Raw genomic sequence first — 72089 nt, 5'->3', positions numbered from 1 at the left:
GGTTCAGGATGACCACTGGGAAGCTTGAAAGAGAAATTTCTGTCAGGAAAAGCAGACAATGGAAAAGCTGATGTCTCCAAAACCATGGCAAAGCCATCCCATCTGTAGGTGATACAACGAGTCCCTGCACCTGAGGAGCCTCTGGGTTAACTGTAATGGGCAAATGCCAGTGGCAAACAGGGCCCAGGACTCTGCCAGCAAACCCAGGTGATTGTTAAGGGTTGAGGAGTCATGAAGGGAAGGGGTACTTTGGTATTTTGTGTAGCTTTAAGATGATGTCATTTGCATACTCACAGGTAAGAAAACAGAATCCTTCATCCTCAATGATCCAGAGTCTCAGATCACCTTCCAGGGTGATCATTCAGATTTATATCCATTTAATACTCCTTACAGAGTACCCAATTGTTGCATACGTTACCAGTTATCATTAAATCTAAACTGTATGTGAACTGTAGAAGTGAGATGTGCCAGACTTTGAAAAGGAGGAATCCAGTTCATACACCAATACCATTCCTTTGTGTCTACCAATAAAGTACTAAAAATATCAATTACCTTGCTTGGTCTGACAATTTCCCCTTTCAGATGTGCCTTAGTGCTTGCTTTATTTCTGAAGCTGCATTAACCAAGAAAATCCTGACAATGGCCAACCAGCATTGCTGTGCATCCAAACTGAGGATTAAAATCACTTTTAGACAAAAGCAGAAGGTTTAAGGATATTTGCCAGCTGAAATATTTTTCAGGTGTAAACCACTGCTATATATCTTTGCACACAGAAAGACTGTGCGTCACTCACTAGGAAAAATCCCATCACCAAGAAGATTCCTTGGAAAAGACTGAAAACTAAACAGATAGCCTGGCCAATTACTCAGCTCTAGCTTTTAGTAAAAATCTGTTTAAGAGGAAGAGGTGCTTTATGGACCTTTGCCCTTGGATAATATATCCTGGGCTGGGATGAGTTTGAGATTGTTGGAATCTCAAACTGGTATCTAAAAAATTGTAGATGCTAACCAAGACTCCAACTGTGATCCCTTGGGGAGACTGAGAGAAAGAAATAATGCAGAATTAGGTGTTCTACCTCAGGGCACACCTTAGCCTCCCGGAATAAGTGAGATTTCTTTCATCAGTGTAGACTATCCGTTTTTCACAGCAGAAACCATCTCAGCTCCCACAGCCATTGCTAGCACTGGGTGAGCCCATTATTTACTTAGATGAAAGCATTAAAAATAACCAGAACTTCCTTGAGTTCTCAGGTTTGTAAATGCAAGATTTAATGTAATGTAATTGTAAATGCAAGACTTCCCTTCAAAATGTAGGCTAATGAGGGTCACAGAAAAAAATGGAGGCTATGTTTTGATGTATATAGGCAGCAAACATCTTCACACTCTGGGTCTGGTTTAACATATATCCTGGCAAGAAAATAATTAGGTTGCTAAGTGTGAGTCAAATGCCAATTACATTATGACTAGTGCATGTCTGTGTGATGAAGAAATGCTGACTACATATGAGTTCAGCCTCTTTAGTAAATTTTCAGGCAAACCTTCTCAAAGTTACTTAATACATGTCAACAAATTAAACTGTAAGCAAAATTGAAGAGGGAAAATTGGTCCCTGAAATACATCCTTTTAAGAAATTGTTAAATCAAATCCTGAAGAAAAGTAGTCTATTCGTGCCCAAGTATATGTGATAATGTGGAATAATGCAATAAGCAAAGCTGGGTTTCAGGCAACACTGTAAGGGTATGATAAAGGACACACTGCTGTTCTCCAGCTCCTCAAGAAACAATAAATCTTCTAAAAAGATTTGTATTGGAAACACTGTGTGAGATATTTAACAAAATGAAAAGCTAAATGAGGTAAAATTACAAGGTTGGTACAAGACAAGATGAAAAATATCTTCATTTATCCAGTTCCTTATAAATTTCCCTAAATCCTGTTAATTTGCCTTTAGAAAATCACAAATGTCCTTGATATGCCATGGTAATTAGTCACTGTGTGAATGTACAGGCTGGAAACAAGACACTGTTCTGTAAGGACCCTTCTGAAAGCACACTCATGTTTCTCTTCCAAATTTTTGTCCTGGATGACATCTCATTGCAAAGCAGTTGTACAATCTTCTTGTTACCCATGTCGAGAACTTCACCTAATGAGAAGTCTGCTTTATGATAACTCTGCTGGAGAACTACTAGTAAGGACTTTTGCAAACACTTCATTGTGATTCCCAGAAACATTGTTCTGATCACCTAGAAAAACAGCTCACCACCAGAAAGGGCTAAACCAAACCTGATTTCAGCTCACATGCTGTCATTATTTTGGTTATGTGAACATTCTGTTGCAGTATGGCCCTTTTTTATCCACATCAACACATCAACTTGTGTGAATTGCTTTTACTTCAAGCATCTCACTAAAATTTGTACAACACATTCCATCTCTCTATTATAGATATTATAGATATAAGGTCTGCAGGACACAAAGAAAAACTATTAATAAGCATGTATCCAATACTTAATGTTATTTTTTGATGCTGTTCTGAAATGAAATTTGAACTGAATATTTTTTGGCATCAGAAACACCCAACACAAATAGAATGGAAAAACAAATCCAATGGTGTTACAAGCAATCAAGCTCCACAATCCCTGTGCTTTAACACTCAGCATTTCTATCTTGCTTCTCTGCTGAAACACTGAAATACTTCACAAATATATAGTGCAATCATGTATTAGCAACACTTGTCTATGTTCACAATAGAATTTGCATTGATGTGGCAACTGGGAGTGCTCATCAAAGCCAGACCCTATACAAGGCACTATTCAAAGGAAAGAGAAATATCTAAGACAAGTAGCCATTAGAGCATGAAGAGAATGATAGCAGCAAAAATAAGAGAAACATTATGAGAATCTGATTTTAAGAAATCACTGAATGTCTACAGTAAAAGAGGGGCAATCTATACCATCCTCTTCTACTCCAGCATCATACTGAAGTCTGATGTCTAGATAGGGGGATAGACTTTTTTTGAGGCAACTTCCTTTTTTTAGGAGAAAAGCAAGGATTTCTGTATTCTATTCTATTATTATTTTTTGTCTCTCAAAAAATATTTTGATGGTGCAAACATTCTGTGGGCATTTATACTGTGAATCAGAATAATAGAGTACACTCTGACAGAATAGTAGAGTACACTCTGACACAATCTAAGGAGAGAATATTACCCTGAAGTCCTCTAAGAAACTAAACTTGAGCCTAAAGCCCTGATTATCTCTTGCATAACTTACCTGTTCCAAAGAATTTGAATTATTCCAAAATCTGTGCCTTCAAATTGCCATGAGAAGACATATGCAAATTCTATTCAAGTACTTGGAAAGGTACAAAAGTTCTTTAGCTTCTGTTGTGCTCTCCAGCCTTCTTTAATGTGAAAACATCATGATCTTTCTAATATCTTAATATCACTAATGGCTACTCCATGGCTGAAATGGTTATTTTATGTAATTGAGCAGAACTGACCTGGGTCATACTATTCAGATCTCCAGCACACTTCCTCTTTGAGGTCACTTCCCAGTTCATATCTGGTCCAGATATGTCCTGACTGATATTTGAACGCATAATGACAACAGAGGGTCTGACATAGGACAGCCAAAGGATTGATAATAACAATACTGCTCACAAATGTAGCATTGGCTACAAGGCAGTTGTGCTACTTCAGGATCCCTGTTTTCCATGGAGCATCCCAGCTCACTCAAACATGGGACACAGTATTTATCAGTCATGCTAAAATGTGCATCCCTGCTATGTTCCCCCGCATCCAGTGGGGATGTCTAGAGTGGCTTGAGAACATCATCTGAATATTCCATTCTATGAAACATGGAAGGATTTTGTAAGTGTCATAACACAAAATAAATATTATTTTGGTAATTATGCACCTGGCTTTCTTGAGGGTGCATTTGGAATGCTCTTTTTGTCCCTTACTCCATTCAAGAAAGACATCAACAAACTGGAGTGAATACTATGGAGAGACACCATAGTCTGGAGCACAGAAGAAAGAGAAGAAACCAAGAGGGTCAAGAGAAAAGGAGTCTAAAATTGGAATTTAACTCCTGTCTGCCACTCCTCGTGAAAGGCTGATCATAGAAGATACAGAGACAGACTCTTCCCAAACCACATAGCCAAAGGAAAAAGAGGCAACACAGATCAGGAAAAAAAATATGTACCTGAATATTAGGAAAACAAAAATCACAAAGAAGGTATTCTTTGGATATACTTCCAGCACTGGAAGAGTCCACAAGTATAAAATTAGACACCTTCACTATTGTGAGAGGAGCCTGGTCAGGCTTCACCAGCAGATTCTGGTCTGCAGAGCCTGGTTTTCTCAGGGGGAATAAACATCAGCTGTTTCCACTGAAGTCTGTAATATATGTCAACCTTTATTACTTTGAGGAAATTAAAGACTCAAGGACCAGATTTTTTAAACTCCTTTATGGAGTGTACTGGACATTGAAGACAACTGCAGACACATCCCTGTGTTTAGGTACTCTAAAACTGTTGCTAAAAGCACCATGGAACATCAGCCCCTCATTGTCTGATGCGTCTCTTTTGTTAGTTAGGTCAGATTTCTTTTGCTGTCCCACAGTGCTATATGCAGTGCTGTGTTTATTTTCCAGGTCAAGGATTTTCGTGCACTGTAAACTTAACTTTGAAGAAATAATATGAGAGAAAAAAAAAGATAATCTTAAATCTACCAAGTTTAAAGGGAAGAGAAAAAAGTTCAGTTCACATGATTAACTGTCATAAGCACAGTACATACCATCAGAGGTGCCAAAGCCTGACTTGAAAGGTTTTAAATGTTTCAAGCTGTGCAAGCATGCGTTTCTTCAAACAGGCAGAACTGATTATGATGATCACAGGCAAAACCTTAGTTAAACAGAGGATGTGCAATTTTTGTAAATCGTTATACAGCAATTACTAACTATTGAAATAAATGGCTTGCGTGTTTATTAGCATTAGAGTCTTTTTTTCTTCCATCTGTATCCCTGTGAAGAATAGGGAATGCTGCAGGTGATGAAGAGAATTTTCATCATCAATACAGGACAAGGCAATAAGTCTGGAGAAAATCAAACTTGACCAAGCACTGCAATTCAGATTTCAAAAAGTTTAGTAAACTTTGGGATAGTTTCAAATTACTCTTTTCTAACAGTTAAGGTCAAATTTTCTTTTCACCCCTTTATTACCAAAAATATATGTGCATTCTGGTCATACCAAGAAGCTGAATGAACATCTGTTCCTTAATGTGTCAGGAGCTGTATACACTCCTGTACACACAACATTTTAGATGAATGGAAAGAAGCACAGAAATTATGAAAGTAGGGATAAGGTCATGCAATCCTTATTATATTTTACTACTTGTGTTCCTAAGCAAACTTGTGTTTCTAAACAAAACCTTACTCAGCTGAGCTTTATATACTTTTTAAAAACGTATTTAAACTGGCACAGATGATTGTTTGGACACTCCTAAATCTTATTTAACTTGCACGAGAGACTGAATTGACAAAGAGGTTTGAAGCAAGATAAGAGTTTAAACAGAGCTTTGTAAGGGATCAGTTTTGTCAATTTGAAACTTACTGCTTTAAAACTGTAGAGGCATATGTTATTCTAGCCACGTTGTAACTTCAGAACAGATAAATGCTTCAAAACACCATCTAAAACCCCAAAATACCATCACAAAAACACCATCTCCAAAACACCATATTCCCCAATCACCAGCAGATCAGAGAGAAGGAAGCATCTGGAGGCAGAAAAGAAAAACACATGAAGATGGAACATCTCTTTATCCAGAAGATGACAGAAGTTTACATCTTCAGTTTAAAACGAAGGCTCATTCTCCTCTTTTCTGGCAGTCTCCATCCCATGACATGGCCAAACAAATCAGGAGTTCCCAGGAACAGGAGGTCTGCCTGGGCAGATCAGGTTGCAAACTGAGTCTTAAAACATGTGCTTGGTGTGTTGTGCATGTCAGAGACAGAAAATTTGGGAACAATATTCTGAACTTGAACCTATGAAAACAACAAAGGATCAATCTTACTTGCTTTGCACAGAAAGACAAGGGTTTTTTTCCCAGAGAATCTTGCTTTATTGTCTTCTGTTTTGCTCTCCCAGCTGGAGATAACTGAAAGAGGACTGATTTTTAAAAAATGGTAAGTATCTGCCCTGGCTGTAGCCAGATTACAATGCAGTCCTCAGGCTGTGATTCACATTGTTAGGCTGGTCCACGGTTAAATCCACTGAAATAAGGAGATGTTCAAACACTTTACTCATTAAGACATATTTAATGCTTTCTTAGAGGAATTCCTGACCAGTTAGTGTTAGAGCACCTTGAATAAGCTGAGAGATTTGCTTCACGTTTCTGGAAAATGAGCAAATTTTATTTCTTCAGGGTGACAAAACAACATGGCTCAAATGCCTGGCTCTTAGTCATAGTTTCTCCTTTCTTCTATTTCATTGTTTATTTCATTAAGTAGGATCTGTAACCATCAATAAAAGGTGCTCTGGGGTAATTTTTTTTCTTCTTGTAGGCAGAGCATCTCATAATGGACTGATCTAAAAGTTTGGCAGTAACTGGTCTACTCTCCAGGTACAGCATCTGACCTCCATTTTAAATACAGACATATGTCCTCCTCTATCTATACTCAGCTCTTTACCTGTACTCTTTACACTTATGAATCAACTTCTGCATATGTTATTTAGAAGAATAATATACAACCTATACTGAAGGATCTATGTAACTATTGAAGTTGTCATTCCACAGTATCCTTAGATTTGTAATGGAAAAAGCCAGATCCAAAGGGAAATCTAAGAAGTTGATTAATACCAGAAAAGGAATAAATAAGATTGGAAACAGAGTGGATGCTTGAAAATCTTACTTGCTTCTACCCAGGGTCACTAATTTAATTTTCTCCTACCGTCCATGTGGTTTTTGTTTTTTAATTTCCAGGAATTCCTGACTGTTTATTCTATAGTGAACCAATGGGGTTTTGAGGCCATGCTATGTTGTGGGAAATGTCTCAGTAGTATGTGTTCTTTGTTAAAAGTTGCAGAGGAGCTGCGTTGGTGTAATTGAACAAACACTAACTATCTCACTTTTAAAAGGGAGCATAATCTGTGCATCAATTAAAGCCAAATGTCTGCTTAATGGTTAAGACACTGCTATGTGTCATCCTCCCAGTACTCATCAAAGAAGTGTTCCACAAATGCCTTGAAACCTAATTGCCAGTGTTAAGAAAAAAACTTTCAAATAAATTTGTGAAGGCAGATGTCTTGTTTATATACAATATTAATATGAACAGCCTTTTTCTAATAAAGTGGTGTGTGATTTATCCAATATGTACAGCACAACAAAGGCAAACAAGGAGTGGGCTACACGCACACACATCACCAGGTTCTGGTTACACAAAGTGCTGCACTGCCTGCCCAAAGCCTGGCAAGGTCTGTGCTCCCTCCCTCCCATCCCAACACCTCTGCTGGATGAGGAGGGGAGCTGGGGCTTCAGCCTCCCACCTGGCAACACAATGGCCACACTGCTCAGTTTTACCCTTGCCACATCCCTCCCTGCTTCTAACAAAATCAGAATGTTACATATAGATGTAACTTCATGAGAGAGGTAACAGAGGAGCTGCCAGTTGGTAAATGTCTGTCCCTGACCTAGGTCCAACCTCACTTGGCCTTCTTTCCCTCCTCCCATTGCTAATATTCCTACCCGTGCTTCACAGATGTTTTCTTATCATGCTACTGAGTGGTTATTTTTCAAGTGGCTTCTCAGAGCAGATGTTCTACAGACACGTGCTGTTTAGCCTTCTGTTGACGTTATTTCTCTTATAAAAGAAGTGTTACTGCCACATTGCCTTTTTTTTAAAAAAAAAAAAAAAGAAAAATAAGCCCCAGAAATCCAAATAAAGAAACAAACCATTGGGGTTTTTAAACACCTGCTGATAATCTGATAATATTCCAAGAGAACCATGGATGCTGCAGTTATTACTGTACACTTCACAAAGCAGCTCTCTCAAAATGTCTCTCGCTCAGAAACACCTAGTCCTTATCCAGTTGCAGGACAACTCATTTAATACTTAGCAATAAAGATTGCATAAGAAACAATGTAGCACAAGTATGTTTAGACATACACTATATCACATCTATATTTTGTTTATTTGTTTTAACACACACACACCAGGAAAAAAAGGGTCCCAAAATAAACTACACATCATTTGGTTTTATGACACCAAGTAAACCCATTCATACTCTGTGAATCTTATCTCAGCCCCTTCCATCAAGTTTATATACCAGGGCATGTTCTTCTAATTACTTGGTCCTAGCATCTTTCTATTCCCCTTTTCATAATGTGTTTCCTTCCCATTACTATTGCAGATATATTTACTTTCTTCAGTTCTGCTGAGGTTTTCAAAGGGTGTTTGGAAGTGCTGCACTTGCAACCCGCTAGTTCTCAGGTCAACACTTGCAAATTAGCAAGGAACAACTCATTGCAGAGAAGTATTGCTGGAGGCTGATTTTCAAAGAGAAATGTGCAGCACAGCACTCATGTGGAAATAAAGCTACACTGGAGACACTATCTGGGTGGAGAAAATAAACAAATATTATACGAGTTTCAGAACTACAACCGGTGGCCAGATTTCCTCCAACAAGTATAAATCTGGAATTGCTCCATGAATTAAAACTTGGTTTCATGGGAGCTGTGCCAGTTCAAACCAGCTGAAGAGCTAGCCCACATCCCACAGCTTTTGGCTTTGACCAAACTGCACATCCTGTCCACTACACACTCTTGATGTGGAAGCACAGCCTTGAAGAATGAGCACAAGAGCAGAAAATCTTCACTTGAGCCACCTCATGCCCCTGCTCCAGGGTCTTTCTATACAATCAGTTCATTAAACAATACTTCAAGTGCCTGATTCATCCTCTTTTATGTCAGTGAAATTGTTGGATACAAGCCAGCATAAAACTGGAGCCACACGGAGCTCAATTAAGCCCAAGGATTTAGAAAGGGTTGATTAGCTAAAGCTTTTACAGTTCCTGTTAATACTAAGCACCAAATATGTTTATCTTGAAGAGACTTTTTGACTTCCAGAAATTTGGGACATGAAACTTTGGGATAGTGGCAGTGTGACAGTGACAGGTAACACAATGGATGGCTTTTGAGACAATCTATCCAACAGGCAGCCTTCTGTAACTCTATGACTTCTGTTCTTAAGAGGTAGCTTCAGCTCTGCACTCATCTGTTTTGGAAAAAAAATCCAATGTTTTCTGTTTACAGTCTCTCCCTCCTTAGATCAGCATCACTCCTTCCTCACTGTCCTACATACCACCAAAACATCTGGGGTGGTGGCCCGTGCCAGAACTCACACCAAGTTGTCCATTTAGTCAGATATCCCCAGGGATTGGACAAATTCCTTGTATCAGATGTCTCTCCATCCCACTAATAGTTCTTGCTACACAAAAAAAAAAAAAATAAATAGTGCAGTGGTTTAAAAAAAAAATCCACCCCAAAACACAGTAATGGGATATAAGAAGTCTGGAAGCTGAGGTGAGGAAAGAAAGAAAAAAGAAAGGTTAAATATAGTTGCTTGTGTGCATTCATGTGCAAATTTACTTACACACATACATGCAATAGAACACTTTTTCCAAACATGTATGACGGCTGAGAAATGTCAAGGGTGGACACAAAGTATTAGTAGAAAGCATAAGAGAAATAAAGTAGCTGACTTCAAAAAGAGTGGAAAGTACTTTTGATTGGGGTTTGATTGTGGGAAAGCTACTAGAGGAAAAGTGGGAAATGTTTAAGCAAATGTTGGAAAGAGTGCAGTTGAAATTCTTCCCACTTCAACCTAAACAGAGAAAAGTGCAACATAGGCCATTGTGGTTAGGTACGGAATGAAATGCAAAGAGTTCTACAAGCAGAAAGCTGAAAGCTTTTCAAAAATATAAACAAATCTGGTGCAGAGGATTTGGAGGCACTGTATGTAAAAATAAGCAGAAGTAAGTTAAAGGATCAAATTAAAGGAGAAAATGGAATTACTGAATGCTAAACTACATAAATATTTCAACTGACAACAATGAGCTCTTTAGACATACTCACATTAAAGAAAAAGGAAAATATAATAGTGGTCTCCTAAAAATGTACAAAAAATGAGAAACAGGGACAAAGGAAATGGTTTAATAATAATATAGAGGAGGAAGGGAAAAAAACAAGAATTATATTACTGTTCCTGATTCAGAGCCCAGTCCTACAGGAATTGAAATGCAACTCTTTATTCTTTTATGGGCAGATATTCATCTGCACCAGGTAGACAATAAGACAGAAAAGGCAGGACAAAGCACACCAATTTCTCCACTTTTTCTCAGAGTTGTGATTATGGGGCTGTCTCAGACTCCTATGCTTGTAAGAGAAGATGTGAAACTCCTGCAAATTTCACCTGGCCACAGTGATCCTAAAGACACCTTTCTGGTATTTGTGAATCACTGGGATTCAGTCTTTTCTGATCACTTCCAAAATTCAGCACAACTTGATGCCAAATGGCAGGGCACTTATTAAAAAGCCATTACAACATGATTTAACAAGCCATACTCCAGAGAAATCCCAAGGCAGCTCAGGAACACTTAGGTAACTCCCTACTTATTTTGTTTACACCTTGTGTCCATGAAAGGAAAAAAACAACCCTGAAGCATTAAGAAAATATTAAATATCAGTATAACATTAACAGGCTGTGAAGAGCTACTAATGGCAGACACACAGTTGGTGATGTAGAATTCTTGGAGCTGGAAGATTTTCTTATTTTACATCACTCTCTTCTGCCATACAGACATTCAAAGCAGAGCATTTCTGCAGAGGATTTACAGAGGGAGTGGGCTCTGAAGGTGTCTGTCCCCGCTTTGCATCAATATATGCTTGTGCTGTTTGATGGAGACAGACCCCGCACTGAAGTGGATAAATCAGTATTTTCCTTCACACTCTCTCTCCCCATCTGGCTCCACACCTGTTGTGTGTTAAGTATATTTTCAGTGAAGACAAAAAACATTTAGGATGACCTAATAGATGTATACAAAATAATGAAGGAAGTGATAATGATGTATATGGTAAAATCCTCCCATCCAAGAAGCCCAACAGCCATGAGATGTGGCAGAAGCATTCTAAACATAAACATAAATAAAATCCAGTAAGAACCTACTTCACAAAGATGATGAAACACCTGGAATAAATGGTGGCACTGGACCATAAAAAAATGCAACAATATTCTAAATATTTTTTGTATTTTAAATAAAAATGTAAACCACTGAAAAGCAGGAATAAGATAAGAAGAAAATGAAAACACTTGGGCACATCCATGAGCAGGCTCCATATGTAATAAAAGCAACTGTGAAAAAGCAACTGATCATTATTATTTGTTATTTTTACTTTATGAATTCTTCTGATACAAAAAGTATATAAAGCCAAAGCCAGATACTTACGGTGGAACTAAGTATAATCATGCTTACAAGGTCTGCAGGAAAAAGTCACAATTTCTTACTATGAACTATCACTGTTGAAGATGTTGCCACTGACATATTACGCCTGACCACTCAGGAAAGATGATAACCTTTCAGAAAAAAGACCACTCTTATCAGGAATATTTCCTGGTTTGAAAAACCTGCCTGATCTCAAAAAACTCATTTGTTGTATTTAAAGTTAGCTCTGAACCCCAAATCCAAAACTTTAAAGGTGTGGTTCTGTCCCTAATTTTGAAACTTTGCCCCTTCTCTGAGCCTGGTTCTCAATTGCTTTATTGGAGCCACACTGATTTACACTTGTTGAGTGTGTGGCTCTCTAAAGACAAGCTGAAAAAGCACATGTACCCCGTGCTCGATATACATACATTTTGACACAGCCTTTGAAAGGAGTGTTAAATCCTTAATATCACTAAAAATATGGACATATATTTGATTTTTTTTCTTCAACAGCTCTAGTTCTCCTAGAGTTCTTCTAGTCCTCAGTTCTCCTAACTGCTGCCCTGAGGCAGAGCACTCACACATTCAGATACTGCCCAAACACGCTGGATGACATTCTCTGTTTACACACAGGACAATCCCCAGCCCAAGTTTTTCTTCCCAGTCTTCAGAAGATGTTTTCATGTTGTTCTCAACAAACTGTGTCTCGGGGCAAAAAGCAACAGGGTTTCATTAGTGCTTTGCTTGGAAGACTGCTGATTACCGCCCACTGCGGATGCAGGGGTTTGGGCCATGTTTTGGGCTGAGTGTGCTCCAGCTCTGGCCCCATTTCCAGCAGCCAAACCAGTAGAAGATGGTGATGGCTGTGACTCCCCATTGCCCTCTGCCAGCTTGGAAATCATCCACTGAGAAGCTGCATCTCATTACTGCTGCTGGACAGTGCTGGGCCATGATCACCCACAGTGATTAATTCAATGAATTTGGCATGCAGAAAAGAAATCACTCAAAATTGCATTATTCCAACAAAAACACCTGGATACCCTTAGGAAACAAATATAACACTAGCACTGAGAAAAAATAATTGCTAGGAATTTTAAAAGAGGGAAATAATTTGCAGTCAGAGATTTCATGGATCAGAACCAGCTTGGTAAACAGATCCCTTTGTAGTGTTATCAAATGTTCTGGTACATGGTGACATGTAAACTGCAGGTTTCCTGTTCAGCTAAAATATTAGGGTGTGACTTCATTAACCAAAGGTTTTGCTTTAATATTAAAAATGTTGATAGGTGTTTTTTACGCCACTATGAAACAAAACTATATCAAAAAGTTATGCTTTTATCCCACATAGAGTAGACCAAAACCTACAGACTTGACTCACAATCTATTATGTTTCTTTCCCCTTTCCTCCTCCATCTTTGTAACAAGAGAAGGCAGCAGAGAATTTGAGCATCACTCGGTTGTCTTGGTTTTCCCTTAATAAAACATAGTAAAATTGAAAGCTTTAGTAAACCTACATGTCCATCTTCATATATCAAAAGGCTGAAAGGTGCTGGAAAAATTGGAAATCAGGGTCTAAAATAGTAACTCTCCTATATTTTTATCAAAAAGGCTCTAATATTGAACACATCATTTGATTCAAAAGTATAATAATTTAATTGTGGCCCGGATTTTTGGAGCCTTTCTAAACTTCAGAAGTTCAGAATTACAAAGAGTCATATAATGCAAGAATCAGCAGAAAACCTTTGCTATGCAGTCCCACTTAGTATTTCAAATATTTCCCATGCAGAATGGCAGTGACCATGGCAGAGAGGAGTAGAAGAAAATTTCACTCCAAGATCTATCCAACAGGACATTAGTTATTGTTTCAATTAAAAAGAATAACACACAATGATTTTGTGTACTCGAGATCCCTATTCTGTATCTCTCAGTTACCCATTTGAGGGCAATACAATTTAATTTCAGCATTCTGAGCTAATTGAATCAGGGTCAGAGAGATAAGCATTTCCAGTACTTTTCAGCAGAAATGTCTCACAGCCCATTTTATTGAAAAAGAAAGATTGCATTTAAATCTTTAATTTCTGTATTCAGTCAGTAGAGCTAGGTTCACATATGATCTCATGGAACAAAGGTAAGCAAAAGTGATGATGTAAGAAAGGCATTTTTTCCCAAGTTCCATTGCAGTGAATTCCTATCTTCTTAATGTCACTGCCTATAGTATCAATTTAAATGGAATCTAACAGGACATTTCATTTTCATTCTGAAGCTTTCCACTGGTTTGTAAAGTCCTTTCAGTACTTCAAATTCCTTATTTAATTTTCTGGCTTTTTTTTTATTTCATCTGTTTAATGAGAAGAGCATTGTCTTCACACCAAAGGTCTCTAGACCACTTCTCATCAACCAGTTACCACCAACCACCTCTGATAAGATTACAAAGAGTTCAAAACCTACAGTGTTTCTTTAGGTGAAGTACAAGGAAAATTTGCACTTACAGTCACTGTGTTTTGTGCACATAGTATGTGTATAAAATACAGCAGAATCTGAGTTGCACCAGTCCTGCCTACACAAGACAAATGCTTGCACCATCTTACGGGCCTCGGGACTTTTTCACTCTTCGTATTTGAATAGCAAAACATGTAATATAAAAGCCACATGATGATTAGTAACCAAAACTAAATGGAAATCTTACAAATTCAAACCAGTGTTTGAGCAATTGTAAATCAGGATCTGTTTGTGCAAGATGTTACTGCAATATTTTGGGTGAGACTCTTCACCACAAAATATGGATTTTATTCATTATAATGCAAGACCATGACAAAAATACAAGGACTTGATCCTGTACTGAACTTTTCTTAGCTTAAAATTTTAGAGCAGCCACACCTGCTTCCACGTATCTCTAATAAACAGATACAATTATGAAAAAATTTCACCCCAAGTTCATCTTGGTCCTCTTAAAAAAAAAAAGGCTTATTTTTTCTTCCTGACCTTTTTCCTAGAGAAGACAGATAGATTGTGTGCAGAGTTTATTACAAGATCGATCAAGATAATTGAGGTATAATTTTTTCAGCTATTTCTGTCATAATTTTTAAAGGCAGAGATGATTATGTTTCTCTTTCACCCATCTGGGAAAGCACACTGTGTTCTCATGTAATTTGAACATTTCAGCAAGGATGTGAGACCATCTTTTTGGATGTAGCTAATAACTCTGCCATTAGGCCATCCTCTCTTGAGACTTAATTTTTCCTATTAATAATTGTCAACACTATCTCTTTTTCAGAAGAAAACAACCACACCTAAGTCTTCACTTCCTCTCTGGCACAACACCAGCCAATATGAAGTTCAAAATGCTGTTACAGTTCTGAGGCTCCCTAAAGATTCACATGCTTCTTACGAGAATCTTCACAGACAAAACCTTTTCTACAGCACACTTTTTTCAAGAATGATAACTGAGCATTTATGTGATAAGAAGCATGCTCTTTTATAAGGTCACCTAAAAAATAAACTCCAAGTCTCATATTTTTGCAGAAGTGACCATGCACAAAATCCTCTTCTCATTTATGCCAATCTTCCAGTGCCATAATTTAAGTGAATTACTTTTAATTGCATCTAACCTTTCAGAGAACAAGATCCTGTCTGTCTGCTATGTTAGTTTTCACTTAGTCTTTCCCCCTCACCCTGCCACCCCCAACCCCGTTTGCCATTACATTATTCCATTTCTGGTAACAGTGATATCAGTTACCACAAGAAACATTCTTGTTGTGATATAAATTTTTTGTATCCAATATTAGATAATTTTTCCAGTCTGCAATGCTAACACACTGTTTCACTGTGATCTCTTATATTTCAATCTCCTTCAACCACCTGTATTCTACCCTATATTTCTACAGGTATTTTTCAGCAGTCATCTCCATTCATTAATGTTTGGATAGTTAAGGCTGCAAGTCAAAGTTTTTGCTTCTGTTCACCATTAAGGCAAAACCAAGAGATCAAATAGATTAAGGTATGCATGAGTGTGTATTATTGTGTATGTTATTGTATTAGTGGCTTGAACCCTGATTTTTCTATTTTTCTAGAACTGGCAGAGATAAAAGGTTTTTACTGGATTTAAACCCAGCGATTTTCAACTATGTTGGTGACAAAAAAATATCTACACTTCAGTGTCCACACCATATCTAAGCATCTGTTCCCACATATACATACACAGAATATTTGATGTACCTTTTACACCAAATCTAGTCACTGTAGAAACAGAGATGCCTGCTCTGCATTTGACTTAGAGCAATAACATTAATCAATTTATACTGTTCCATCTTACTCTTTCAAAAGTTTTTTTTTTTTCCTCCACAACCAAAAATAAGGCATCTGAGTTTTTTTGTTAAAATAGTTATGAAACTGAAGAATCAAATCAAACTAAACAGTAAGCTTTGAAAATTTGGATCTTAATGGTGGATTTGGTCAAGCAGGACTTTTTCAGGACTATCAAAATCTTTTTGAATAGGAATCACAAATTATTCACTACCTATCTGGGAAGTTCTAAGAATTTTAACATTTTACCCAAGAGTTTTCCTGCTTTGACTGGCAGTGAAGTAAATATGATGGGTGGTCTGTTTAAAGCACTTGACCAAGCCCAATCACATTACATTTTCATAGTATCAACATTTGAAAACACTATAGCTGTTCCTTCAACAAAAATGCATGGGAATATCTCCAAAGCAGATGGCAACTAGCACATCACAAAAACATGCAGATTCCTGAGCCAATTTGTATAGCAAAACAGCATCTACCACAGAACAAAGGGAAGAATAATTAGCATATTCAAATGCTCAGAACTTCCCAACATCCCATGAATAAGGCAAAGGACAATGAAAATTAATTGTTCTCACGTAATACTGCCTTTCACTTGGACAGGACCTACTTACAGCAGGATTTATTCAACTGAGTAATTCCCTTTGAATCTGAAAGAATACAGAATTAATTTGAAAATATTGGCTAAATTTTGCATAATGGAAAACACAGGAATCCAAACAAGGAACTTCTTAATGAGAACATTTCATTATTTCTGAGTCAGTTCTTATAAACCAATGTGGTTCTAATGTCATGAATATATCAAATTTTATTGTTACTCACAGGTATCTAATACAGTCCACATTTCAAGACAACATTTATCAATCTGCACCCATATAACACAGAACATTTTGTTCCAGATTTGTTCATATACTGCAGGCCTAGGTCTCTTTGCAATTGTTTCTGAAAACACTGATAATGTTATGCAAACATAACCTACAACGTTTCCATTGTCTGAAAATCTAATTATTTATTTTCTACATAATTCTCTCTGTGTTAATTAACTCAGAATGGAGTTATCCAGAGGTGGCTGATTTCACAGATTTCATATGTGAAAATTCATTCAGATATGTAAGGGAAAATCTGCCCTGCAGCTAAGTGTGCTTAGACCAGATCCAACACCCTGTGGATAACCTTTCTAAAGTGACCTGTTCATATTTTTCATACTCCAATTCCATAGTTCCTCTGCTGCAGGAAACAAAACAAATCCTTGTTATTGCTAGCTTGATGGTGCTGACTTGAAAAATTCAGGTACATTTCAGATATGACACAAGTGGCTCTTAACTGTTTTGTGGCCACTCAGCCACCACACTCCAACCAAGAGTATTTAGAGATCCAGACTGGGACCCAGTTAAATTTCTGAGTGACATAATTTTCAGTGGCCTGCTAATAATGTTATGCCCATGACATGGATTCCAACAATATAAAACCAGGGCCAGAAACTTAGAATGTGCTTAATCTCACCTAACCTGAGGTATCCACATTTCAGGCAGATATAGCTGAGCTCATGGCCATAGCTGAAACCAGGATTCTTTACACACCAGAGGAAAGACTCACTGTGTCTACTGACTTCAAAAAAGGGACAATGTTACAGACTCAGAAAAAGATGAGTGGGTCCTTGAAGTCCAACTAAACAAAACAAAAAGTAAGGATCAGCCACAGATTTTATCCTCGGCACACAGAAAAAACTGTGACATACATACTTACAGACATAACTTGTTAATAGACGTTACAGAACTACTCTTTTGGGATATTTAATTTTACAAAATTAAATAAGATATAAAAATGTATATATCATAGTCATTCTGCACCCTGCTTTTATATTCAAGCATAAAATCATATGTAGGAAAAATGTATTGATGCACAGTGCATTTCCCCATGTCCTTCTGCCACCTCTGGTCTATGTTGAAAAAGACTCACCAGAGCGTTTTACTCCAAGGCACCATAAACATTACCTTAAAAACCTGGAGTGCAATATTGCACTTTTCATCCTACCTTAGTATTATATACATATTAGTGTATAAACAAGCTGCACACTGTTTTGGAAAAACTTGGTACAGTGACACAAAAGTAATTTAAAACAGAGCACATTCAATTTAAAGAAATAGGGGTTCCCCTAATGCACAGTCTGAAAGTGAAGCTGTATCTTTGGGACACACTCTGATTTCTAGTCTTTAAAAAGTCTAGGTGGCTGAGTTTGTCAAATAGTCACAACACTATACTGGAAATGTGCACAAAATATCAATTTTCCCAAATGAAATGCTACAAATTTAGGCCAATGCAAACCTGTCAGAATTACCCCTCTATAAGTTTCGCCCCAGGGTGTGGTGCTGCACAGCTGAGGAGCTGAGCTAAGAAGTGTTGAGAAAAAGGAAAAGGCTGCTTTATGGCATCATGTTAATTGGCACAAAAAATTGCTTGCATCTACACCCCAATCTTGACAAACAACAGCCAAAATGTAGAAGCTATACAGAGTCCCACTGGCATGAAAGCAGGAAGAAAGCAACAAACATCTCTTAGAGAGTTCTGTATCACATTTCTAGTGTTCATATAAATTTCTACACTTTACCTGCTCAGGCTCAGAAAAGGTAAATTAACCAAAAACAATGTGAACACAATTACTTTCTACCTGTATATTAAAAAAAAACACCCTCTGCCATTTCCATGTTCCTGGGGCATCACAAGACTCTGAGTCCAATAGACTCTTTTGTTGCATTCAACTTACCTTTGGATCAACCAGAGAGCTACCCTAGACTGACAGTAAGGTAACCAAAACCAGATTTTAACATTAAGAAAGCAAATGTAGATTTTGTTGTGACTGTATAAAGTCTTGCCAATATATTTATATGAGCAAAGCTCTTTTTCAGGCTTCCAATTTATACTGGCAAAAGCACTCCACATTGGCACAAGATGCTTCAGTTGGATAGACAGCATTTCTATGGAGAAAACAAAAGAGGTTTCTAGCACTGCTGTTTTATTTGAGAGTGTGGCATGTTCAATATGCTCGATTCATGTACACATGAAAGCAGAATGGGGCAGCAGCGCTCTGGGCACATTAATTTATGAACTCCAGTGCAGAAACCTCACTAGAATATTCCTATTAATTTCAAGAATTTCTGTTTTGCCAATCAGAACTTAAAAAATTGAATCAAAATTTTTAGAGTTTAAAAATAGCAGTCTTGGGAGTATTTTCATGCATGTCTGGATTTTAAGGTTCATGTTCTCACAGCTCCTTTCTCCATTTATAGTGCCTATGTTCTTTTAAGGCAGCAAGAACCTGAGATTTGCCTTCAGTAGCATATATGCAACACTGGTCCTTGAGAGAAATACCAAAATACAACAAAATTATGAGGTGTAACCAACTTGCCACATAAACAGATTAAATTGATGAAGGATCTTTCATTCCCCATGGAGCCAAACCCTTCCACAACACTTTAATCTTCTGCAGAAGATCTCCCACACTCAGGTGAGTCCACTGTCCAGGAGGAAAGTGTTTGAAATACTGTCTAATACATAAACCAGCTCTACTTGCAACTTTCAAACCCATGTAAAACCAGTCACAACAACATTTTAAATAAAAGGCAGACACCACTAGTTGACATATTAATAGAAAGTATCTTCACTATTTGCTAAGAATACTGTTAATATGATTTTGGTAAGCCCTGAGCATGTCTGTGAAATTCTTTGGGGAGGTCTGCTCAAGGAACATCCCTCCAGGCTCCAGCAGGCTCTGAGCTAAACAAGATGGGCCAAGGAGCTTGCCTGGAAGGTGACTGCAGATGCAGCAGCTGAGTGGATGTTTAAATGATTCAGAAACAGCAAACCTGCTGCAAACAAGCAGAAGAAACACACAGGCACCACAAACATAGCCAAGCCTGGGTTTGTTTTGGCAGCTTGTTGGCTAGGTGCAGGATCAGATTCCTGAAGAAGGGAACTAACTCCTGCTGTCCCTGGGATGGAGCCCTTGTTTGTGTTTAAACAAATTGGATGGCATGCAGTAAATATCTGTCTCCTGCTAGCAAAATTATCTCATAAGACCCTAAATACTAATTGTCTTTTGGGCCAGGAAGAACACGATCTGTTTATTTATTACTTGTTTACCTTGTTCTGGTAACTAGAAACATTGTGTCAAGATCCCAGGTTGCCAGACAGTATTCATACGTGCTTTTCTCTTGTGGACTGACATTCCTTACCCAACTCCACACTAAATCCTACCTATGATGCACAACATTATTGATGTAGCCCAGCCAGGGACTTTTTTTTTTTTTTTTTTTTTTCCTACTAAGGAACAGGAGAATGCAGACCCAAAATATACTTCTGACTGGACAGAAATCAACTTTTCAAAATTTATGTATTTTGAAAGTTGATAATTTGCTAAAGACTCAACTGTTCAACTAAAAAGTATGAATGGAAATACATTTTTTGTTTGGCTTGGTTTGAGTATGATTAGTTTTGCATGATAAATGCACCACTAGGTTGTGCGCCTGAATAGTAATTTCTGTGGCACTTCTTACCTCTACTGTAGCAGTTGTGCAAAGAGCTCTTGACAAGAACGTTTCAGAGTAAACTATGCCAAGATGAATACCGAAAGAAGAAACTTAAAAATATAAATTCTATGTCAAAGCACTGCCACTGAGTTCCAATAAATGAAACCACCTGCAGATTAGAGGACAGTTTTTTGTTTTGATCAGACCACAGTAACAGGCATGAAGGTCTAAAAAATAGGGGACAGAACCTTGAGCCCTGGCAGAAGGGTAGGAGAGGGAAGAAATGTACAAAAAGTCAAATGCAGCATTTCATTTGAACACTCAATAATGAAGAAAACAAGTGTAGGATAGCTTCACTCAATTATGTCATCTTCAGATATGGTGATGATGATAATGCCACACTACTGAGAAAGAAATAAAGGGGGGATGTGAAAAGTTTCAAACACTTGATATTTTTATTTCCACACCAAAATCTCTGCTTCTGTAAAATCACCTAGATATATAATAATTGGATAGTAATATAATCGTAAGTATTATATACATTATATATTATAATACAATCAATTAAAAATCAGATATAATTTATTGTAACCACCAGCGAAGCATCTATGGATTAACTCACCTTCTAAAAGAAATCCAACAGTAACTGCACAATACCTGAAAACTATTTTTCAATATCAAGGGCAGGAGCTTTAGCTGTGCATATACAGCTGTAGCAGTGTTTCTGGATGTTATAGATGTACACATGCTGAACATAAAATTACTCTGCAACATACTGCCTTCAGCTAAAGTCCATTTTAAAGTGCAAAGCCATTTTAAATGAGAAAAAGTATCAAAATGATTTCAAGTAAATTAAAGTCTTCTGTTTTTTCCTGAGCAGAGTCAGTGTGAGAGAACAGAATCCAATCGGTGAGTACTTAGAGCAAGGGCCTATCTTAAGGAACAAAACAAAAACAACAAAATTATTTTCTTTGAAAAACTTAAATATGGCCACATATTTACATTTCCATATTTATTCCACATTTAAGTCACAATGTAATCTGTTTATTTCATTAAGGCCAGGAAAAAAAAAATAAAAAGAGAAGCAATTGCAACAGAATATGTTTTTAAGGGTGTGGGATCACATTTTATTAATGCTGTGAAATGTAATAAATTCCTTCTGGAGATGTTACATGTTACCAGTGAAAGACTTGTAAAACATCATAAGCATTACAAGTTAAGCATATGTTAGTTTAACAAAAATTTGCAAGGTATTTTCCATATTGCCTATAATCTTCTACAGTTATTAACATAGTATTAATTCATTCAAGAGAGTCCTTCCAGCTAGTAAGGCTAGGTCTTAGGAGCCATGATTTCTATGGCTTCATTGAAATCTCTCTCCTTCATTGGCTTTACAGATTTGGACCAGGAAAAGAGTTATAACCTTTTTCTAGTTCTCACTCCAGGCATGTTTCCTCCTTCCCTGCCTTTAGGTAGAAGGCAAAACTGGCAGGGAAGGGGACTCTTATTCCTCTAACAACAGAAGAGTCCCAGAAACAATAGAATCATCTACTGGCCAAGTCTGAGAACTTGATTCAGACCCATTGAAGGGTTTTTGCTGTGGGGTTGTTTTTTTGGTTTTTTTTTTAAATAATTAAATGTCAAAAATCATTAAATGTCATTTAATATCTTTAATATTCAATATAATTAATACACTTCCTAAGGAACCCAAGAAAACATTTTCTTCAGGTATAAATAACCAGTTATTAGAGTATATTTGTTGTCATTCGAATTGTAACACACCACTTTTCCATTTATGTTTGTTCAGAGCTCCTACTCTCTCACAAGTTTCTATGTAGATGACTGTTTCTTAAAAACTATTAGTCTTTCTCCTGAAGCCAGCCCTGTAGTACCCTCTATTCAGGGAAAGATAAAGTTAGCTTTTTCTTTGTTTTTTCACAGAAAAAAAAGGCTAAATCTTATGCCTGGACTGCTTCTCTTTAAAAAAACCCAGAAAAGTAAAACAAAAAAAAACAACAGACAAAATCCTTCAAACCTTGAGTACTGTTTTTACATGGTGTGATATTTTATTCTTTGTTTTGTTCCTGGCATCAAGCTTTATTTGTTGGCACAGCGAAATCCTGTACCTCCAAGCTTGTAACTCAGAGGCAGGGAATGACAATTTATAAGCTTTAAAAAATCTTGATCATGGTTTGTTGCCATAACTGTAAAGAAGTGTGTGCCCAAAGCCACACATCAGTGATGTACCTTTGTTTAGTAACTCTTCACATGTAATAATCCTCAAAAAATGACATTGCTCATGAAAGATGATAAGACAAAATATTGCAAATAAGCATAATTGAGTGACTCTGTCTTATAACAATAACTAAATTTTCCTTCCAAGCTAATAAAATAAATAAGCCTTGATGGCTCAAACGCCACAACTGTTTTTGTGTACTGAAAGTCAAAGGAAAAGAAAGGTGTGGCTTAGCTACTAAACTACATCAACACTGACTTATTCATTTTGGCACTACATTGCTGAGATTTTGTATTCCTCAACTGCACAAGTGACACCACAGAAAATTTTATATGCACCTTTCATCCCTTCCCACCATGCAATTTATTCATTTCCCCAGCTATCGGATTTTTTCCCCTTCTCTTTACTTCTTGGCCTCACTGCAGAACACTTTCAGATATATTAAAAATACATTCTGCATACATTCTAGAGGGGCAAAATAACATGCTGTTCGTTAGTCTACATTTAACCAGGGCCCTAAGATTTCATGGCCTAAATAAACAGGAATAGAGTAGTCAGGACAGTAATTTGAACAGAAATACAAGCACAGCGTGCTCCTCATACTACACACACACTGATGTTTCATCTACTTAACCCACGGGCCATTCTGAAGGTAATAACGTGCTACCTCAAGAGGCTAGGGTTTCATTACATCTTTAAGAACTAGCAGGTGCGCCCCTGTGCCTTGCCAAAACTCGCTGTGATGAACTGCAAAACTAATCCGTGCACTCGCCGCTCACCCCGGGTCGCGCTGCACCTGGCCAGGCAAAAGGCGACACTGCGCTTTATGGCCGGCCATCCTCGTCCCGCTGTCGCCGACCTCAAAGCGCTGAAGCAGTTGGCTAATCTGCACAGCACTAGCGGGGAAAAATAAATAAAATAAAATAAATATGACCTTGAACGTGTATGGGTTACCTCAAAGTGCAAAAGTAAGCTCCTACTCCTTACACCATTTTATGGCAGTTCGGTAGAGACTAGCAAGAGCATCAGGATAGCTGATCTTAGACATCGATTAAGGTGGGACAAATTCTCAAATGTCTGCGGGACCTTTTTCATGGTGCTCCTTGCGGGTCCTTCACGCTCTGAAGCGCCTGGAAGGAGCCACCAGCGCCATTCGCCTCCCCGGGCTCTCCTGCAGCCAGGCCTTGCCACTGAAGGGCTGCTCCTGGTGTGCCTCAGCCCCACACCTCCCCGCACACGTGTGTCAGGAAAATCCACAAACACCAGAGGTTTATGTCCAGAAAGGAGACAGGGGAGTCCTGCAACTTTACTCGAATAAAGGGATTGAGTCCACTGGGGCACACGCCCGCGGGGTTTTCTCTCTCTCACGTGTTACACCACAGAGGCGGACCGGTCCCTGTCACAGCGCACTGCTAAATGCAGCGTCTGCAGGGAGTCCGCAGTGCCTGTAAACAACCTCTGGGAACCGAGCACAGCGTCGAACGGGAGAACTGTCCTAGCCCGGTGCCAGGAGAGCCGGGGCTGCCTCAGGAGAGGCGCGGGGGGCGGAGACAGGGCGGCTGCAGGCCCGGAACCGGCAGGGCTGGCCCGGAGTGGGAGGAGAGCGCTGGCCATGGCGGCGCCCGCCGCGCTGCAGCGGAGCGTGGTGTCCCCCGCGGGCAGGCACTCCGCCTCCCTCATCTTCCTGCACGGCTCAGGTGCCTGCTTTCCCTCCCTTCTCTCCCTGCTGCCCCTGGGGACGGGGCGCTCCGGGGAGCGGGTGAAGCGGGCAGGATCGGCCCCTCCGGTGCTGCGGGAGGGGGGCGGCGGGACGGGGTGGCCGCCAGGGCTGGGGAGGCGCTTTGCAGTGACCCTGTCCCCGCGGCTCTGCCCTCCTCGGGCCCGGAAGGTGGAGGCGGTGGGCGGCAAAGCCGTGTGCGGGTGCCCGGAGAGCGTCCCACAGGGACGGCGCCAGCTCACACCGGAGCGGCTTCCCTGGGAACACACGAGTTCCAGGAGATCACAGAACATGCTCCGTCGGAAGGGCCGCATCAGGATCGTGGCTCCTGGCCCTGCACAGGACACCCCGAGGGTCACACTGTGTGCCTGAGAGCACTGTCCCAAGGCTTCTCGGACTCTGTCAGGCTGCCTGGTGCTGTGGCCACTTCCCTGGGAAGCCTGTTCCAGTGCCCAACCTCCCTCTGGGTGAAAAAACCTTTTCCAGATAACCGGCCTTATGCTTCATCCTGTTTCCCCGAGCCCTGTTACTCCCTAAATTGCCTCTCTCGGAGGGTCGCCACGTTCAGAGCATGACTTTCACAGTTAAAGTGGCTCTTGCTGTTCCAGAATCGGCATGAGAGTACTCTTGGCACCCTTTTAAAACCCGCGTTCATTTACCGACTTCTGGTTGTTCAGAAGGGCCCTGTCCATGTCCAGACTGGCTTCATGGCCACCCTCTGCAGAGGGGAGTTACGGCGTGTGTTTTGTTCAGTTTAATTCCTTAAAAGCTGTTTCTAATGAGCTAAATAACAGCAACAAGGTCCACATGACATTGAAAAAAAAAGAAAAATCAGTAATTTTAGGTATTTACTAGAACAAGGCCTTGAGAATCAATACTACTGAGCTACCCATGTGCATATGGCAACATGCTCAACACTTTCCCTGTCTTTTGCTTGCTTTTGCTTTTAGCTGGTGCTTCTGTATAATTTAACAAAGATGTGTGTCCTTACTAAATTAGTTTCATTTTTATAATTTTGTTTTTTAAAAATTCTGTGAGTAAAAGAATGAAAGTGAAAGAGTTTATGTGTTCAAGTTTCTTGTTAATGCTAATGCTTTAATGCTTAAGGAAATAGTTTTCTCTAATGTTGGAGGAGTAAGGGGAGATTATGGTTAGAGGTTGATTCCACATGTGGTTAAAGTACTCTACAATTTTTCTCTTTTTATTTTTTTATTTTAATATGACTTTATTCATAATGTTTGTAATGGGGTGGTTTTATTTGGTTTCTAGCAGTTACACAGAATAGAATCTAGAACAGAAGTTGCCACAGTGCTCTTGCTATGGGCTGGCCTGTAAACCTGAGTTGTAAACCTTTGTACAGCACTTGTGATGGAAAGTGGCAGTCAAATGGCACAAATCCATTTTGTTCACAATGCTTGCTCTAGACAAACTATAACAAGTGCAGCATGTAAATGCAAAATGGTATAGAAAAATACTAGAGCAATCTTGGTATCAGATTTAGGTAGAGGTTCCATTTGGTAGCTTGGCAGGAAGGCAAATGGACATAGCAAGTATGTAATAACTTTTTAGGATGAGGATTACAACTTTGCCGTGTCGTAACAATCATAGAATCATGGGCTGGAAAAGACCTTTTAGAACATCGAGTCCAACCATTAACCAAATGCTGCCAAGTCTGCCGCTAAACCATGTCCTTAAGTGCCACATCTACACATCATTTAAATACCTCCAGGGATGGTGACTCAGTGACTTCCCTGGGCAGCCTCTTCCAGTGCCTGAAAGCCCTTTTGGTGAATAAATTTTTCCTAATATTCAGTCTACATGTTACATGTTGTTGAATTTAAACTTTTCACAGAAAGAAAACTTTAAATACAAGCTATATTTGAAAGTAAAGAAAGTAATATTTTACTTGAGGAGGGAGAAGATAATATAGCTTCCATCAGTCTTTTTCAGTTTGTAAACTGACTCAAAGCAGAATCACTCATCATTTGCTTCTTTTTGTAGTGTTCAGAACATATAATGCTAAAATTTCAAAAGAGCCTGAAAGACTTGCATTTCAGGAGGTTTGTTGGCTTTTGTTTGATGTCACAGTTTCCTCTTTTCCTCCCTCTCCTCCAAGTTCTGTTCCTAGCAGTCAAAATACATTATCTGAGCATTCAAGTGCTCACATGTTTGAGTAGCATTTGGACCATGACAGTTTTTGACATACAGAAGGTCATAGTTAAATTTTCTCTTACGGAATTTTCTGTGACCTTTTAATGGACAAACTGTCTTCAATAACAGTAAATGTTTCTGCAGATCTTTGTGAAGCTTAAGAGGTGGGAATAAATAATAGAATAATGATTTGTCCTACGTCATTAAGGAATTTGTAAAGGCCTAGGTCTCAATTCTGTAATCATTCAAATAGTTGATTGACTTGAGGGTTCATTCTGTGCAGGTATTTGCAAGGCCTCACCCTGGCTTTCTAAGTGAAAAAAAAGCAGTGTATAGGGAAAAAAAATGATAGTTCAGGCTTCCCTAAAATACATTGTTTATAAGTGAGGTTACAACAACCTTCAGGAAAACCTTGTATGTCAAGAGTGTCTGTGAAAAATCAGAGGTGTGTTTGGACTTCAGACCCCAGTACTTGCATAAGAAAAGTGTTTGTGAGGGTGTGTTCTGAGGCATCCAGTTAAGGTGGTAACTTTGATTTTAATGTTTAGCTTAGCACAGGATAAGATTTGTGTCAGTTTTGCAACCCTGTTTTTTATTTGTCACATGGAATGTTTGGGTCAGAGAACAGTTAGTTCTAGTTATGCTAATTGTGCTTAAGAGGAAAAAAATGGCTGGGTTTGAATCCTTCTTGCCTTCTGTTTTAATTTTGAAGATACATTAATTATATTTGTTAATAAAAACAGCTGATTTTTGTTAGAGTGCTTAGGAGCAGATTTTCTCCATTGGGGAATTATAATAGTTTTAACAATGAATTGTTATATTCATGTGGCATTGTTCAAATGAACCCATGTAAGCCTGGCTAGGGACAGAGATATTTTTTACTTTTGGCTTGGCCATTGTATTGAAAATGATGAGGTGAGTTCTAACATCAAACCAAACAATTTGAGGTAAAATAATAGAAGATATTAGCAATTTGAGTTGATAATATGTGGGAACCTCAGCTTCAAGCAAGACTGAAGTCTATGGCAAAAGTGGCAATAGTAAAATTCCAGTTTGCTGAGCCCCTGCTCAATTTTTTTAGGTTAAACATCCTTCCTACTGTAAACTATATTCCTTGATGGACCGGTTCCCTTAAGTTTGAAGTGTTGTATTACACAGTATTACACTGAGGACTTGTGTATGCCTTCTCTTCAGAGGGGTGGCAGTGAAGTTATAGCTGAAAATACCAGTGGTGCAAAGACAACCTGGAGACACTGTCTATATATATGTGTGTGCATTTATATATATATACATACGTATATATACATAGATTAGTTTAAAAGGAGAATATGCTATTTACAGAAGAATTCCCATTCGTAGCACTTCAATCTGCAGGGGTTTTGGCCATAGGCTGCATTGGTAAGACTGGGGAAAAAAAAGCAGATTGGGAGTGCATCTCAACTAGTTTTCAAACAGAACTGTGTGATTAAAGTTTCTTAAGAGTCTGCTAAACATTTTAAATTAATCTATGTCTTTATAAATTGTCTTTTTCCCTTAAAGCCTATGTGCAATGTTAGCATAATTAAATGAGAACTGTTTTTAACTGGGTTCTGAAGTGGGTTAACATAAAATTCTTTAGTAAAAGTAATTAACTTTTCTAAGGGGAGCAACAGTTATTTTACCTCACTTTTTAAGATATTCATCAAAGCTTTTGTTTATCACTTAAGAGCAAATATGGTGAACTGTAAGTAAGATATAAGGCCTTGTGTCCGCTTAGAATGTAGTAAAATATTGATTAAACTTATGTTGTGGGATCTCTTAAATGGTCTTTTTCTAGGAAGTTTTGATTCCATTGGAAAGGGGACTGATGTTGTTCTAGAAAGTTATTTTCTAGCATTTTAGTGTATTAACTTCATAATTTCAAATTAAGTCAATCTGAAGTATATTTGACATTGTATAATTTTCTTGCTAAATGCACAGAATAATTCTTGTACTCTTCTGTGTGATACAGGTGATACTGGCCAAGGAGCAAGAGCATGGATAAAACAAATTTTGAATCAAGACATGGCATTTCAACATATAAAAGTAATTTACCCAACGGCTCCTGCCAGGTACCATTTAATATATTGTAAATGTAGGATTAAGTTTCTCTGTTCCAGTGCTATAAAATACAGTTCTGAATATTGGTACAGATTGTCTTAACAATTCTTTCTTCTTTCTCATGTGTATATTTTTTGACAAAACTGAAGCTCAACTATGCATTGTTGTCCAGGAATTGTGATTTTAAGTGGTTAAGACTAAATGGTTTCCAGAAGTCACAGGCTCTAGCTGAAATTTGGGTATTGTCCTCATAGTCACTTTCCTTCATATAAGTAGAAGATGATCCTGCAATGTGTGTTGTAGGGGCATTAGAGAGTCATGATCCAGATCACAATCCTACCCATAATAACTCCCATACATTAATTATTAAATATTGTGTTGTATTTAATGCCAGGTTTCAGTACTGAAGGTGGTCGGTCTTTTTGGCAAGTAGGATATCCAAGATTCTCAGCTCCTGGAGAAAGGACTGGGAATTTAAAAATCCACATTACTTCTTGTTTGAATTCTAGCCCAACTATTTAAAAAATAATTGAGTTCAACATTTGCTGTAAGCTCAAGCCTTGTTATTAAATGACACTATGTGTTCAGTGGTAGATGGAAATATAGATAAAAACTTTTTCCTGTAGGAATTTAAAGTTTACGCATTCAAACCTAGAGGCTAAAAGTTGGGCACCTACCCCCATTCTTAGTTATCCAAAGATAATATTGCGTATAGAATATATAATTAATAACATATATTATGTATGTAACATATATTAAATATATAATACTAAATTTTAGAGGTGTTTAACTTTTCTTAATACAATATTTTTAAGGTGTCTGTGGCTGTAAGTTAGGAAAATGTTTCCTTGAAAGGTAATGGAGTTGAGTTTCTTTCTGAATTTGTGCATTCAGATGAATGCTGAACAGAAAAGGAAATTGTGACACAGACTTTTGAGGTACAGAAGTTTCAAAGTCAGAAAAAAATTCTCGAAGGGTATAAACAAGTATAATAGCAGATTTTGTCTGGCATTCACTAGTACATTAAAAAAACCTTTTTCTTTGACCATGTATTTTTTTATGGTCTACTTAGGCAGGAAAAGCAACTGAGAGATTGCAGTGTGAATGTACTCACTGTGTTACAGAAAAATCAAGCTCTTGAGTGGAAACCTTTGAAGCAGTGTGTTCTGGGTTAGCAGGGAGTGAATGCCATTTTCTGTAAATAATGTGCTTGTTACTTCTCTGATGACAGGCAAAAGTAATGCTAGAGTTATCAGCGGCACATCACACATGCTGAGGGGCTCCACTGCTTCCCTACCAGCACAGCAGATACTGGGGAAATGCAGGAGGAGTTGCTCCCTTGGAAAATGATTTTTCTCCCTATGTGATATATAGCCAGAGCACTCAGACCGCATCTGCTGGGCCACTGCTTCACTTTTCCATCCCACTGCACCTCTGAGGTCCAGTCCTTTTCTTATTTGTTCTTGTTTCTTTGGGTAACTACAGATGTAAATGATGTATGAATGATTAACCAGCAAGATCTTCTTGCCTCAAATGAAGGAATTTGTTTTTATCTCACGACTTTGAATTTCTTACTTTGGTATGAAAATCTTCCAAAGATGGGAAGATAATGTTGTTATTAAAATATGTGAATAAACTTCATTTCACCCTCTTTTGTCCTTCTTTAAGTTGAGGTTGTTCTTGTTCTTTTCTAGAGCAGGTAGAGTCATGCATGACCTGATTCAGAAGTTGCTTTTAGCAAAATAGAAAAGTTGTATATTCAAAGAATATCAAATACCCACACTGTTTGTCTTTAACAATCAAAGCACTTTTGTGTACAGCTGTCTGTTGCTGATAAACAGCCCTAGCTGACACAGTAAGACAAAACAGATGCTCCTAAGCACTGTTTGCAGCAATGCTGAAGTTTCTGATGATACATGTCATTGCATGAAACCAAAATAACAAAGCATTTACAGACCTATTTAATATTGTTTTGGTATTCAAGAACAAACCACACTATGCTTTTTTGAGATGGTTTTGTAACAGTTGCCTTCCTTTCTTTCACAGAAAATAAAGGCAAGGCCTAGAACTTCCAAACTTGAATGGCAGACATTAAAGTAATTAAACTTGAAAATAATATGTTGGTTTTATGCATGTGTATATTTATATATGTATATGTTTTGGTAAGAATTCCAAATGTTTCTGGCAGCAGGGAAGGTGAGACCTATAGCATCCTTGTTGGTGAGACCTATAGCTGGGTGATTATGGGTGTGTAGATCTGCTGAGAAGATTCTGAAACCAGGTTCTTTGCCCACGTAGAGGCTGAGGAATGTGCTGGCTGAAAGTCAGGCTGCTGAGAGTTCTCCTCTGTGGGTCTCTAAGCTGCACTGTCAGTGCAAAACTTGCCTGCAGGTTCTTGTGCTGATGATGAAATCAAAGAAAATCTTAAAGCTTGGCAACACCCTCCTAGGATTGACTAATGTGCTCTTCTAGCAAAATACTGTTAATGTGGATGTACTTCATTCTCTGAGTTCCTCTCTTTTCCAGGATAGCTTTGCACATGCACATCAAATGTTCTCTGAAGAAGAAGTAGTTATGCCAGTAGAAGCAGGTTTGATGATATAACTGCAAAGCTGGGGGCTTTGGCAGGATAAACTGCAGGTTGGGAATACCTCCTTTCTTTGAAAAATATATAACATAACATAACATGTATATATTAATTATATAATAGATATAATAATTTCTTTTGATGGAAGTTATTCTGCTGATAGATGCGTAGATATGGTCTTATGCATTCTTCATGTCTGTTCAACAGAGTTTTGAAAAGCAGTGGAATTCACATTTTTCAACACAACATTGAATTTTTTTTTATTTTTTTATTTTTTTGTGAAGAATGGATTTGAATTATACTTATGTTTTGTTTAGATTTTATCCCAGGTGCTGAAACATGCATATTTTTAATTTGTACAGCATCAGAGGTTCAGACATGTTTTGATTCAAAAGTCAATATATTTGAAAATTAGTTTGGAAAACCAGTCCAACATATAATTGGGAAGAATTCTGAAATATGTTCTTTGGCTCCACTAGCATTGATTTCAGCAAACACTAGAGAAGATTATGGGTAAAAGCAGTGGAATGTTATGGAGCTACATTTTATAAAACTGTTTTTTACTCTACTCTATAGGTCTCTGAAAAAAGTCACACTTCTTTTTTTAAAAGAGATTTACTTTTCTTCAATCATTTTTGTGATATTCAAGGTTTGTACAGACAGCAATCAGCTGATGCCCCCTGGACAGGCAGTGTTTGCAGCATTTTGTCTCACTTATCCCCCATCACACTGGAAAGTGCAGTGAGTCTCATATTTGGTTGTTTCCTGAACAAAAATAACAGAATGTGGATAGTGAAACTTAGAGTTAAAGAAGGAAAACTTGGAAAAATACTGAGTAAACCACATATAGTAAAAAGTATGCTTAGAGAAAAATGAAAAAAATATGTGGATTTGAGGACTTGATGTGATGTAGCGAGAGTACTGACACCTGAATTTGGAATATGTTTGGAAATTAACTGCATTTACTTGACATATGTAAATTTTGCTTTAGAAATTGAAAGTTTTACACATTTCTTGGAGGTTTGGTTTGGTTTTTTTTTCTGTAATATAGTAATATAGCCTACTGGGATACTTAAAAATGAGTAGAGAACTTGTTTTAGCTATATCTAGCTTTCTGTCAAGATTAGTGCTTCTGCACATAGATTAAATTTGTTAAACACAACACAATTCTATTTTCTTTCCATTGTAATGTTAATATATATCTTTAAAAAAAAAACAAGCTCAAATTGGAGCCCTAGTAGCTGATGCAATCCCTAAAGCCACGTCTACACTAATAGTTTTAAAGGAAAGGGTTTCCTTTTTCCCTTTTTATTTGGGTCAGGATGCCTACAACTTTAAATACTGTTTCAGCTGCTACAACTGTGACTTAAACATTAGGTTTCTATTGAGTTTCTAAATCAGAACTGAATACCACCCAATTTAAACTTTTTTATTTTTTTTTTTAATAGAAAGTGATAGTTTAAATTGGCATTGCAGGAGCTAACGTGGTAAATTTAAAACCATTTAGGCTCTGCTTGTTTTAATACATATACCTTGCCTTCTATAATTCCCTGAAAAAATCTCGGCCAAAGATTCTTTGCATTGTCTTGCATTCCATTCTGACAGTCCTTCTCTTCTGCAAGTCAGAAAATCAACTGTAAATACTACTTGGCTATTTTATGGATCTTTCTGACATTCACTCAACAAACCTTTCTGTGGGACATAAGTCTCTGTGCAGAATTTGTTGTCTGGGGGTGGCCCCAATTTGTTCTGATTTCCGTTATCTTTATGTGGCTGGTAAAGACTGAAAGGCCCACTACTCCATCTTTTCACCTAAATCCCCATCTTTGCTCAGCTCATGGGTGGAAATGAGCTTCATCTCACCATAGTCCCCATCTGGCTCTATCACAAAACCACCAGACAGTTTGGCACCACTCAGCTCCACTGGCAGCCTCTGCCTGTGAGAGGCCTCGGATTGGAAAAGCAGCAGGGGTACTGCAGCTCGGACTTGAGATGGATTGGAGGGGAGTGTGCACAGTGCCTATCATACTGTTTTTGGCTCAAGCAAATGTTATTAATCCTTGACTTTTGTAAGCCCTAACCTCATTCATAAATTTAAGACAAAGGAGTCTTTTTTAAACGTGGGAGCTTGAGGGAGAAATGGGGAAGGTTTGGGTTGGTATCATGGTGTGGTTCTTTCATCTCCTTTAAGTAAAAATTCAACGTGTTCTGCATAATAATCCTTGAAGTATGCTTGGATAAACTTTGTATTTTCCTTTTATTTCTGCTCTGGAATTAGGTGAGGAGAACTGCATATATCTAATGCTTACATCAGATGCTAAATAGCATGTGGGATGCACTAAACACAGAGATAACAGTATCATGTCAGAGATAACTGTAGTCATGCTTGGGGAAAACAAATTAGAACATGATGGAAATAATCTTGGATTTCTAATTCCCTTTACTACATTGTGCTCTTAGACATCCTTCCTCTTGTTTTTCTTCCCTCAACCGTTTTCCAGTACAGAAGAATTGGAGTGAGTGGTTTTTATATCACCCTTTCAACAAGCAGTTGTGGATTTCTAAGTTATGTGCCATTCTGTGCTCTTGCTTTGCAGTCTTTCAAAGGATTTCTGTGCTTAGCTAGTGTCATTCATCCATCCTCAGTGTTGTTTGCCACCAGCTTGTGAAAGATGCCACTTTGAATCCCAGAGTGCCTTTCAGACCCCATAATGGAGAACTGATGCAGATTGGACCCTGGTTTGCCTCTTGCCACTCTCTTTCAGCTAATTTGTAAGGCAGCCACTATTGGTTGCTGAGGAACTGGCAATGTGTATTAAAGGTCTTTTATGGTCTTTTCAACCATAAAATTATTGCTGTTCTCTGATTAGTACCAATCCCCAGAATTTACACCACCTTCTCCAAAAAAAATCCCCCAAACAACAAAATCAACCCAGCAAACCAACAGAAACAAAGAAACAGAAACAAACTTAATTTATCCCACTGAGTTTTATGCCGGACTCAGTTGCAGCTCCCTTTGTCTTGAATGAATAAGATTTGTCTCAAGTAACAAAAGCTGTCAGCACGGTATTTATTCAGGTAACCATTCTGTACCAGCTCAGTCAGCTCTCATTTCAGACCATGTGCATCCAGAACAACTCTATCAAAAGCATTTGCATGTGGTTGAGTGAACAGGCACAGCCTTTTCTGGAGAACAGCCAAAATTGCTCCTCATGGAGATGACTCTTGCCTTCCTTTTAGTCATTTTTTTTTTATAGTTCTAAGTTAAAGCTGCTTGAATTTTGGACTCTTCGTATGCTCTGTTACCATACCACAAAGTTTCATTGTTAAGATATGCTGACCCTCAGGTTTAACACAAGATGTACCTTGGACTAGAGTTTCCAGTTTATATTTCCTATTTGACTAGCTTGATACTCTGCTTTCCTCCCCATTTCTTTTAAAATTTGCTTTCTGCTTCAAGCAGATAGTGGGAATTAAAAATATTAAATATTTTGGACCTAAATTTTCTATTGAAATGTAGTCCTGAAATTCAGCAGTGACATTATGCTATGAGAGAATTTGGAATTAGGAACTAACTTGCTTTCATTTGAAATACCTGCCAGCAGCTTTAAGAGAGTCAAGACTTGCTTCTAGAACCACTCAATATTTTGGATTTGAAGGGACATTTCAAGGTCATCTAGTTTAACACCCCCCCACCCCCAGCAATGAGCAGGGACATCTGCAACTAGATCATGTTGCTTGGAATCCCATCCAGCCTGTCCTTAAGTGTTTTCAGGGGTGGGAATCTACCATCTCTGTCCAACCTGTGTTGGTGTTTCAGCACCCTTATTTTAAGAACCAGTCTTCCTTATATCTTGTCTAAGTCCAACCACTTCAAACTGAAAGTCATCCGCCCTTGTCCTATTGCAAAAGGTCCCACTAAAATATGTGTTCTCATCTTTCTTATAAGTCCCTTTAAATACTGGAAGGTTTCAATAAGGTCTCCCTGGAGCTTTACCTCCTCCAGGCTGAACAAACCCAACTCTCAGCCTTTCTTTGTGGGGAGAAGTGATCTGATCATTTTTGTGGCCCTCCTCTGGACCTGCTCCAGCAGATCCATGTCTTTCCTGTTTTGAGGCTTCCAGGACTGGATGTAGTTCTCCAGCTGGATTCTCACCAGAGCAATGTGGAACTACTATGATAGTGTGCCCTGTAGATTTTTTTTGTCTTCTGAAAGACAATGTTACGATATGAGAGGCCCTACCTCCTATCTGAGAGGAGATGGTTTTGGGAAGCAAGAAAAATTGAGGATTTCAGTAAATTTTTTTTAATCTTTCTTTGTCTTTATTTCAATCTTGAAGCCCAACTTCACTATAAATTTCCAGTTCTGTCTGACATTTTGGGAAGTTCTGTCTGGAAGCCTGTAAGCCAGCACCAGTGGTCTGGGTTTATGTGTCTGCTAATTCAGGGTGATCATAGTGCTGAGCATGAAGGCAGTGATGCAATTGTGTATCAGGAGAAAGAGTTGGGGGAAGAATATTTGTCATTTATCAGTGTGCTGTCTTCTACTCTTACTTAAAGCAGCTAGAACCGCTGGCTTGTCTTCTAACTTAAAATGTTGGATAGGGACTGTGATTTATTGAGTAATGAACAAAACCACCTGTAGTTTTATGTGAATCACTATGTTAATAGCATCATTTTGGAGATGAAATTCACCATGGTTTGAGATCTGAAATTGAAAACTGAACCTTTTGTAGCATCATTGAATTACTCTCCACTTCTGTTAAGATAATTTCAGACTAACTGGCACAATTCTAAACATGAATAAGAAGGTCTAGAGGATATATTCATGCTTCAGAAAGGTGGAAGTAGATGGTGTTGCTACTACCTACTTTCATCATGTTTTCTTCAGTATTATAGAACTGAGGTTAGCAGAAGCAAATCTGTGTTGAGTTTGATAAATCTGTAATGCTATGTATTGCTTTGAAACTTTGCAGTGAAATCAGCAGTGAACATGACTTCTGAGATAGAAAGGATGATAAGTACTTACAAAGATATTAAAGGATATTTTTTCCTTTTAAGGCATTGAAGTATTGTGTAGGATCCTCTTGAGACTGCACTCTTATGCAAGAGGTATATTGATCTACAAAGACATACTTAAAAATAGGAGCTATAAAGTAATCAGAAAACATGATTTAGAGTGATTTGGGGATGTTGGGAAGCATTTTAAAGATTCCAGTCCTCTAATTCCTACAGTTTCTCAAATGTTTGATATTAGCCATGTCTCCTTTGCTGTCTGTTCTCCTAACTTTTAAATCTTAAGAGAGAAATTAATACAAATTGAACTTTTTTTCTTTTGTCTCTTAAAAATGGATACAAGTTTGGAAACTGGATCTACCCAGAGAGAGGATTCTTGATTCTAGTTTTCTTATATGCATTTGAATCTTTTATGTGCTCCGAACAAGCAAAACATACTCATGCACACCCATTAAAACCAAATAAGAAAAAATACCCACACCACTTGGTTAAAATTCCATGTTTTCATTCCCATTTTCAACAGCACACAGTATTAGAGACACAGAACTTTATTTCTAGTATAATTTTTATTTTTTAAGACAATAAAGAAAGAGAGGCACAGATGGACTAATGGTATGAGTTTTAATTAAGAAAGCAAAAAACATTCCAAACTTAAAGCTGATTTTTTTCGTCTGACATTGTCCTTAACTGACCATGTTGATCTTGCTGGATGGAGTTTTCACTCCACTCTGTATTTTTTTTTGCTTTTGCATATTTCAGTCCAACTTTTCATGTCACTGTAACATAGAGATTTTTTTTTTTTTTTTTTGTGGTTTAATTGTATGAAAAAATTTGGTGCTGTATTCTTGGAGCTCTACAGATGGTTCCATGCCAAACATATTTGTTTACCGTAGTAATGTCTGAGTTGTAGTGTGCCAGCTAATAAAGAGATTATTTAAGGAAAAAGGTGAATGACTAAAACAGATGTGCCAGTTGGGTGAACCATTAAAAGAATCTAACTTCTCTGCTTTATGTAAAGGTTATTTTTAATGCACTTCTGAGAACTCAAGAGTGCTTGCAAGGATGCTTTTGAAGCAGATGAAAGGCACTTGTCTGTTTGCTTGGGGGTCTTTTCCTGTGGGTTTGAAAGACATTGGTCTTCAATCTGATTTAGGAAGAATTTGCAAAGAAAGCAGATAGAAGTCCTGAGTTTCAAAATCTGATCAAGTATTATAATCTCATGATGAATATTGACCTGTTTTAAATGTCAGGATCTTGTCATTTAGTTGTGGGGACACATGTTTTAATATTTATGGAATATAAAAGTAAATTGCTGTAATGCAGTATATGTATGTATCTTTGTTCCATGTAAATCCTGGAGGTCAACCTGCTGTAATGATAAATTCAGGTCAACCTGCTGTAGTAATACTAAAACTTTTTACATCATTTTTTTTATGCAAGTATTAGGTAGTCTGACTTTACTAGAAATGAAGCACTCTGGCTGCTAAGCATTTTAACCAGGTCTGATGTAAGAGTGTTTGAGAGAAGGTTAAATCATGGATTTTTAAATGCTGTTTGTCCTGGCATTTCGTCTGTTGTACATCACATTGTCCAGGAGACTTCCAGAAACTCCATTGATTCTGCTCTTGATAGATTTGACTGGAATGTCTCCTCTTAGAAACTGACTTTTGTGAATTAGGTATTGGTAATCTTATTTCTTAGGTGTTGATCAGTTCATTCGGAGCAATCCTGGAGATAGAATTCTAGAGAGAAGACAATAAAAAAGCAAAAGGATTTTAATACTGTTTTTTAAACGTAGCTTTAGGTTGCTCATTGTCCAAGATATTTCCACTGAATTTCCTTTTAATTTTGGAGTTAACTTTTTAATAGACAGGTAAGGGATACCTTGGAAACTAATAGCTCAGTATTTTGAATTCTGGTGCTTAAGTGTACAGTTTGTTTTGAATTAAGGAAATGAGGGGTTACTTCAGGCACTGGACCACATATTATATGGCACTTTCAATAATGGTACATTTTAGGTACCCTGAGGCTCTGCTGAAAAAGATGAACCTGTAGTATTTCTGTTTGTACCTATCTGTCGCTGTTTGTTGCCTCTTTCAGTATATTTTTCTTACCAACTTTTAAGTTATGGACTTTATTTTTGTGTTCATGACAACAGGCAGAAGAAAATCTATGTTCTCTCATTTTTTACTTTTATGACCAATAAATAATAAGTATTTTTAATACTTATTAATAATATAATTAATTAATTAAAAATTCACATATTAATATTAATAGTGCAAATATTATTATCTTGAACACTCATCCTAGTGTACTGGTTTAGAAATAACTGTTTACATATATGAAGCCTCTTTGATGTTAATAAAGGCATAATTGTTCCTTCATTACGAATAACTGAATTAAGGGCTTTCTCATTTTAGGTTAGTTGTGGTTTTGTTTAATCCTAGTATTGAAAAAATTCCAGAGACAGCACAGAAGTCAACTTCAGCATTTTCAGTGTTTTCCCATCCAGAAATATATCAAAATCTGTCTGTTTTGTGGATAAGGGTTATAATCTGATCTAAGCTTAAGTAAAAATGAAGAATTTGCCCTGGTCGAACATAGCAAATAAGGGTTTCAAGGGGCTTTGTTTGAGATGATCAATCTCATAGCAGTATGTTTTGTAACATATTGTAGGGCCATTGCAAGGCAATTAGATCACCTTTCTTGGGATTTCAGGGCTCTATTAATCATCTTTATTTAAAACCAAAGAAAAGTCTTCTTTGAATTGAAGGTTTCTTGATTATCTAAGATTTGGGCAGCTTGTTGAAGCACTTAAAATAACATTCAGACAATGCAGTATTATGGTGGGGAGTGTCATATCTCTTGTATGTGCACCAGTCCAGTAAGCACATGGCATTTCTTTCAGTTATGTTTATGAGATATCTTCCCCATTAAGATAAGGATGGCTGTATTTATTTGACACAAAGAAAAATTGGCAGGTGTTTTTAGTACCTAGAGGTTCATAGTACCCACCCTCTTTCAGTTTTGTCAAGAATTAGGCAATTGAATTCCATAAAGTTATCTTGTTTAGATGTTATTTCAGTTTGTCATATTCCAGCGTGGATTTCAACCCTAACTTTGTTTAGGATTAAGGACCTCTTGACAGGCTTAAAGATTTAAAATGTTTAGCTGACCTAACCAACCTTAACATTGAACTGGCTGAAAACTGCAAATTTTACATAGCTTCCAAATGTTGGCTTCATTCTTGAAGGACCATGACTTTAATGCAAGGAAATGCAATGTGACTGGATGTAAATGCAGTTAGATCTCAAAGAGGTTTTTCTCTGCTTTGCTGGAGATACACAGAATCATTTTTATTCATTATATATGCTCAAGGCTTTTAATCCTGTGCTTGGTTAATCATTTGTTTTCTTTCCTTCCACCACTCCAGGCCATATACACCTATGAAAGGAGCCTTTTCCAATGTGTGGTTTGACAGGTATAAGATCTGTAATGACTGTCCTGAACACATTGAAAGCATTGATTCTATGTGCCGGGGCCTTACAGACCTGATCAATGATGAGGTTAAGAACGGCATTGCCAAAAACAGGATACTCATAGGTAAGAGATTTGTTTATAATGTGCTTATTCTAATGGCTTTTTTAATGGTTAAGAGACCATCTTCTTTGAGTTTACTCTATCATGAAGGCTCATGAGCATGACTTGAAACTGCTGAACAGCCTTTTCAGTAGCCAATCCTCAGCAACTTTGAATCCTTTTTTAAACCCTTATCAGGTGGGGAATGTGCCTGACTGTAAGCAGTATCCTCAGAATGTAAAACTGTTTTTATTGTCAACAGTCATTTGTAATCATTATTTAAAATAGAGTGGGCAGTGATTTACTTTGAGAAGTACATAGTTTTACTATTTCCTTTAAGCCCTTTTCAAGGATGGAAAAGTACACTTTCCAAAAATGACGTGCATTTTGGAGACTGGAGATGAAGCATATAAATAATCATGAACTTTTCCTTACTGCTCTAATAATTTTGGGTTAAATTAATTCATGCAGGAAAAATGTGCATGTTACACAGCACTAAAGGTTAACACTTGATAACAAATGAAGTATTAGCTGTAATAGTTCATATGTGTCTATCTTTATTTCTCTTTCCACAAATTTCCAGTAACTTTCACAGTACTTTTGTGAAATAGATGGTGGGATATTGAGGCACAGGAATTGAGGGTGATGAAATAGCCAATGGCAGAGACAGAATGAGAATTCAGAAGTCCTTGGCTCCGTGTCCCATCTCTAGACCACAAACTATTTCAGGTTGGGAAAAAACTCTTAAAGTGGGATCTTATAAATGTATGTCCAACTGAGTCATGCCATCAAAATCTTGCGTGGTCAAGCCACTACCATTCAGCCTGGTGTGTTTTCCCTGTCCAGCCCCATGTTGCTCTGTGAAGGCCTGTGCTTGCTTTCCCTTTCTGGCTCATTGCCCTGGCTGCAGAGTGCATTGTTTTGGAGGGCTGTCGACAGAGTCCCTTTGATCTGTGTTGTTGCACCTGCTGGCTTGGAAGCAGCTGGAGAAGTGCAGGTGCTTTGTTGTTGAGCAAGCTGGAGATGCTCTGTGGACAGATCCAGTGTGCTACTAGGCTGTTTTCCTTTGCTCTGTAGCCTTCAAAATTAGAAATAGCCAGACTGCAAAGTATGAAGGTTGTTTTCCAAGTCATAAGTAGAGTAAGGGAGTTGGCATGCACTGAGTGTTTCATCCCGTAGATTCTTTGGAAGTCCCCGTCTCTGTGTGTTTGCATTCCTCACATATTAATCAGAAATAACTGTACTTGTTTTGTCACTCTTGAGAGCTCTGTTTCCCCACCTGACAGAGACTACAAGCATACATCCTCATGGTTCAGTCCAGTATTTATGCAAGAAGCAAAATAAGGCAGCCTTGAGTTACTTTGTCCAAAGTACAGAAGGGGACTCATGTGGATGCATAAGAAACTTGGTAGTGGAAAATTGTATCACTTGTGGCTGTACAAGATTAAGTGTTCTTCCACAAAAACTTTGTGCCTTTTCTGCGCTGTTTTTGATGATTAACCAGTGTGTGACGCAGTGAAGAATGAAGCTTAGGGATCCTCTAAGGTCTCTCTGCATAAAGGTAACATTAATTGTCTTAGATAGAACTTTGTGCAAATAATTGCCCATCTTCTGGCATTCTTTCTTACAGGAAACTAGGACTCTTGTAAAGGCACTCTGCAGATTTATAGTATTCAGCCTGGAGAACAGAAGGCTCTGAGGAGACCTCTGATGGGCCCCCAAGAAAGCTGGGGAGGGACTTTTTACAAGGCCATGTAATGATAGGAGAAGGTGGAATGGCTTTAGACTGAATGAGTGTAGGTTTAGATTAGATATTAGAAAGAATTTTTTTTACTTTGAGGGTGGTGACACAATGACACAGGCTGCCCAGAGAGGCTGAGGGGGTCCATCCCTGGAAGTGTTCAAGGCCAGGTTGGATGGGGCCCTGAGGAACCTGGTCTAGTAGAAGGACTTCCTGCCCATGGCAGGGGGTTGGAACCAAATGATCTTTAGTTTATTCCAACCCAAACCATGCAGTGATTTTTTTGGTCAAAAGAAAATATGAGGCCAAGTCAGTATGTCTGCACCAAACTGTAATGTCCACTTGAAAAGGAGAAATGTGTGGCCTGAAATTTTTCTCTTTGGGAGACTGGTGTACAGGAGATAATGGAAGGTTTGGTTACTTGCTTAGAATGTTAGATAACTGAGTTCAGTCTGATCTTTTTAGACTTCTCTTTGAAAATGTCAGGAATATCCATCTGGTACAAGAAGATGAAGCCTAAGGTAACAGATGGTGTGCAGACAGTGGGCTTGTCACTGCTGGTACCATGGAGTTGGAGGAGGCAGTCTTGGTGAGGTAAAGGGAAAAAATAAGACATTTATAGCAGAGGCAAACCAGAGTGAAATTTTGCTGTGAATTCATAGTTCATTCAGTGCTGTTGAGTCATGTTGGAGATCCATAATGGCAGTACTGGTACATACCTTATTATGGAAAAGGGGGACAAAATAATTGAGAGAAGCAACTGGACAACTTGGGAGTCTGTGAAGAACAGTGGGGATGTTTTTGGGGAGGGCCACAGAAACCAAAGAGCAGAGCAGTCATATGAAGGTACTTAAAGGGAATGAAATGCTCCCCAAAGGGTTAAGGAGAATTGGGTTAAGTGACCATTTTGTAGTAAGTGGGAGTTTTAATGACTGGAAAGAAAACAAAATTACTATGAGGAGTGTAACAAGATTGAAGGTTATGGTTTTATATGGAATAGAGGACTAGAAATTACAGGCTGAGGGTGAGTGTCAGATATTGTTGGATGAGGGCAAGCGAGGTGTTAGGCAAGCAGGAAGGTGGGCAGCTGCTGACAGCTCAGAGGTGTGGGATAAGAAGGCAAGATCTGAAGGAGCACTGTGCAAAGGTGAGCAAGTGGGAAGAGACGGGGAGCAGCAGTGGACTCTCGAACATGGAAAATGAGAAGCCCAATACCTGGTCTTCTGGGGGATGATTCCCCTTCTTGAGCCATTCAGACTTTCCACAAGGCTCAGGACAGTGGGAGAATAAGAGCATTTTCTCTGAAAGAAGTTGTAGCCTGCATTGTTTGCTTCAATAGCTCTGAAATCCACAGGTGGCTGCTTGTAGACAAGAACTCTAGAGCTGAGGATAGAATCCAGGTTGTACAGTGCCACTCCTCTCTTCTTTACCAAGAAAAATTCTGGTGCAACCTTGCTTTTATCAGCTGCTCTATGCTCTACTTCTATAGAAATAAATTACTTAGTTTACTGGATCTAAAGGAAGTCTTATTTTTAAAACATCCATATTAATTTTGTGGCATGGCTCATCTACCCATTCCTATCTCCTAACAGTTTCATGAGCTGCTTTCCTTTTAACACAAGTCTTTTGAAGGAAATAGACTTCTGATTAAGCTTTATTTCCCCTGATCTTGGAGGAGGAAGGAAGGGAGACTAACAGCAATACATAATTATTCAAAAAAATAATTATATCATCCCCAGAATTTAATAATGGCATTTAGTTTTTAGCCAGACATTCTTGTTGAGTTACTCTTACTGGTCTTCCTGGCTAAAGCCTTTATCCTTGTAAATAGTCCTTTAAGTAGGTTTATATTGACTTTGGAGATAAAAGACTGTTATAAATTTAGTCAAGTTTTGACACTTGGAGCTTTGATACTATCCTTTCTTTAAAAACAGGATGTATTTCTTCTTTATAAATGCCTGAGTTCATTGCTGAATTGGCCAAACAAGCCACAGTTTAAAATATGGGACAATCATTTCTTTTTCTATCTAAAGCTAAGTTGGTTTTTCAGGTGGCAGTGGTTTTGTTTTTTGTTTTCTTGTGTTGGTTCTTCTGTTGTTTTGGGGTTTTTTTTAACTGCTTCCATAGTGATAGTGCACTGTAAAATAAGTCCACTTCAGTGCAAACTGTTCAAGATTTCAATAATCTTATTCAAGAAGATCTTGAACGAAATGCCCCTCTCATTTTTTGAGCATTTTGATACGGCTCACTGTAGTCAGCTACACGTTGGTGAAAGGCAGTCTTTTTGTTCTTTTTTTATTCTTAATTTAGCACTGCTTTCCTGCTTTCACAGGTCACTTTTTGTGTAGTGCAGAAGTGCTGATCCAAGCACATTGGTCTCTGCCACCTGTAGTCACTCATGTAAGCAGCCAGTGAAAATAAACTTTCCATAACAGTCCTGTAGACTTGACTAAATGCCAGAAAACACATGCATGATTCCTGACGCCTTGTGTTATAACAATAACACAAGACACACAACCACTTTTTGTTTATTGCTGGACTTCTTACATAGCTACTGAACCATGGTGGAAGTAACATGAAAGCTCTGTGCTGCTTGTAAATATTAGCATTTCCTTCTCTCTCAGTGTGTGTGAGAATGGGATGGAGGAGGTGGAATATCTTGGATTTGACACCCTAGAGAGCAAATGCTATAAATATGTGAAGATAAAAACTTCCAACAATAAATCGTTAAAGTGTCGAGCAAACTATTTCACCCACAGTCTTGGCATTTTATTTTTTTGGCTTCTAAGCCTATTGCTGTCACTCATCCTAATTTGTATCTTCTGTCTTTATTAGGAGGACTTTTTCTTCCATTCAGAGGTGCTTACAGCCTTGATCTTACACAGTAAATTTGTGGATTTATTTTGCTGTTTATCTCTGCAATTCAAATGAATTTTCTCTTTCTGTACCTCCCATTATGTGACTTCGTGGTTTATGTAACTTGTGCCTGAGATTCTGGGTTCAAAGCAGTACTGTTAGTCCATCTGCCCCATAATACCTGCAACATTTTATTAATTTTTAGTGCATCAATGTAAATTTTTCTTGCATTTATTCTTTGGGGTAAATGTTTGCTTCTCTTGGTTTTGAGGGGTTTTTTTTGGTATCTGAACTGGCCATGTTTTTCTTTTGGATCTCTGCTACTCCAGCTCATGCATCAGGAAGTAAGAAGAGACATTAACAAATGAATCTTTCTGTTTCCTTCATAAGTCTTTCAGTAGGAGGTGCAATGCTAATTTTAATGAAGAGTAGTCCATTACTTGTTACTTCATTTCCCAGCATTTGGTGGTGTCAATGTTAATATTATCTTAAAACTCTGAAAGGTGACACATTCTCAGTATGGCAAATGACTGGTTTTGCAAATGATAGTGAAGATTAGGAGTAAATAAGATTCATAGCAATAGACTCAAAAATAATTCAGTCATGATATTGTCATCACAAAGAAGATAATCACTTCAGTAAGAAAATAATTATAAAGTGAATCAAGTTCTGATCTTTTAAGCCTTACTAGGAACTGTTGAAAACATATCCTTACTCATCTTTAATAAATGCCTGAGTTCAGTGCAAAATCCAGTGGATGGATGGGCTTTTAGAATGCTTGAGAGTTGAGCAGACATGCCACAGGGTACAAATTAACCTGTGCTTTTTTCACAGTTGTGCCAACAGAATTGTAGGAGAGTGAGACTTCACAACATTTGCTATTCTGTTTTCATGTGCCAGTGCAGGCTCATCTCTATTTAGACAAATCCTTGCCATTACTTTTCTGACTTCTTGTAAAAGATCTCTGCTGACAAAAGGTTCACAGCTCTGCAGAACAGCAACCTGTTTCTGTGCTTCACTACTCTTTGCTTTAGAGAGCTATTTTCCACCTTTCTTTCTGTGATTCAGTTTAGAGTCACAAATACATTGAGCAGAAAGGATAGGTTGTTCTCTTCCCTTTTCCTATGTTGTGCAGTTATGCTGACTGTAAAAGTGACAGGTAAGTGTTGCAGCAGGGTAGTGCTGTCATCTTCTCTAGAAACAACTAAGAAAACACACTGGGTAAATGAAGGAAGCCATAGATTGGTAGAGTAACATCTCAATAAAAATCGATTTGAGAGTTTTCATGGATTTTATTTTGCTTACAGTGCTAAAAATTACGACTCCTTAGGCACACATGTTGGGTTCCCCTCTATTACCCATAACAGTTGAAAATAAAAGTGTAAGTGGTTCTGGTTTTACTACGAGTTGATATGTTTGAAACAATTGTACACTTGTTTTTACTAGAAAGTGGTAAAACTTGTACCACTTAAATATACATTTCAAAATGTGTTTTGACTGGTGAGAAAGTTGGGGAGCAAATTGATTCATGTTCCTAACAAGATCAAGTGGCTGAACCACTCAAGGGAAGTTGCCTTTGTTCTTGTAAAGACTCAAGTTTGTTGCTCTTGTAAAGACCAAGTAACAAACAGAATAACGAGGTTATCAAAGGTGGAAACCATTGATTGCAGTTCTGCTGGTGTGCAAGGTTTTTGTTTAATAAAGTTCCATTAAGAGATTAAAAGAAAAAAATCACTGCTGTGAGGAAATTCACTTGAGACAAAGTACATGTTTGAGCTCTTAACACAGGAGCAGTGTTTAAGGAGTTCTGTGGAGAAGGGAATTTGCTGTTCCTGTGGCATTTGTACTCTTTGCTGATATTCTTTTGTGAACACTGTTTAATGTATATAATAATTCCATTCATTGATGAAAATGGAAGGCCAAAACAGAAAGCTTCTTTGCAGATGATGTGTAGAACAAGATTGTGCTGTTACTGTTAATAGAAGGTAAATCACAAAGTTGCTGTGGAGAGAGGAAAGTAAACTGGAATGTAGCTTTAGGGAGAAACTCCTGATAACAAACTGATTAAAGCAACTCTAAGTTGAAATACTAAAAAAAGGAGAAATTGAGAATGAAAAATGTTGTGAGAATGGAATGAAAAGGAGGCAAGAGTATGTAATATATTGTAATAATAACAGAACAGGCCAAGACAATTTCTAACTGTGCTGGTGTGGCCTTATACAACAGAAGAGTGTCTTGTGCTGTGCTGGCACAGGCACTGTGTGCTGGAGGATTCATTTCTTTCCACTTTGTTACCAAAGCTGTACTGACAAATGTGAAAAATACAGGAAAGACAAAGAACAACTACTGCAGAGAAACTAGTGTAGATATATTGCTTAAAACAAACACCCCAAACTATACCTCTACACCCAAGTCTGAATCCTAATCTCATAAGGGGTTTAGCTTCTCCTGTTCCTTTTTTTTTTTCTTCAAAGTTTGTGCACTAGATATGATTCACAACTACTTTTTTTTCACATGGCTGTGATTTCTAGTATGGCAAGCAGCTTTGAGCATGTTAAAAATTCTACTGAAAAGAGTGAAGAAGTGATATTTATTGTTTCCTTATTCCATAATCATTATAACAAATGGACTAAGACATTTTACAGTCAGATCTAAATGGTTTGGAATGCACTTGGAAATGTCAAACCTGTGTGAGCTAGAGAGATGTTTTTTCTTTAAAGAAGATTGAACAGCTAAAGAATTTTCTGAATTTAGGAATAGCTCATTGCAGCCACTAAAGTGATGCATGGGGGAGAAGGCAGTTTTTAGCATTCTCTTATGTATACAGGACAGGAGATACAAAATAAACCTTTGTGTTGGATAATAAAGTTTGTCTTTTCTGAGATGCAAACACACTGTTAGACAAAGTACAAAAAAAGAAACAAATAAAGCTGAAGTCTGACAGTAAGTAAATACTTGGTTTCCTGAACCCCATATAACATTCAAGTGTCATCACAGAAAATGTTATTGTTTCAGACAGATACAAATGGGAAGCAAATTAATACAAATTAAGATCTTTTGCAAAAGTGAGCTGGAGTTTTGTTTAAAAGGCTCCTAAGGCCATTCACAAGCTCTGAAAGGAATATTTTATCACTGAAAAATGGCAACTGTGCTGAGGATTTCTGCTTTATTCAATCAGGTATAAATTCTGTATGAGAAATTCAGTTTCTGTTCACATTGTGTTACATCATCCTGTGCCTGAGATTGCCTGAATTTAGTTATAGATTATGTTCCAGAAAAGAGTGTTTTAGTTTTAGTAAAGTATTGCTTGGGAGTTTCCTTCTGATTCAAATTCTATAATTTGAAAGTGTTACAACTGTGTGATTTCAGCAGATCTTTCTCAGCTATCAAGGTGAGTCACAAGCAGCTTTCTTCTTATTGCAGAGGGCTGTTACCTAAAAATCAGCACTACACTGAAGCAGATTTGAAGTCATGAATGCATCCATGAGTGAACTTTCTCTGCAGCTTGAAGTGTTTTACATACTTGAGTCTTTTGTATGTGCTCCCCTATTAGTCTACACATAAACCTCCTTTGTGAGTCAGGAAGTTAACACAAAGAGTTAGGTGCTTTCCTGAACTGGCATCCTGAGCATTGTCAAGCTAACCCTGTTTAACTGTTGTGAAGCATTAATCACAGTTCTCATTAAAATCGGTATGAGGGGAGAACTGAAAGTGAATGTACTTTTAAATTTAAAACATACTGGCAAACTCTGAATTTCCATGCATAGTCTTTGTGTGTCTTGGAAGTGGATTGATCTCAAGTAGAAAAGTAGATTGGTGAAGACCTTGCAATGTTCTGCCCCCCTAAGGATTGGATTTTGCTGTGTCATTTTGATTTTGTCTAACACTCAGACGTGATCTGCTTAGCAATGCTGTACAGTTTATGTATTCTTCATGCTGAGATCATCTGTATACATGTACTTTTGAGTTTTGTTTACTCTCTGTCATTTCATACATTTGTTTTGTGTAATATCTGTACCTGCCTCTTGTTTTATCTTCATTCATTCAAAATTTGAATTCTTGTAGGAGTTCTCGGCTGAGAATGTCTTGGATGTGTTATATCAAACATATACTGAAATTGGTCTTGTAATTGAAAAAGTAGTCTGCATCTATAAATGCTTATTCAAATTGTTGTTTTTGAAACATTTATATCCTCTGACATTTTCTTGGAGGTGTTTGTGGTATCAGGTGATGAACTTCAGGTGTTCCCATGCAAATCAAATTCAAAGAGCTAGTACTTTGTATTGCATTTTCTTGTAGTAGTATGAACCACATAAAAGAACCATTACCTAATATTCTTCTAAACAGAAGGTGACTGCATTGTCAAAGACTGCTGGTGAGTAATTGCAGACAGTGTGCCAGATTGTGACTAACTGGGTACAAAATTTTAAGATTAAATCATTTACAAACTAGTAATGACTTTTCAATGCAGCTTTTCTTCCTGTAATCTGAAATACTTAAAATGGACTTCATTTTATGTGTTGACAAAGCATTGTCTGTATTTATTTGTAAGCAAATGCAAAATGGTTTCTTAGAGTACAAGTGCTTCTTATGGGGTTTTGGGATAACAGCATTCTTCAGAATGAACAAAAGGAAATTAAATAAGTGGCCAGATTGTGCATAAGAAAATAAAGGAAACTTCACTCTAGTCATTATCTGGATACAGTCAATGTAATGGCCTCTGTACTATGTCCTTGTGAAGTAATGTGGTAGTCTGGATTTCTTTCCTAATGAGTAAGCATTTGTCATTTAAAAATCATCCCTGAGGAATTATCTTCAGTAAAGAATTAGTGTAGTTGAAGAGACATATGGATCACGGAAGGCCATTAATTCAGAGATCCTGTTAGAGCTCAGGGGGAGTACATTGCTTTTTTTCCCTATTTATTATATATCCCACAGTATAGCAACAAAAATATCCTCAATGCTAGTTTAATGAGAATGCTCATTGATTATGTACAATAGAGATCTTTCATGTGTGAATGCTGCTAGCCTAGGGGAGAAATAACTTGACTACAAAAAGCAGTGAAAATTACCTGTTCATTTGTTAATGTCAAAGTATGTATGGCCACAGTATTCTGCTACCTGATAGGGACCATACACCAATGGCTTCTGAAGTAATGGTATTTTTGCTGTTCCTTTTTGTTGTCTCTCAGTAATGAATCTTCAGCACTGCTTTAGCTATCCAGTGTCTTAATTGCATCATGCTTTGATTTAAACCTCAAGCTATGCCATATAGTGTCCATGTTCAGGTTGGATGTCAGAAGGAATTTCTTCACAGAAAAGTTGTTAAACATTGGAATGGGCTGTCCAAGGAGGTGCTGAAGTCACTGTCCCTGGAGGTGATCAAGAAAAGACTGAATGTGGAACTTGGTGCAATGGTCTACTTGACAAGGTGGTGTTGGGTCATAGATTGGGCTTGATGATCTTGGAGGTTTTCTCCAACCTAAGTGATTCTGTGGTTCTAAAATCATTGTAACTTTTATGATACTCAAGATGGTATTTTTGTTGTATTATGTATAAAAGGAACAAGTCTGAAGATAAGAAATTGTACATTGGGTTACAAAGACTTAAAGAGAAATCCAGTCTTTGTTTCTTTTGTTACATCCTAGGAGGCTTTTCAATGGGAGGTGGAATGGCAATGCATTTGGCATATAGGTTTCATCAGGATCTGGCAGGAGTCTTTGCCTTGTCTAGTTTTCTCAATAAAGACTCTGCTGTTTACCAGGTGAGTGTATATTAGATATTATGGAAAGCCTGCTTAGCTACATGGAAAACATGGTGATTAAAATCCACTATACATGTTTATACATCTGAGGCTGTTGATTTGTATTCTAAACTTACACCATTTCCAGGAAAAGATAATCAGAGTATTAGGGAAGTGAGGCTTTAAAACTGTCTTTAAATAGTGCTTTATTACGCTTGTTTTGCACAGACAGTACAATATTAAAGTGTAGAAGGAAATTACCAAATGAAATGCTTTACTAGTTGTCCTTAATTGTTAAGGAGTCTGTGTAAGCATAACTATTCTTTGAAAATGTGTGATGCATTATAATGCTTATGAGCCCCATTTGCTGTCATGAATTTTTTCTGTTTCTCTTATTTGGAGAGGTGTATCTTAAGGTTTATCTTAAAGTAAACCCTATCATTTCTGAAGAGTTACTGTATTGGAATTTGAAGGCCATTTTTTTCCAATATTTCCTTGTTTATTTCTATAGAGATAGTACAATATGACCCCTAAAATGTAGATCAGTAAATGCAATAAATTGTCACCATGTAATTGTAAATATTCTTTTGAAACTTTTGGCAGTATATCTGACTGACAGTGTCTCCTTTCCATCTAGGCTTTGAAAAGAAATGAAAATGCTCTTCCAGAATTATTTCAGTGCCATGGAACTGCTGATGAACTAGTTCTCTACTCATGGGGTGAAGAGACCAACAAGATGTTAAAGTCTCTGGGAGTATCAGCATCACTTCATACTTTTCCAAACCTCAATCATGAGCTGAGCAGAACTGAAATAGAAAAATTAAAATCCTGGATTGTAAAGAAATTGCCTGTTGAAGCACCAAAGGCAAATGAATAAATGAAGATCCAGCCTCATACTTTCTGATTTTTCATGGTTTTAAAATCATGTGTCACATATATATGGGTGTCCCATATCCCTTATATAAGCACAGCTTCAGGCAGACACTTTTATATTCCATAAAGTTCACCTGAAAAAATGGTGCTGATCACTAAACCTCACTTTATTATATGGGTTTCTTTTTGTGTTTTCTTGACCATTTTTTAAGCACACGTCACTCTACAAAAAGTAATAACTGATAATATTAAAACCATTTCAAAATAATCAAAGCAATATTCAAGAAGCATTGCTGTGAATCTCCCAGATAATTGCGGGGTTTGTTTTTTGGTTTTGGTTTTGTTTTGGATGGGAGGGTTAGGCAGGGAGGTGATGAGAAAATATACAGTGGCATCACTGTTTCTAATGGCATTGCAGCAACAAAAGGCCAATTATTAAAATAATACAGTTTTACTTGTAGAAATGCATGCATCTGTTGAGGTTATTTCAGTGAGAGGAACTGTATTGTCTTCAGTTGGATTCTCAGCGTGTGGGAATGAACTTGCCTCAAAGCAGAGCTGTGTGTCACCTGAAAAAAATCACGTTTGTGTTATATTTTAAAAAGTCCTAATTCGCTGTGTCTAGCTATACCACAGGTCCTTGTTATTGCCCTTTCTCATTGTTTTGTTACTTGAAGGTCTAGGTTTGTGTGAGTTTATTGAGCCCTCTGTGGTTTGCAGTGTAGATTTTTAAATAAAGAAGTATCATCATGATTGCTAAGATCTATCCTGTTTTTGAAGAAATCATTCTTTGGGCCCTGTTCCTGTAGAAACTTATTTTTGCCAAGAGTTTTCTTTTGGCCTGCAAGACCATTTTAAATTAAAAGATGAGAATACTTGACTCCTCCATGAATATTTAAAAGTTGTAAATAATGATGGTGATATAAAGAAAGCTTGTATCCCCTTATTTTAATGGTGGATGATTCATCGCTCTGTCAGTTTGATAAATTAACTCAGAGTATAAATATCTATTCTTATGTAATTGTAATGCTTTTTTTTATTTCTCCCCCCTCTGCCCCATTTTCTACTCCCCAATTGCAGTAATTTTTTTAGCATGACAAGCTATTCAGCCTTTTGCCAAAGCCAATAGATCCAAGTCTCTTGCTTAATCCTCTCCTTTTCCCGTTTTTGAGGAGTGGATCTGGGACACTGTTGTGTTCTCTGTCACAGAAGATTGCTGCCAGTACTGACTATGACTCCAGAAATATCAGCCAGCTCCCAGAGACTTAAGTTTAATCCAAATCCTCATGCCCCGAGACCTCAGCCAGCTTTTACCTATCTTGAAGAGCAAGCAAGGGGAAAAAAAATGTCACTGTTCAAGTACAAGGCATGTAATTGGCAGTAGCAAGTAACAACTTCCTGCTGCTAAAAATATTTTGCTGTATTTCATTTTCCTAGCATTAGCAAGTCAGCAGTCTCTTCTGAAAAACAGCATTTTAAATGGTACATGAAAACTCAGCTATTTGAAACAGTGAGTGAACAGCAGTTTTTCCTGGTGCCCTAGGCTTCCTAATTACTGCAAATTAAATTGAAACAGGTGTGTTCAGAGGCAGCTGAGCTAACATTGCCTTGGCCCAACTCTAATTGCAATCCTTGACAAGTGAAGTAGCGGTATTTTAGGGATAATGCATCACTTTTTACCCCATTTTCTGTTCTTCCTGAGCTCCTATCAGGAGGCTCTTTGAACCACTAATGCAAGGTGGCAATTCATTTTGGTGACAAGTGCATTCATATGGGAAACTGGCAGGTTTCTGGCAAGGTGGCTTTTAACAGGATCAGAGAATAGCCTTAAACAGTTGAAGGAATACCATGGAGGGAATAGAAAATATTGCCAAACCAAACCCAGATCTTTTGGTTGTTTTTGCAATATCAATAACTGCAAATACAGTGGATACATGGTTTGGCCTAGTTCCCCTGATATAGTTTGAGAAGCAGTTGCAAATGTCCTGACATCCTTAGAAAACAGTAAGTCCCCAGTTTGCATCTATTTTCTCCCATTTTATTGGCTTGTGAGTGAAATGCCCTCTTACCAGGAGATTCATTGTGACACAAGACTGGAAATCCATTAGGTATTTGCTGTAACAGAGTCCCAAATCTCAGAGGTTTTGTGGTTGCTTTTGGGATGTTGAAGAACTCAGTAGTTTTCCTTCATTTTGCAGGAAGTGAGGACAGTGGGACTTGCCTGCCCCTTTAGCTGCTGGTGTCCCAAATGGTGCCAAGCTCATACTTGACAGATTAAAGTTTAGCCCAGAAAAATTTGGGTTGCTGGTTGGTATTGAGAAGCAGCCAGAGGCAATATTAGTCCTTGAAGACAGTGAGCCTGCTGTTAGATCTCTAGTCAAATGAAAACCTTAACAGTTAAAATTAGCCCAGCCATCTGAGAGTATGTTTCAGAAGTAATTCAGGCAGCTTTTTGACTGACTGACCTCTTTTTTTAACTTGGTCCTTTTCTACTGCACTTTAAAAAAATTAATTCTTAGTTTGATACCGGAAACAGGGTAAATAACAGGTACTTGCCAGAAGGGCATCTCTGCAATGCTTTTGGCACTGCAGCTCCAGGACCTGCCTGTTGATTTCTGGGTAGAGTTTAAAGTGCCTCTTAGAGTCTTTTAAGAATCAAAAAGACATTGCTTTTGACTAAATGGTTGCCTGTTGTTGGGACAGACTTCCTGTACCAGGTGCCAGGGCATACAGAGCCCTGAACTGGTATGTCTTACCAGCTGAATTTAGATTCAGATGAAGAGAATGATAAAGAATGCTACCTTTCTTGCTCATCCCTAATGTTTCACTCCTGATCATACAAAAATATTAAGCCAAGAGATGTCCTTCACTTTTAAGAGTAATCAACTTCATGTGCTTTCATTTTTTTTTTTCCCCTTTTGTACTTGAGCTTCTGTCCTGTTTAAAGATACAGTCCTGAACAGCATTTTGAGGAAGGGATTGCAAAATTTAAATGCCAAGTGTGGATCTGTACTACTAGAGCTACTGAAGATATGAGAACATAGACTAGAAGGAGGGCAGCTCTATCCTGCTCCAGAAGAGGCAGGAGCAATTACTTGGCAATGCTAGTTTATGCTCTTACTGCAACTCTTGTGAGGCACCTTCTTCTTCCCTTTCAAAGTTAGATAAGAATTTTCCTTTAAAGTACAAACTTTCAATACCATTTAAAAATGTATCTGGAATAACTGACTGAGTACATCCATTCAGATTGATATTATTTTCTTGGAGCTTGGTACTCACTGTTTTGGTGAAATACACATTTCAGTAAGCAAGAGAAAAGTAATTTAATGAAATCTTTCATTCCTGGGCTCAGTTAGTGTGTTCCATAGTGCTTCAGAAACAAAGCACTAGTGTTTGGACCTGCTTTTCTTTCTACTTTTCTGACACTATGTATTTATATTTCAGATGTTTGAAATTTGTGAGTTGATTGTTGCTGCGAATATGGGTGCCTTCTGAGTAATTCATGTGTTTGTACAGATATATAAAGCCAGAGAAAAAATATGAATAAGGCAGAAATTGGCTGAACACTGTGGGAAGCCAGAAGTCATTGGTAACATAATTTTGACATTAAAGCAAGAAATTCTCTACTTAATTTAATCTCTTCTCATGTTAGATCTTTCACTGCTTTTTTAGTAAATCATCTTTAAAGCCATTTAACAAGTCCCTACAGATGAAGTGAGCCAAGTGGGTGAAAGTAACTTGTATTTATAAAGATGAGATCCAGATGGCAAAACAGGGAAATGAAAACCTAGTGGACAATGTTAGAACAAAAGACATAGATGGAGGAAAGCAGCTATGAGTTTTCTTTGCAGTTGACACATGTTCTAGAACAGCTGTGAAGATTGTTTGGGAGATCATAGAAGGGAAACCTGTTCCGTAAGTTTTCCATCTCAACTCAACCTTCATTTGAGATGCAGCTGCTTAAGGGTACTCTAGAGAAAGGAAATAACAATTACCAGTGCAGTTTCCTACTTCTGTTTCTTTTCCAAATCCTCTTCTGCTGCATGAACCTGGTATTACTGCTCAGAAGAGAAACTATCAGTTCTGTTTTCCGTATCACATCTGTTCAAATCTTTCTCTGCACACTGCACTGGGACTTAGCACCCAGCTGTGCCTTGGTGAGGTCTGTGCTTACTCAACAGCTAGATTAAAAATCATAATTTAGAAGAGCCAGTGGTGTGATTCCAGAAAGGTCTCTTATTCCCCATGGCACAGCATTGAGCCTGAGAACCTGTTGTCATCGAGATAAGTTTTGTGGGCTTGAAGGGCAGCAATTCCACTCTTCTGTTAAGGCATGTGAAGGCTGTAGCCACTGCTTTGGTGAGGAGGCACCTAAAATCTTTAGTGGGTTCAGTGCAAATATGTAGGATCCTTTAAAAATGCAAAAGGTTGGTATGTCTTTATTAAGTGCTTAAAAACAGTTGTGTAGTGAGTGTTAAACATTACTTTTGGACCATTAATTGCTAATGGCAAGGAATTTGTCATTTGTCATGATTCCAGAGAACAAATCCAGTGAGGCTTTATAACCTGTGTCCTAATACACAGTGAAGATTGTCAAAATAAACCAGAGTATACTTAGAACTTTTCCACCACTTCATAGGCTCATTACTTTGTGTTTGGTGCATATTTTACCCTGGCTTCTTAAAAGTAGTTGCTGTTTTAAATTAAATGCAACATGAAGCAGTAATAATATAGTAGTCTGCAGCAACTAATAAAAGAATAGAAGAATTAATTGCTTGCTTGTGCTGTCTTGGTTGGTTAAAGGTGTTTTTGATCACAAAGAATGTACAGGGATAGACATCAAGTATGTCAGATCACAGTTTGAATCAAGGAGACCATCAAGATGTTATGTCATGTATACAGTAGAAAATTTATAAAAATATAACTTCTGCTGCTTCTTGACCTTTAAAATATGCAGAAATTAATCAGACTGCAAGCATCACCTGCTGTCATAGTTGATCTTAGTAGAAAAATGCTTTCTGGGGCATGTTTCAGCCAAATACTGATATTCAAGCATGTGAACAATCTCTGTTGCCTTAGAGCCTATGGTTCCCACTGATGGATCTATGTAGAAAGCCTGGCTTCAAAGATGGAGTTTTTTTGTTTGAGTTTGGGGGGTTTGGGGTGAAGTTCTTAATGTAGCCAAGGTCTTGTGAAGGGCAGCCAAAATAATTATGAATCTTAGTCATACTAGAATGCCAAAATTGCAAAAGCAGTGATTTAATGCTTCCAGAGTAATAAGAATGATTGAGTGCTTAACCATGCTCCCGTTCCATAGCTTCCATTGCTAATCTCTAGTCCACATAAGGTATGTTTATATATCAGAGGAGTCTCTCTTTTGTCCTTGCTTTTTTATGCCATGGAGGTTGGAATAATTTGCAGGTTAGTGCAATGCATGATTTAGACAATAATTTCTACACTTAAAACAGAGCTTCCCTTCATTGTTTTTGCACTGCAGAAATAGCAATGGGTGACTGATGACCTTTGGTGCAAGAACTATGGCATTTTCATCACTAGGATCTTTCCAAAATATAGATAATTTAAGTCAAGTTTATCCATAGACCCATTTTGATTTAAGCCTTGAGCCTGCTTTTTTCACAGAAAATGATGTTTTCAGTGTTTCCACACTGAAACAGGTTACACTCTAAATTGGCTAAATCAATGCTTAATGAAGAACTCAGGGTTCAGAAGTGAAATTAAATTTTTTTTTTTTTTTTTTTGTTTGTTTGTTTGTTTGCAACAGTGTTTTTCAGTTAGGACTTACAGGTGCCCATCTGACTGCCCACTTTCCTTCCTCTCTCTTTTGAGAAGGGGGAGAAAGCTTGTTTAGAAGTAGGTTCCTTCTCCTTTTGGGCAGTCAGCCTGTGGAGAAACATTTCATTTCATGACACATCACATCAGATTTACACTTGGAACCATACAAATTTTTGTACTGTGGGCACCTGCAGCTTGTACAGAGGTGGTGTGGAGTGCCACGTGCTAATTAAACATAATTTCCTGAGAAATGAACTGGATGGCAAATGAAGGATAGTGCTGCCAGTATTTATAATAATTTATTATATAGATATAGATATAGATATAGATATAGATATAGATATAGATATAGATATAGATATAGATATAGATATAGATATTTGTGTGTGTGTGTGTGTGTGTGTGTGTGTGTGTGTGTTTGAAACAATGTGGCCCCTGCTTCTGTTTGTATTTATAATTTAGCATGAATCATAACCAGAAGTCAGAACTGTGCTGGTGAAAATAATGGATATTAATATTAGAAGTGCCAGGGCAGATTTTGTATATCAAAAGCTGACAAAAAGGACAATTTGCAGAGGTTTCAGTAAGTGCATCATTAAATCATCCTTGGCTCTTTCTCAGTTGTTTTTTTTAAAAACGATGCTTCTCTAAGCAAAAATATAAACATGTGAAGCACTGAAGGTGACTTTCTTGGAAGAACTGGTTTTTTTCCTCACTGAGGAAATATATTTTTTCTGAAGATGTCCAACTGATTAATGCCAGACCTCATGGAATTACTGAGTGAAATCCTCAAGATGTTTTAGTGTTTTTATAGCACAACTTGGTTGTCAATGTTTTTGTGTATATGAAAATATTTGGCAGCTTTGTTGACCAGATAGGCAATGGTATGTGAATTTCACATTTTATATAAAGGTCCTTGGTTTCATATCTGCAATTAGGGGTTTAACATTCAGTTTAAACAGCAGTTAAGTGATTGCCTTCATAATTTCTGTAATATCATAAGCAGGGAGGGCCTTGTGTCATGCTCCACTCCACCAGCTCTGAATATTTGGTTTTCCTGAAGTCATTTTTGGACCCAGCAAGCTGTCAAGCCTGGGATTGCCTGTAGCCCTGCTGGCCTCAGCAGCTCTCCCCATGGCCCGTGAAGGGACTTAGGTTGGCTCTCCTGGTGATACAACCAAGTTCCATCCTTGCAGTGGAACCCCCTTACTATGTTTGGCATGGGCAGCACTGAGAAACATACATATTGTATAAATTCCCTTCTTGAAGTACTACCAGTACTTTGGTTAAGCCACTGTAAAACTACTGGTATGCATTTGTTCATAGTTTGGAAAATACTGTTTTCATTACAGTAAACTAATATAAACATCAGCAATATTGCTATCAAACAAATTAGTTCTCATATGAAATGTATGGTAACTAAATTTGTTGTGTAGATGAATACAGTGTTATTTAATGGAACTTGGTTTGGTGCCAAGCAAACATATGGATCTTTAAATGCATTCCCCTTGGGCCTATGTTGAAATCATCCACCAATAACATGGGCCGAATTCCCTTCCAGATTTGCAGGCTGGCTGCCCTTATTGTATGAGGTTTGAAATGCAACTTATGGTGCAACAATTTCTGTTTTGTTTGTTTGGGGATTTTTAAAAATTTTCTTCACTAAAGTTTTTCTTCTTTCCCTTCTCTCACCACCCTCCCCAACAACCTTCCTTTCACCCTGGAAAAGAGTTTTATTTTATCTTCAAAAGCTACAGAGATTCTTGGTTCCTTTGGGGATTCTTGTCTTCATTTCTCTTCTAGTTCTTTCCTTTTACCAGGGAAAATTGATATAAGGGGAGATAAGTAGAAGACAGGGTAATACAGGGTAATATTTTTGTCTTTGCCTCTTTACAATATTAATTAATTACTTTAGGAATGTATTTGTTTTGGAAAAAAATATTCTGAAAATACTGATTTTTTTTTTTTTTAGTTGTGACAGTCTGTGTTCTTTAACAGGAAGCAGTACTGACAAAACTACTTCAGCCATCATATTTTTCATCACAGGGCTTTAATGGGCTGCCACAACAGGTTACATTACACTTGCAGCAGAAGTAATAGCATAGATCCTCTTCTGTGATCTTGTTACTGTGTGTACTTGCTTTGCTTGCTGGATGTAGTAGTATTTGAAATCAGTGTAATTCCCTTCTTGTAGTGAAACTCATGTGTCAAAGCTTAATACAGAGTTCCCCCATAGCAGTCACTATTAAAGTAGGTTTTAAAAATTACTGTAATTACTTCAAGTCATTTAAATTTAACTCACTGCAGTTTCTTTAAAACCTTCCCTTTGTACTTAATAGAATGCTGAAGTGGTGCTAAAAAGGATGGGCTTTATTTTACTTTGTCAAATTCCTTCCAGTGTTACAACCACAAGCGAGTGTGTTATAACGATTTACTTGTACATCTGTGTGTGCTCGTGTCTCTTGTAGTCAAAATTGTGTTTTGACTTACTGAGGCAACTGAATGGCACAAATTGTGTTCCTAGATTTGTGCCCAACATAATCTCTAGAGCTTTGAGCACATTTAGCTTCTGGCTGGCTGGCCAGACCTGGTCAGGTTACCTGGTGGTGGAGCACAGAACTTTCAGGCATTCAAAAACAGCTTAACATCCACCTCCAGGCACTGGATGGAGACCACCATGGAGGGACTTGGTTTTAGGAGAGCATTATTTTAGGAAAATAAAATATTCTTTCAATAAATAATTAGGAGGATCTGTTAATGCTATACAGAATAGAGCAGAGTTGTCTGTGCCAGTTCCTTCAGTAAATTGGTGGAGCTCATTTAGGACCAGTTGAACTGTGCCAAAATACATCAGACAACATCCTTACATGAGTGGAGTTACTGGGGGCTTGACCCCATGTCATCTGAAGATCTGCTTCTCCTGGATAGAAAAGATGATGGCAAAAAGTTCAGCAGTATGCTTTTTATTATTATTTTCTTAGAAACCTCAAAAAAACAAGTTGGTGAAATGATGGCATAATGCTGACAGCTGAAGAGGGGGCACTTGTGTTCAAATTCATACAGCCACTACTGCCCTCAAAAACAGAGGGGCTAATTATAGACCCACTGATGTAATGAGAACATTCTGACCCACCATTATAGTCCTAATCATAGTTGTAAGTCTGGTAAATTAGAAAGTCTGTTTTTCTTGCTCTCCGCATACAAATTCCATTTCAGAATAACATTTTGCATTATTTCAGGGAAGTTGCAGGGCTCTGAAGGTGATTAAAGTTACTCAGTCATCAGCAGTGTGACTTGTAACCCACCCAAAGGCTGCTTCTAATAGTATTGCTTCATTTTGTTACTTCTCTTGAAAATTCCTTAGCTGAAGGTGAGATGTGGTCTAGGGAACCTCAAGTGTTAGACTAAAAAATTAGAGCTTTGTGCAGCTACTACATCTCGCTGTCTATTTTGTTAAAGTCTTGGTGGGAAGGTGGTCATGAGGAGTGGGGGCAGCCTGGGGGCACTGAGTCCTTTGTGAAGCATAGAGCAGTGTCTGCACTGCAGCACTGTGCTCTGTGGGGCACTGTCCAGAGCAGGACCCACAACAGAGGAATCTGTGCAGCTCTGGGACTTCACTGTGTAAATCCAAGCTCAGTCATCACGTGTTTGATGGCACATGGACTTGTACACTGTTTTTACCAGGTAAGTGCACCAAGTCTGGCACCTTACACCCATGATTTTGCAAGAGAACTTTGGCTTGTATCTCAGAGCAGTTGACTGAAATGTTTCAAGGCAAACCCAAACTTTCAATGTAGTCTGTACTGTTGAAGATCACTTAAGCCAAATTATTCAGCTGCTCACCCTGCGTTCCCTTTGGTCTTATCTGGGAAGAGTTATCTAGTCCACTCCCAAGGAATGGATCCCAGCTTGGATCCCAGCTCTCTCCATGGCTGCTTTATGTGAGCAGTGTTTTGGACTCAGAGTAGAACTGAGAGTGGAAGGGCAGGAGCCAAATGTTCAAGAAGTTTCTTCTGCCTGCAGGGGCATGAGTGGCACATGCATGACCAGAGTATCACATGTGGGGTCAGCATCAGACTAAGGTGAGCCTGTCAACATGCTTTGAGGTTGGGTGGCTGCAAGTAGGCCTTGCCCATTCACTCAGAGACAAACTGGGCTTTCCTTGCACAGCCCAAGTGCAGAGACAAAACCTCGAGGTCTTGAGTGTGTTTGGATCTGGTGTTGCAATCCAAGACCTGAGGTGCACTGAGGGATGAGCTGTCATAGCAATACGCATGGATGAGAAACAGGATCCCAGAGGATGTGACCTTCTTGGAAGACAAATGGCATGTACTACTGGGGGATTTTTTGTGGGTTGGTTTGGGGTTTTTTTGTGTTGGTTTTTTTTTTTTTTTAATAGGATAAAAAGCAATGAATAATATGGGGAGACAGAATAGTGTTTGAAGTTGGCAGTGAATACTTGGGAATCAGATATCAGAGATACCAGGCATGATGCAATTCAATGAGACATGCTGGGAGGGGGTGAGGGAGGACAGCAGAGATGGTGAATAACCTTCAGAGGAAAGACTGGGGGCCATAACCACATTTCACAGAAGATGTAATACTTAAGGGGACAGAGGGGCAATAGAAAATGTCAGAAGCCTTCAAGAGGGCCAGAAGGTCATGATCTGTTCCCCAGCCACCACTTGGAGATAAGAAGCTTCTCTTTAGGAAAGAATCAGAAATATTTAAAATTGATGTGAAGTGCATTCAATAAAGTGCATTGTCAGCTGATCCCTCAGCCAAATTTTAAACATGGTCAGAAGCTTTTCAAAGCTTTTTAATCTTTTAAATTATAAATCAATGTTTTTCCACTGTATTAAAATTACCATAAACTCCCAGCCTTTGTGATAAGCCACCAGATATAGAACTAGAAGCCAGCAAATATTTCTTGGTAATAATTTTAGAAGAAGTTCTTAATTCTTTCCCAAGAGACTGTAAAAATTGATTCCCAAATTCAGTTCAAACTGTTGTGGATAACTGCTGCTTTGGATATATAGGATATAATTCTTTGGGTAAAGGTTGGAAAATTGTTGGTTTAGCAAACTTGAAAGTATGTTAGTTTAGCAAAGCGAAACAAAAGACACACTGTGAAAAAAAAAATAAAATAAACTGCTCAGTCTAGTTGCTCTGTCCCAAATAAAATGTGGAAAGAACCAACTACATAATGGACTAAATGCAGACCTAAAAACTTCTATGTCTTTCTATTCCAAATATCATGATTTTGTGATGTATTTCGTAAAGCTGTAGCTCATTTAAAGTCATGACTGTGAGAATTTTTACTTATTGGCATTTCAAGCTTTTGTCTGAATTGCATGAAAATATGCTCTAAAAAGTCTAGAAATCAAAAGCAAAGGAAAAAGGAAAAAAACCCACAAATTATCTTTAGTAAAAAAGATAATTTGGGGATTTTTTTAAGCTGGTCATAAAACCTCAGGGTATATATCTGAGTGCTGTATGTGAGTAACCTATATTTGAGTGCTACATTTCACCACCAGCTTCAAAGTGATCATCCAGCCTCAAGAGGAATATTTGCTAAGTAATATGACCAGGTCAATATGAGGGTGATTCCACTGCATGACTACACTGCCATTTGAATTTACTGACATGTAATTTAAAACTTCATTCTTGCAGATAAACCTTTTTTTTTCTCCCCCTACACTTTTGGAAGTGAACCTGGAAAGCATCTGAGATCACCATTCTCCTTATTTATTTTTTTTTTTTTTTCTTTTTTTCATCTTAGGGAAATGGTTGTCCTTTATTCCTTGATATTCAGCTCCTAGATGAGACCTAAATTCTTCACCCTTGCCTTATGTCATGTTTTGCAGGTCTATATAATTTCTATTGCTCAATGTTGTGCTTGGTTGGAGTCCTCTGGATGAGATCTTGCAATAGCAAAGTTGCACAGAATAACTTCTGCCCATCTCTTAGGAATGTTGCTCACATTTTTTAACGAAACCGAAAAAGAGCTTTGTCCTCTTGCAGCATAATGATAATGGATTGTATGTGGTTTGTCATATGGTGTAACTTCAAATCATCCATCATCCCTAGTTTGTGATAGTACAAAAAGTAAAAAACCAGTTACCTTTTTAAAAGTGAGTTGGCTTAAAAAATAACCAACTTCCATTTAACTCTCTGCTTAAAAAAAAAAAAAGGGGGGGGGGGTAGGGAGGAGAATTATTTTTTTGGGTGGAGAGCTTTTATTTCTAGCTTCATACCAAAGCAAATTTTTATGGCTAAGTTATAAAGCCCTGAAAATTGCAGTTCATAATGGAAACATTGGCAGACACTGAACGGTGCTGCTGTAAAGTAGTATGAAGCTTTAAGTTTTTCCACTTTTAGACCTGGAATAAAACTAAATTACAACACTTTCCATACAGGCATTTGATTTTCCCCCCAGTAATTTCTGCTGGATCTGTCCAGTGTTTCCTGACTTCCTATGTTGCCATTGGACTTTTTCCTATTGACTCTGCAATTGGTTTCATTCAATCAGTAGAGTTACCAATGGGGATGCTCAAACAAAGTGTTGTTTTCTGGGGCAGAGGGTGTTGGGGAATGTAATCCTGGCTTGAGGAAAGTTACACTGAAGATTTATGGAAGAAATTTATAGCAAATGGGGTTGCAACGAGTGTTATGGGACTCACAAAACCTGTGAAGTGATAAGGGTTCTTACAATATTGTTCTGCAGAAAAGAAACATTCTTTCAGACTCCATCCAAACCCATTGACCAAGTGGATGAAAAAGCACTTCAAGATGGAAATATCAGGATTGTTTTTCTTTCCCAAGGCAGGAGAAACAGAGCAGCAATGTGATTTTTCATAGCATTGCAATATGCTAGAGTATTCCAACAGGACCAATTTTATCTGAAAGTGGATATGAAAGCAAAAGGCAGAATGGAAGTCAGCAAGTGGACAGGGCTTTTTTCTGGAATTATTCCTGGAGTCATTTCTCATACTGGCGCAGGCTGCAGGAAGCTGAAGATCAACATGTAGGTTATTTATAGCCATTTGCAAATGATCTGTTTAGCTGCTTCAGTCCTCAGGGCAAAACTTGCAATGCCACTTGTTTGGCCCCATAGTATTCCTGTTACAAATTATGGAGCCAGGGCATAAGCAAATAATGTAGTTTCTGGTTTGGATCCCTCCTTGAAGATGAAATGTTTTGTTTATTATTGATTTTACTGCATCCCAATGGATTTGTGGTGCTTCCTAGCATGAACAACTCTGGGACATGATATGTTCCTAGCAGCTTTGTGTTTAGCTATTTTATACAGGCAGTTTTGCCTTCAGCCCTATAACAACTCCCCAGGCTGCTGGGGCAGTTGGGACTTCTGGAGTTCTCCTTGGGCAGCAGGAAAACTTCCTTGGACTCTAATGGGAATGATTTTAAATCAAGAAACAAGAGACTGGTGCCTGAAATTTAGCCTTAAGGTCATATATAAAGACCCTTTTAAAAGGATCCAGATCAGGAGATAAACACTCCTGTGCAGATGTGGCAGAAAGTTGTACCTATCTTTTGCCAGAAGTTGGAGTACCTGTAGGTCTTTACTGGATGGAAGTGTATGAGAGCTCCGTAATCTGTTGCAGGAACAGTTCTTTACCCTTCACTGAGGAGCTGAGCTATTCAGCTGACTTTGTAGGTAAGTTCCAGTAGATGCATCTGAAAAACTGTGTAATGTTGAGACCCCAGTAAGGAAAGTGATGAACTGGAGCAAGTCCAGAGGAGAGCTGTTACAGTGGTTAGAAGGTTAGGGCATGAGAGGCTCATGGAATTCCTGATGGAGCAGAATTTGCTTAGTTATAGGTGGTTGAGGGAATCTAGTTGCCATCTTCTATTATTGAAGGGAGTTTTTGGAGATTTTTTTCAGACCCTCTGAAAGACACCATAGCAGACAGACAGGAGGCAATCATAACAATTTGTAACCAAAGAAATTGGTATTCTTCATCATGACAGTGGAGAAGCACCATGAAAAATCAATCCCTCCCTGGGGGTTTTTGAACCTCCACCAGACCAGACCCCACTTTGAAGCAGGGGTAGCTCTGAGGAAGTTGGAGCAGGTGACCTCCTTAGGTCCCTTCCAACCTGTTTTTATTTTTGATTAATTTAAATTCATTTTTCCAAAGGTAGCATCAATATGGAAGAAAAAGAAGTAGCAGAACTGAGGATTTGAGAAAAAGGCATGTATGTATATGACCAAACGAGAAAAACAGGTTTCCCACTATTTACTTTTAGTGGTTTAGTTTTCCTTTGGAAAATACAATTAGGAATAGTCTGAAAGTGAGAAATACAGTTAAATCAGAAGAGCTTAATATTTTTAGCTCCTGTTTTTCAGAAGTAAACCATTATTTTAGAAAAGTATATTTCCATTGCAAAGCAGAGGATGAGTGTAATGTTTCTTAATATGCAGTGAAAATTACAAAGGCTACACTCTGCAAGCTTTTATGTAAATGTGTGTGTATTAAATATATATTGACTGATGTATGGATTTTCAGTCAATGTACATAATTTTGCATTTTAAAAATTGTGAACATGGAGATGTCAAATAGGATGTTTTAGAAAATAGAACTCTCAAAAGATTATATAGCATTATGAAAAGCTAAGGTGGTTTACACTTAATAGTGACTTTTTTGTTTGCTTCAGCTGAAGAACAGTTGTGGAGGGCAAGAAATGTGGAGAACAGGGCTTTTGCTAATACCTCCTCACTATAGCAATCAGCCCTGTCACTTTGCATTGGTTTTACTCTAAAGCTTGACAAAGAGATCACCTGTCCTATAAAACAGTCAGACTTGAGCAGATGAATGAACAACCAAGGACACAGTAATAGTTGCTCCATGGTGCTCCCTGTGGAGCCTATCTTGTTCAGGAAGCCAGGAAGCATATTTGGGAGCAGAAACCAGGTTTTCTCTGGGCTGGTCCAACTCACTTTCCTCTGGCCTGCTCTGTATATTTGTTGTTAATATGAGAACCAAAATCAACTGAAAGCAGATAACCTTCTATTATAGGATCCTGATTGTTTTTAAACACTGATAAGAGCACTTTGTAAGATCAGCTTTTGATTTGCAGCTGTTTACATTTGGAAGATACTGAGAGACGTTAATGTTCCTTCTGGCATTTGTAGCTATTTTGTTTCCTGAAGATTTGTGGGTTTCACATGGCATAAGATCTAACAATAACAGAGTTGTGACAAGCTGGATTGCTCTTGAGGTACATAAGGAGTCTTTAGGATCCAAAGAAGTTGTTTACTTTGCAAATCAGTGTCTGCTCTCTCCAGTGACTCCTTTTGCATAAAGGGTCATCACTTTAGATGGAAGGTTCTCTAAAAAAATACACAGCAGTTTTGCATCTGTGTGTGGATGAAAGAAGACTTTGAGCTGGGATTTCTTTTCTCCTCAGGTAAGGCTTCTTCCTGCACCATTGATGTCCTCACAAGACAAGCAAACATAATCTCTGTTACTGAGCCAAAAGGAGCAGATAAATCAGAAAAATTTTGCTCTTCTGCTGTTTTTCTCTTCTTGGTTTATGAAAGTTCACAGTGTGAACCACTTCAGTGCCTTCCACTGTTTTCTTTTACATTTTACAGTGCTTGCATGATCTCAGTGAGGGAGCACATTTATTGTGCATGCCATTCAGTTTAGATTCAACTGCAGCACATGATTACAGCAACTTAGAGGAAAAAACTGGAAAATAAGTCCCTGATGTAAAACTGGTAACTGAGCCAAAACAGTAGTGCCAGTTATTTCAATGCCTCACATAGTGATTTACGAATTCACTGCAAACACATTAAATGATTTATTGGGACAACTGTGCATATTAACCAGCTCTGTCAAAACCTTGGATGCAAACTTCTTTTGATGATAATTTTTCCTTTTAATATTTTACAGAGGCATTAGAAGGTGACAGTAGTGAAAGCTTATGTTTGCATCATACTTTTGAGTGCCACCCATGAGTTTATCCCTTCAGTCTCCACTGTATTATTTTATTTGGGAAAATATATGCAATGTCTCATGCAAGAATGAATACCTACAGGACTGATCTGAACCCTATAAATATTTAGTAGGCTGATTCATAACTTTTTTTTCACACTCACATATTGCACATGCATGCACCTACTGCCTACGTGGCTCTTTTAGGCTGCTGAAGACCATGAGAAGTAGTTTGTAGCTGGCATCACTGATTGTCTTTCAGCCTTTGCCTACTCTTTCCTAATTTGCAATTTCCCAGTTTAAGCTCACACACAGGTAAGTTCATTTTATTTCAGGCAGGCATTTACTTAGCATTATAGTAGTTTCTATCACAAGCCTCTTGTCCAAAAAAAGTACTCTCAAATAGTGCTTGCCTTGATGGTAAATACAGAAGCCCTGCCAACCTTTTAAACTGTGTATGAGGTACCAAATACCTTTCCACAGGAGAACATTACAGCTGTTGTCTTCTTACTAAACCTGCAACATGGAATGACTAAATGTCACCTGCAGAAAGTTTTAAAGGTAAATTCAGTTAATAAAAGCCCCAGGTTATTTATGTTCAGTTTAGAGCCTATGAGAGGCAATAGGTCAGATTTTTTTTGATCCAATGAAGTCCCATCCTATGACCTTATCTGTGTGCTGGCAAGGTGAAGCAGAACAAAGTGCCAGCACAAAGCAGACAGTGAGAGATGTCTAAGGGCTGTAGGAGGAAATTGGAAGTAAAGACTTGTTTTTCACACAGTGCAAAAGCCTGGTCTTTTTCCTCCCTCTTGGCTGGTTATCTGCAAATAAGCCAGATACCATTATAAACATTTTAGAAGATATTTTTTTGCAAATGTTCAGTGTGGTTTGGTTGGTAACAGCTCTAGAAAAGTTCCTTTTATTCTCACTACTGCATGTGTCTAGGGCTTAAGTGTTTCAGTCCTCTTGCATATCTGTTTTTAAAAGCCATATTTTTTATAGCTTACATACAGAGTCTCCAATGCACATTTATGTGCTACAATGAGGTCATTTTTCTGGATAATTGGGAAAGTCAAGTAATTGCTAGCAAAAGTAAACATTTCTTTTAACGTCCATGAAGCAAGTCTTAGAGCTGTTAGATACCTACACTTTTGAAATTAAACAGTGCTTTACATCAATGTGAAATCCATCTTGAGCTATGCTATGATGTCATCTGGCAATACCAGGGCACATATAGGCCACTTCAATACCCTTCATTCATGATGCGGATCCTCATTGTGATTTCATTTTTCCCTTAGACAGCAAAAGGTGATCTATAAAAGGTGATATTCATAGGATTTTTGTGTATTTGTAGTATGCCTGTTGTCAGCTTAAGACACCAGTGGGACAGGCCGGCAGAGTTTTCCTTCTATTTCTTATTGCCTTTGTGCTTTCCAAAGCATGACCTTGTGGCTTTAAAGTAATTTACCTGGTGGCAGCAAGATACTTTGGAATCATCCCCTTTATTGCATTTATTCCAGACCAAACAGAACAAACTTGGTCTGTGTCTAGGCTTCCTCATGTAATGTGATTTGGGGTCATAATTTCCCATTTCAGCTCTGGTGGCCATAGCAGATTCTCTGCTTAGTATGGAACCCTTTAGTGCCTTCTTCCATAGAATTTCCCACAAATTTAAGTTCATCAGTCTTGGGATAGGATATAAGAGCAAGATTTGTCCTTCCATGTCAGAAATGTTAATTCTGGGATTACTGCTTCTAATGCAGCATCACAATCTTCATCACTTTTCTGCTTCCACCTACTCTGCAGTTTTTGCTACCTTATGTCATTCACTAAACTCTTCAACTCAAGCTCCACCAGACAAGACTTGTCTTTTTGTTATCTCACAAATTCTGACTGGGATGTCAGTTAATTATTTTAGCTGTGGTTATTCCCGGTAATTAGTGGTGTGTATTCTAGTCACTGAGAAAGGAATGAATTTAGGTAGCATACAGTCAAATGCCATTTTGATGAGGGAAAGGCTTCTTTTTCTAAAGAAAGGACCATATTTCAAATTTTTTTTGCAATGCAGATAGGTGTACTACATAGGAGAAAGGAAAAAAAATATGGTTGTAGAGGCTGAGATGTTGCATACAGTTGAGCCCTCAGTTACGGCATGAAATCTGAGAACAAATAAAAATGGGGGGCCTTGGCAGAGTGGAAAAATAAGAAATAGAGGCTGACTTACTGCAAAGGCCAGTGAAGAAGAGCCATGGCAGCTGGGTTTGAGTGGTCATTCTTGACAACAGGGAACAAAAAGCAAGAGAGGAAACAGAAAACAAGCTCTAGAAGTGGATCCTCAGCAGTAGGTACTGATAAACTCTGCCCTCTGATGCGTGCTTAGATACCATATCCATTGTCTCCTTAATATCTTTGACTAGTTCTGAGTACTTTTTAGGTTAAAATTTAATATTCAGTAATATTAATATTAAATATTAATTATTCAGTAATATTCAGTAGATTTTACTTCATCCTGGAAGTGATAGACAATTGTTGATTTGTATTCTTGATGCAGCTTCAATTACTTTCTCCAAAGGAAGAAAATTCTGGGAACCTCACAGAATCTTCAGTCTCTGCAGATCTCTCTACTGGTGATAGAAGTCAGTCACCTTCATTTTGGCTTTCTGAAATATCAGAAATACCTTCTCTGAACTGAATCTGCTTGTGTTGCCCTGGGAACCAGCTGATTGCACATATTGCTTTCTGATTCCTGGAAAGGTTATATCTTTGAAATCTGTGTGATACCTCAAAATCATTAATTGGATTTGCCACTGTTCCTTTCCATTCTTCTATAACTACTTGGTATGATGCAGAAAAAACCTTCTAGCACATTTCTTCTGCAAGTTTTTGAAAAAGACTTTCACACAAGTGATGCAAGTTAAGAATAAGTTGAGCAAAAAATATTTCAAATAAGAATTAGAAAACATCACAATAAACAAGTTACTTTTTTTTTTGAGAGTTGTAGAAGAGCAGGGATTATAAGTGCCTCAGTTTTCCATATTATTTCCCTTTCTCCCATATAGTGCACCCATCTGTACTGGATGTTTTGTGTGCTCTCTCTAGCTGCACCATTTGCTTACTGCTGGAATCTCAGATTTTTAATTGCTTTGGGTCAGCATGAAACAATTGTTTGTTTTCTTTGTCATTGGTCTTAAAAATATAAGCCAGAATCATTGTTTAAGTATAGGACTTCTCTAGAAACAAAAGCTATTAGAATGAAATCCAATTAATTGCAATAGCTATGTTACCAGACAGATATACAGAGGTGAAATCTTTTACCAGCAGAAAGCACTAGTGGGGTAACTCTAAGATCTGGGTGTTTTCTTTCATCTCTGCAAGTGCTCAAGGCCACGTTGGGTGTGGTTTTAACCAACCTGATCTAGTGGAAGTCAGTCCCTGCCCATGGCAGGAGGGTTGGAACTAGATGATATTTAAGGTCCTTTCAAAACCAAACCATTCTATGATTCATTTCTTGACCAAAGCCAATTTTGATCTATTGATTACTGTGGAACAGTATTTTAAAACAAAAACACACCCACTTATAACAACCCTTTGAAACATTAGGGTCTGGGGAACAGAATCTTTTTTGGTTTAGTTAAAGTAGTCACACTCCCTTCTATCATTAAGCTCTGGTGCAACACAGACATTTAAAAGAAAGCATTGGCAGCCACAGAAGAGCCACCATAGACTGTATAATGGTGGTGGTCCTCAGACTGAATTTGCATCTCATCGTTTTCCCCTCAGTCCAGGAGTGAACAGCACCTGTGTTTTAAAAACAGTGAGAAAATGTCACCCTGAAAACTCAGCTTTGGACCTTGTTGACATAGTTTCTAAAGAACTATCCCAGGACAGTAACTATAAACATAGATATGTGTACATTCCTTCTGTTACACGTCTCTCGATGGACATCTCTCACAGCCAGTGCAGTTGTCAGTGTTATCCTGACCATGGTCAGAAACCTATAAATTCTGGGAGAAGAAATAAAGCTCTTCCTTTCACCACACCTCAAGCTGTGTTCATGTGACCTACTCATCTCCAGCAGCAACAAGAGAAGACTCAACTTTTAATGTGTCATGTGTCCTTTTACCTCATTTCCTCAAGAGGCAAGCTTAGACCTGAGCTTAGCCATGTCTGATTTTGATTTTCATTTCTCTTCCATTTTTAATCTGTGATAGCCTGCTTCATGTTACAGTTTATGATTGAAATTCTATGCTTTGAGTTTTCCTTGAGGACCATGAAGGAATATTTATCAGGTATTTCAACACCTTGGTTGAAGATGTGAAGTTTTGAAACTTATGAAGTTTTCTGTGCTGAAATGCCTCTCTCCAGGAAAATAATGAAGGTATAAACAAAATAAAATTCCATGGCTCCTGAGGCTTTTTTGCAGTAAATTAGGAAAGAGAAGAATGAAGAGTAAGATGCTTTTAAAAGAAAAAAAAAAATAAATTATGTATTATCAAGAAATACAATTCTGTTGATTTTTAAGCTTCATCTGAGATGGAAATGAATAAAGATGATGATAAACCAAACCAAATAAAGATGATTTAAACCTCTTTTGCATAGTCACAACTGCAACTACAAGTCTTGCCAGTGAGTATTTTCTTTTTCTACATGTGTAAAATTGTGTTCATTTTCCATTTGTTCATTGACACCTAATCAATATAAAACACTGACTTATATACTGACCAAGCAGTTTTCATAAAACCTGGGTTTATGAACACCAGAGAGCCAATAGAAAACTTAGGGGGTTTGAGGGGGTTTTTTTCTGGGTTTTTTTGGTTTTTCTTGTATTTTGGTTTATTTTTTATTTAATACCATTCTTGATTTTTTTAATCTTTTCTTGGAATATATTTGCCTTTTAACTCCTTTTTTGTCCTTAAATTCACCTGCTGACCTAGGAGGAGAGCTGATGCAGAATGGATTTTTGACTATTGCTATATAACTGCCTTCAGAGGAATCCCTTATGTTCCTAACAATCCTGCTGTTAGAGCATTGCAGAATCAGGAAGCAAAACTTGCCTTCCAACTCCTGCTCTGCTAGCTAAATAACAGGTAAAACTGAAAAAAGACATTAAATTGCCTATAATGGGAGAAATGATGCAGTTAAATACAGGTCAGGTTAGGACTATGTCCCTTTTATCCTACACAAAGTATTTTCAAGAAAGTAGGGATTCACAATTCTAAAATTCCCTAGAAAGGAGCTGGTTAATATTGATATCCTTGCTGATAAACTTTTCTGGAATGCTTTCAACCTAATTTTCCTTACAGGATTTCAGAAATAGAAGGAGCACTACCACCACCACCGTGAAGGTTTCTGGTGAGCTGGCATCAATATTGCACACCAGAGCTCTGGTAATCTGCTCTCTGGAAAGATTAACTAAATTACAGCATGCATGTTCTGGGAGGGGAGGGCAAACCCTGG

At 37.9% G+C, this 72089-nt stretch overlaps 1 protein-coding gene across 1 annotated transcript; it reads left to right on the top strand.

Annotated features, from left to right (window-relative positions):
- Positions 1–24013: 24013 nt before the first annotated feature.
- LYPLAL1 (lysophospholipase like 1) lies at positions 24014–50900 on the top strand. Its single transcript, XM_015622548.2, has 5 exons — positions 24014–24232; positions 28394–28493; positions 39519–39688; positions 49910–50025; positions 50642–50900. The coding sequence occupies exons 1-5, from the start codon at positions 24148–24150 to the stop codon at positions 50879–50881; spliced, it is 711 nt and encodes a 236-aa protein (XP_015478034.1). The 5' UTR covers positions 24014–24147; the 3' UTR covers positions 50882–50900.
- The last annotated feature ends 21189 nt before the right edge of the window (positions 50901–72089 follow it).

Source organism: Parus major, chromosome 3 (assembly GCF_001522545.3).
Source record: "Parus major isolate Abel chromosome 3, Parus_major1.1, whole genome shotgun sequence".
Lineage (NCBI taxonomy): Eukaryota > Metazoa > Chordata > Aves > Passeriformes > Paridae > Parus > Parus major.
This window is presented reverse-complemented; position numbering and strand designations above follow the sequence as displayed.

Excerpts from the sequence above, each read along its gene's own strand:
- LYPLAL1 (XM_015622548.2), top strand. The coding sequence starts at position 24,148 with ATGGCGGCGCCCGCCGCGCTGCAGCGGAGCGTGGTGTCCCCCGCGGGC. Across the intron at positions 28,494-39,518 it reads TACCCAACGGCTCCTGCCAG|GCCATATACACCTATGAAAG; the intron begins GTACCATTTAAT and ends CCACCACTCCAG. Across the intron at positions 50,026-50,641 it reads AAGACTCTGCTGTTTACCAG|GCTTTGAAAAGAAATGAAAA; the intron begins GTGAGTGTATAT and ends CTTTCCATCTAG.